Source organism: Hibiscus syriacus, unplaced genomic scaffold, assembly GCF_006381635.1.
Source record: "Hibiscus syriacus cultivar Baekdansim isolate YM2019G1 unplaced genomic scaffold, ASM638163v2 tig00003041_pilon, whole genome shotgun sequence".
Taxonomy (NCBI): Eukaryota; Viridiplantae; Streptophyta; class Magnoliopsida; order Malvales; family Malvaceae; genus Hibiscus; species Hibiscus syriacus.
The window spans coordinates 2,270,553-2,342,641 of record NW_024061960.1 but is presented as its reverse complement, the minus strand read 5'-3'; the positions used below and the strand labels follow the sequence as shown (position 1 = coordinate 2,342,641).

At 34.2% G+C, this 72,089-nt stretch overlaps 2 protein-coding genes and 1 pseudogene across 2 annotated transcripts; all 3 read left to right on the top strand.

Annotated features, from left to right (window-relative positions):
* Positions 1 to 26,645: 26,645 nt before the first annotated feature.
* LOC120168772 (uncharacterized membrane protein YjcL-like) lies at positions 26,646 to 29,612 on the top strand. Its single transcript, XM_039177121.1, has 6 exons — positions 26,646 to 27,008; positions 27,118 to 27,344; positions 27,519 to 27,629; positions 27,719 to 27,874; positions 28,103 to 28,344; positions 29,209 to 29,612. The coding sequence occupies exons 1-6, from the start codon at positions 26,677 to 26,679 to the stop codon at positions 29,530 to 29,532; spliced, it is 1,392 nt and encodes a 463-aa protein (XP_039033052.1). The 5' UTR covers positions 26,646 to 26,676; the 3' UTR covers positions 29,533 to 29,612.
* Positions 29,613 to 34,440: 4,828 nt separating this feature from the next.
* On the top strand, positions 34,441 to 38,594 carry LOC120168740 (ferric reduction oxidase 4-like). Its single transcript, XM_039177120.1, has 8 exons — positions 34,441 to 34,640; positions 34,737 to 34,842; positions 34,927 to 35,097; positions 35,172 to 35,406; positions 36,845 to 37,172; positions 37,263 to 37,500; positions 37,584 to 38,299; positions 38,401 to 38,594. Exons 1-8 carry the CDS (start codon positions 34,478 to 34,480, stop codon positions 38,538 to 38,540), a joined length of 2,097 nt encoding a protein of 698 aa, XP_039033051.1. The 5' UTR covers positions 34,441 to 34,477; the 3' UTR covers positions 38,541 to 38,594.
* Positions 38,595 to 39,462: 868 nt separating this feature from the next.
* On the top strand, positions 39,463 to 69,502 carry LOC120168756 (annotated as a pseudogene).
* The last annotated feature ends 2,587 nt before the right edge of the window (positions 69,503 to 72,089 follow it).

Here is a 72,089-nt window from a genome sequence, read left to right as displayed (position 1 = left end):
GAGTAGGTCGGTACACTAGACATATTACCCGCCTATCATGGTTATCCCGGGTTTTTCCTGAGCTGTCAATGGAGAACCGAATTTACACGTGGAAGACTTGACAAGATTATTGAATAAGAAAGATGGTTTTACTCGGATGGATGACGTCGATGTTGTCCGAGTATGCCTTCTAATACTTTTGCATACCGACTTTTTAGGCAGAGAGGCCAGACAACCTATCCTAATGATCTAATTAAATTGGTAGAGGACCTAAATCATGGAACCTGTTTCCGTGGGGTTCGTATCTATGGAAAGCTACATGGAATAAGTTGTCGTCTGCCTTTGATGATCGAAAAAGTTTGCGTGGCGATGGTTCCAAATACACTTTGTCAGGCTTATTTGGGTCTTAAGGTAAGATTTTTATATAATGTTTCCAAAATTATAATTAATTATTATTAACAATTACTAATGTTTGTTATTATGTTGTAGATTGGATATTGAGGCCTTTCCCGCCATGCAGACCTATGCATTAAAACTGTTAATGATATTCCTAGGGCTATTTCCTGAAGAGGAAACGAACCTTGTAGCAATGGGAAGATTTACTACCGTATGACAATAAATAATGTAAGTTAACACAATACTACCATATGTTTATAACAAGTTATTACTAGTACGTTTAACTTTGTTTGAGCTTTTATATTGTTAGGAGTCCAACACTCCATTACAGAGGCTGACACCCACGGAAGCTGAGCTTGCCACTGATTGGTGGCAAGCTAGTAAGCATTTTTTTATGGCACGGATGATGAGCAACCTCCACTTCGAGAGCCATCACCCTCACCCAGAGCCATCACCTGATCGACCCGACTATACACCTCCACAACGAGAGCCATCACCTATTCTGTCACATCATCGAGCCTCTTCTCCACCATCACCTCATGATAGACGACCGGTAAAGATGCCACGATGTTTATCTCCCTGTTCTCCACCTCCACCTTCACGGGATGAGTTAGGGGAGTTACGTGATGAGGTCAATGCCTTGCGTGAGGAGGTCGGTACTTTACGCGATGACAATGGTGCATGGCGTGTTGAGGTGTCTACTTTACGTGGTGAGGTAGCCGGTCTACGTGAGATGGTAGCATCGTTGCAGAATGAGGTTCATTCTCTCGTTGCGATAGTCATTTTCGCGTTGCGATAGTCATTTTCGCGTTGCGATAGTCATTCGTGTTGCGATTTTAAGTTTTAGATTCTATTCTTCTTCTGCAAAATGAAACTTGAATGAATTTCATTACTTCAACCAAAAGAAAAAGACAAATACTAATTTCACAGTGTTGAAAATTTAAGTTTCAAGAATAAACTACTACTCTTTATGTTGTCATTGAACCTGCACTAAACCTATATGTTGTCCTTTTAAATGTTTATATAAGTGATTACTTCTGGAATGTTATCTGATGGATTTTGTGAACAATGATAGAATAATGACTTGGGTGAATACCATGCAAGTTTGAAATATATTTGTCTTTGTTTTCACTGTTTAATATCATGTCTGTTTATTTACTGATTTATGTATTAATTTATTTTTAGCGGCCCGCTAAGGTGGAAACTCTACGTTGGGTTTCTCTTGCAAGACGGAGTTCACGCATCAGACGGCGTGCACGTGCCATTAAGTCTCCATTCACCCCAATAGTGCGAAGAATCCGTAAGAAAAAGCCCGACTCACCAGTCATCGTTCAAGAGGCCTCCCCTATCGTCCAAGAGGCCCCTATCATCCCTCAAGAGTCCCCTCCCACTGTTCAAGAGGCCACTGTCATCGTTGAAGAGGTCCCTCCCAACATTCTAGAGCCCGATTCACACGGCATAATATATTGAATTATTGAGAAACCCCCTCACATGCCAGACATGATGGATGATTGTTGGCTTTCGTATAAGTTACCGGCCAGTACCATTCCGGCAGATGAAGTGGAGAGGAAACAACTACCGGAAACAATTCTAGATAATACCCTTTGGGCTAAGACCGCAGTTGATTTTTATCTACATGAGTGGAGCCAAGGGTGTTACGCTGACATATACAAACTCAACGATGATATGCATTTGTTGATTGAACGGTCTTGGTTGAGTGTGTTATTAGGGGTTGAAGACAATGGTTATTTCGATGGAGGGGTAAGTCTTATATTTCTTCTTATATTTCATTTTGATTAATTTTTTTTAAATTTATGTAATTCACTAATATATGTCTTTTTTGTAAAACATCATATTGATGCATGGGTGTCACGTCTTCTAATAGTAAGGGCTTTGAAGAAAAATAAAAATAAAAAAATACGCGATATACAATTATGCCGACGTCTTTTCACGTAGTTCACTTGAAGAATCAACGACAGGAATCATATGTGTTGGCTAATGGACAAGCTAAACTTTATCCTGCATGGTAGGAGGTCGATAAGGTTAGTATTTATTTATTTTTAAATATTTTAAAGGTGTTCATAAATAAGTGCGCAATTTGAATTATTACTTATGATTGCAGGTGTTTATCCCTATTTTGGAATGTACTCATTGGCTTCTCGTCGAGCTTCAGCTCCCATCCCTGAAGATAATAGTATATGACAGCATGATAAATTACATATCATTGTCTGATTTGAGAGATATTATTAAGGGATGGAGCTCTCATTTGGCTAAATTCTTGGATGCGGTTAATTATTGGACTTATTCTGGAAACAAGAAGCCAAAGAAGTTCAATGTTACAGTTATCAGAGACGAGACCACGCCACAACAAACGCCGGAAGCCAGAGGGGATTGTGGTTCTCTCGTATGCATGTGCTTGGAGCGTTTGACGACAGGAAGTACACAGTTTCTACCTCCCACCGATAGATATAGAGGTGCAGTAGGCTTGTAGTTTCGACATTTTATGGCTAGAGCGATATATTCGAGACAATGCCTACCTGTATCCGCGTTATGAAAGTGTCCATAAACAATTTGTAAGTCAAATGCAAGTGTTGTTAAGTACCTAGAATTCAATAATAATTTGTTGTTTGTTGGTTTTAGATGTGTAGAAAGTGTTATTTGAGCAAATGTTTGGTTTCTGCAGGTTAATCCTGAAGTGAGCTGCGTGAAATTGATGTGCATAAACAACTGTCTGGGGTACACTTTTTTTTATTGTAATTGATTCTTAAAAGTCTGACTTGTTTAATTGATGAGAAAAATAATATAATAAGAGTTGATTTGTTTAATTGATGTGTAAATAATTCTTATTGTTTAATTGATGTGCAAATAATTATTTGTGCTTGTTTAATTGATAAAAGTTGATTATTGATGTGTAAATAATTCTTATTTGTGCTTGTTTAATTGATTGAAATGTAAAAGTTGATTTGTTTATTTCAATCTGCATCATATTCGCGTTGCGATAGTCAATACACTTTGCGATTTTCTCGTTGCGATAGTCAAATTCCCGTTGCAATAATCAAATTCGCGTTGCGATAGTCATTTCGCGTTGCGATTATCTCGTTGCAATAGTCAAATTCGCGATCCTGTAGGTTAAATTTGCGTTGCGATAGTCATATTCGCATTGCGATAGTCATTTTCGCATTGCGATTATCCCGTTGCGATAGTCAAATTCGCGTTGCGATAGTCATTTTCGCATTGTGATTATCCCATTGCGATAGTCAAATTCGCGTTGCGATAGTCATTTTCGCATTGCGATTATCCCGTTGCGATATTCAAATTCACGTTGCGATAGTCATATTCGCGTTGCGATAGTCATATTCGCGTTGCGATAGTCAAATGAATGTGTAATAAGTATAACAACTGAACAAATCATAGCAATTCAAACTCAAGTTTACTAATATACATGGGCCTAACTGAAAATGTTAAAAGTTTACACATAAAATACACATAATACAACGTTTGCATTTAAAAATCACCTAAGTTAATAGTCTCAAAAGGTGAAGCCGGTTGTGATTGGGATTTTGATTTTGATTGCGATTTTGATTGCCTTTTGCTTGACACCATATGAGCTTTGGATTTTGATGATGATCCATATTTTGGTAGAGGAAAAGATGATTGTGATGGCACTGGTGATCCACATGTCAACCTTGTATGACCACTTTCCTTGCACCGACTACATGTCGATCTCTTCTTCTCTTCACCCTTAGACGGTATATGATCGTGACTTTTGGTCGGCCAGGTAGCCTTCTGTCCATGGCTGGTGGCAAAACTGTTTGTAAGTCATCTGGTATGTCCCACTCAGAAGGATGTGGAATAGGGTAGATAATCTCGGCATAAGTCTATCGATATACTTCTGTAGTGTAGCAATACATAGCATATGCGCTTGAATCATCTTGGTTTAGATAAAGAGCAACTTTTATAACATGGCCACACGGATAACCAGATGTTTGCCATTGAACATGGTTCAACTCTCCATGACGTTGACTTCACAACACGTTTCGTTATTTTTTTCAGTCCATGGTGAAACACGTGTTCCAATGTCCTGTAATTTAAATAAATATACTTAGTAAAATATATGATAAGTTACAATTTAAAGAATAATACATGCATGGTTCTTTTCTTGTAGTACCACTGTTGAAGAGGCTCGAAAAACTCCATAACATAGTAATGGGTAATTTCCGGGAATGACGACTTAGAGCGTGATTGATTCTGCACTATTAGACGTCATGAAACCATATCTTGCTCCAAGTTGATGTACTCTTGACCATCTTTCAAACCCGACATCTTCTAGTGTTTGAGCACACTGAGGCAAAACACGTCTTAAACAATTTATATGCTTATTAAATCTACTTCCCGATAAGCTTACAGCCTTCCAGAGTCCATTTGTGATTTTTTATCCCATCAGACTTGATTTAGATTCTAACAATGAACACCATAAAGTCCATAAAAAGCATCTGGAAAACACCTTCTAAAGCGTTGTCAATTGAGTTTGCCCTATCGGATATGATTGTCAGATGCTAATAGGACCTATGCAATCCCTAAGATGCCCCATAAACCAGTCCATGAATCAGAGGTTTCAGATTTGCCAAACCCCGTAAGCTATTGGCAGTATCCATTGTTACATCCATGGCTACTGCTAATAAGTTTACTCCAAGGTATCACCTTTTAAATGTGCTCCATCAACTATAATAACTGGGCATGCAAGTAAACGAACGAATCTACAAAATCATATACACAAGAAATATATCATTTAAATGTGAAATGCATGTAACTAACAAAATGAGTCAACAAATTATATTGATTTACTAACCGCAGCACCAATGCGATAAACAGCAACTCAAAGCGTCCATCTCTATCTGTTTTGATATGAGTTACCGACCCAGAATTTTTCAGCTTTAAATTGTGACAATAAGCCGGTAGTTGGGCAAACGATGCTTCTGGCGACCCCCTCAACAATTCCAAGGTATAACATTTGGCTATCCAAGCTTGAGAATATGAGATACTAATCTTGAACCGAGCATTCATGTCAGTCATAATTTCATGTCCTCGATATACCCTGCCATTCAAAAACATTAACTCAGCCAGAAAACCACCCAACACCTTTTTGTTTGCCTGTTTACGGTGAGGAAAAACTTGGGTTCTGAACATGTATGTTTATCAATAAAAGTCCTAACTTGAAACATTTCTCAATCTTTTATCCTCTTTGCAATCATACGCCACGTACAGTTTTTGTCAATCATACGAATAATTTTTATCCTCTTTTATCCTCTTCGCAATCTATCTTCAAGTCTTCCTTTGTATCAAAACAATCATCTTTCTTGATACGAATAATTTTTGTGTGACAATCAACTGCTATCTTTACCAACTCTTCTTCCGATATCTGAAGTAATTCTGGCATATTCCAGTTATACTCCCGTGGCATTTTCTTTGGGGATTTCTTCTTCTTCTTTTTCTTCTTCAGGGTTATATGAATTACAGAATGGATGTTCAACATGTTCATTCACAGTCGTAACTTCCTCCTCATTATCATCAACAACATCTTCCTCGGCAGTGGCTGTTTCATCATCAAAATTCGGGTATTGATCAATATCAAAATCATTACACGCAAGGTCTGTTTCTTCTTCTGAAACATCATCAAAATCCGAGTATTGACCAAGATCAAAGTCCGGATATTGACCAAGATCAAATTTCGAATACCGACTAGTACTCACAATTTTTTCTGTTGGCTCATCATCGTCTAACTGGTTAATACGAAAATCGGAATTTGGTGCTGAAAGTTGATTGGGATTTGGATTAGGGAAATGTTGTGTGTTTTGAGATTGTGTTTGGTATTGGAAATGTGGTGAAACAAAATTTGCTTGGTGATGAAATTATGGTGGAACCATTAAATTTTGAGCACCATAAACTGGGGTTGAAAAACTTAGTTGATTACTACCCGCTACTGACCCAACTTCACTACTTCTAGGTTCAACAACATACAATGTAACATCATCTTGCGAAACACTAATGTAAGCAATGAATCGTTCAACATCTTCATTGTCGGTTAACAAATAAACTTTACCTTTTCTCTGATAAGATAGCCTAAATCCACTTAAGGGCTCTAAATTCAATTTATTTGCAACACGTAACATTAGAGTTTCATAAGTTAACTTTTTTAATGACAGTTTTAGTTGAAGATTAATGGGTAAAGGCATATATTGTAAAACACCATGAACATTCTCCCATGACCCTCCAAAACACAAATCTATCCAAACATGATCAATATTAGATGATTTCATTATTGTAAATTAATTTACTAAACAAACGAGCTGTGAAACTAAAACCTGTTGTCGGATGGGGAAGGAATGATAGATGGAGATGGAATGAGTTGCGATTTAGGGATTTAGGTTATGAGTTGCTTCTGCTACGTAGTTATATACCCAAAACATTTGTGTTGCGAAACTAAAACCTGTTGCGAATTTGAAATTCAGCATTGCGACAGTCAGAATCGCGTTGCGATAGTCAGAATCGCATTGCGATAGTCAGAATCGCATTGCGATAGTAATAATCGCATTGCGATTTACATATTCGCGTTGCGATAGCCATACTCGCATTGCGATTTACATATTCGCATTGCGATAGTCGGAAAATCGCAACGCAAATTTGGAAAATCGTAATGCGATAGTCAAAATCGCGTTGCGAATCTGGAAACTGATTTGCGATACCGGAGATCGCGTTGCGAATTATCGATCGCATTGCGATTTAGTTGGTCATTTTGGCAAATCCAAAAAAAGTTGGTTAAAATCGTATATTATAAGGCATTTTTGGTCACTGAGGTTATTTTCTCTTTTAGGAAAGTATGGTGAATTTCGATCGATCGGCTTACGACAACTGTCGGTAACAAGAATCGACAAATGCCCAACTTTCTAGAGATAACAAAGATGTCAAAGCTACGCCGATTTTAATATACAGCTAAAGAAATATGCTACTACAAAATATTAATATTTTTTAACATTTATGATAAAGTGATACCTAAAATATTTTTTTTTACCGAAAATGTTAATATTGGACGTTATCTAAAATGTTTAACATTTCTGGTAAAGCGTTACCTAAAATATTATTTCCAGTAAAAAAATGATATTTTATGTATCATCTTACAATAAATGTTATAAAAATATTAACATTTATAGTAGGGTCTTTCCTTAGCCGTATATTAAGACTGTCGTACAACAAAACTATCATAGAGAACATAGACCTTCTCTCCCTAAAAATATGAGAGAAAAGTGAGGAATGAATAGAAAAACTATTTTTTGGTAAATTCTCTCTATTATCCTCTTTTTTGTATATATTCAGTTTAGTCATCTTTCCTTTAATCCCCATCTTTTATTTCTTTGAATTAGACTCTTAATTTGATCTTTATTTTATTTGTCATTTTCTCTAGTTGTTTGTTTATATGTAGTTTCTTTTAATTTGAGCCGTTAACTTTCATTTTATCTTAATTTAGTATTTTATTATTTAATTTATTTCACCTCTAATTTATATTTTGTTTCAGTTTAGTCCATTATTTTAGTTTCTTTTATTTATTTCCATTTTTTAATTTTTATAAGCATGTTTGCGTTTTATTCATTTTAACCATTCTTTATATTTTTCATGGTTAGTGAGTTAGTTTTGTTTTTATTTTGTTTTAGTTATATCATACTGTGTTACATATATATATATATATATATATATATATATCATGTGCACAATATTTTATATATTAACGAATTATATTTTTTAAAGTATAAGTGAAATTTATTTTACTTAAGAGATCATTAACTAAATTAAAATTAAAATTAAAATTCATAATTTTTTATTTTTCTAAGAAAACAACATAATCAACTATTTATTGAAAGGGTGTTGTGGGGTGTTAATTCTTCCCCACACGTAGTAACAGAACTATTCTTTCTAGGGGCTGGGGTTGTTGCCCCTCTCAAATATTATGATATATTAGCATTTTAGGCACTTTTTAGTTTATATATCAATTAAATAAGACCTTTGTCTCTCATTGTTTTTATTTAAATAATAAATAGACCTGATTCTTTCTAATATTCAATCTTAACTCCGTCACTTCCCATATATTATTATTGTTTGAAGGTAACAAAAAATTATAGTTGTAAGATGATACAAGATGAAACTTAAGTCGAGTAATACACCATCAAGTTAGCATGTTAATAAACAAAATAAAAATAACATAAAAATTTTAAACAAATTTTATCTAGAAAACATGTAAATATGAGTTCCATCAAATAACAACAATCTCAATATAAATCTCAATATATATTATGTGATAGGTCTCTTTTTTAATAATTTACTAAGTATGTGCTTAGAATGTTTTGTAAGGTACCTTGCAAGTTACAACAAGCATCATTTTAAATACTTCTTGTTATTTTTTTCCTGATTCTTCTTGATATTGTTTATGTTATTATAAACTATGTTGAATGCTTGATTATATAATAGTTTGGTAAAATCGGAAATGTTTGGCACTATTGGTCATCGTATTCCCTTTGGCTTTATCACTGACTGCATGTTTGTTTAATGCAAAAACGTTGGTTGTTACCTTCTACTGTTTGTTGTTGCCTTGTCATTTATTTTGTTGGTCTAACTTAAATAAATTGTTGTAACTTGTCATTTTTTTCTATATTGTTACTCATGTTAAATTATGTTGGTAGCTTTAAAGCTGAAAAGTTGATCGTAATTTAACAATGTTGGCAGCATGTAGAAATTTCTGGTAGCAAAGTTAGGCTTTTAGCCTTATAAAACTTTTGTTATAAGATTTGAGAGCTGAAAAAAACACTTTGTTTTTGTTCATTTTATTTTGATTTTATTGTATTCAACTGTAATAAATAAAATGTTATTTACATTATCATTGTCAATTAAATTCATCTTTTATATTATGTTTTATATATGTTATAATTGTTATATAATTTTTCTTTACATAAATTAAACTATATAATTTACATTTAAAATAATTTCATTAATCATGTTCAATGCCAATAAATTATTCTAACTTGTAATCATTATAATTAATAATGCTCAATACATAAATTACTTAATAAAAATAAAATTAATGATTATATTGAAGATTTATAACATAAGAATAATAATATAAGAATCATAATTAATATTATAAGTCTATTTATTAATTTAATTATCATAATTAATATTTGATTATAACATTTAAAAATTAATCATATTAATTAATATGATTTATTATAAACTCGAAATCTCACAATTTTATTAAAATCTTATAATTTCATCAATGGTAATATATAAGTCATGTAGATGTCAAGTCAAGTAAATATCATATCAGGTCAATAACAGGTCGGATAATATACATGTCAATAACAAGTCGGATCATTTACAGGTCAGGTTGAAAATAGGTCACGTTCATAAAAGGTCAGGTTGAAAACAGGTCGGGTAATACCAGTTATTTACCAGGTCAATCTCGGGTTCGAGTTGATATCAGTTGGATGCAGTTTGGTTTCGGGTATCATATTTTTGGTTCAATTTGGGTTCAGATAATTCTCAGGTCGGGTGTAGGTCGGATTCAAATCCACAATTTCCAGGTCCAAATCAGGTTCAGGTCAACACCAGTTCCAACTTGAGTCTGTTTCGGATAGCCACAGTACAGGTTAAAAACAGTTTTGACTCGAGTCAATTTCAATCAGTTTTACAGGTCAGGTCAATTTTTTACACCCCTAAGCACAAGTAATATGAACCCTACAATGTCTGAACATCAATTGGCTTCAAAGCACCTCTTGAACTGGGGTGGGGTCCATATAAGTTACTGTTATTGATGAACCATGTTTTATAATATTTTGATATAACAAATTAATACAAAATGTTTTTTTGGACTTGATTGAATTTGTTCAAAATTTTTCAAAAATAATTCAAAGTCTATTAAATTAGAATTTGAGCACAAAACGTTTTTCTGGGTATGTAGTACCTATATTGTTCATGTGGTACCGATACCAAAGGTAAGAGAAGTATCGATACTCTCTAGGTAGTATCGATTTACCAGTTGTTTTCCAAATTGCTCAAATTCCAGAATATAAAATAGGTACTGATACCCAAAGGGGTACCGATACTACATTACACAGTGGTATCGATACCATGAGCATAGTATCGATACTGGTCAAGCCCAACAGTCTTTAACATCTAGTTTATTTAAATATAATAAAGGAAATAACGATACTCATTAAAGGAGTACCGATACTCCCTGTCGTGGGCGGTTTTATTTTGCAGAAAATTAAAGCCCAAAGACTTTAAATCATCCCCAACGGCTAAAAACAACCACAAACTCATTCCAACATATAAAAACAAGTTGAGGACAGTTGAAAAAGGTTACCAACACCTATCCAAGCATTCATACACAAGAGAATAGTTTTTCATTATTATTTTCCTTTATCTTGTAAATATTAGTGTTTAGTGAGCTTAAACTTTGTAAACACCTACCTTTGTAAGGGTTTTCTTGTTTACATATCTTATTATTTTTAAAGGGGTTTTGGTTCTAGTTTAGCCAATTGAAAAACTAGGGAGTTATAAAGATTATCTCTTTGTCCTGCAAAAAGACAGAACAAGATAGTTGAACATTAAGTACCCTCCGAATTGCTTCAACTGATATTCATTCCTGAATGGAACTGGGAGAGAGTTACCATGGATTTTTTTTCGGGGCTACCTTTATCGCCAGGTAAAAAGGACTCCATATGTGTAATTATAGATCGATTGACCAAGATAGCTCATTTTATTCCCATTCAAGTATATTACTCGATGGATAAGTATGAAGAGTTGTATATTAAAGAAATAGTCAGACTGTAAGGAGTGTCTATATCAATAGTATCTGATCGGGACCCAAGATTTTACTTCAAAGTTCTGGAAGTCGTTACATGAGACATTGGGTACTCGATTGAACTTCAGCACAACTTTTCATCCGCAGACAGATGGGCAGTCAGAGCGAGCTATCCAGATACTTGATGGTATGTTAAGGGCATGTGTGATTGAGTTTAAAGGATCATGGGAGAGGTATTTTCCTTTAGAAGAATTTGCATATAATAACAGTTATCAATCGAGCATTAAGATGGCCTCGTATGAAGCTTTGTATAGGAGAAAGTGTCGAACACCATTAAATTGGTTTGAATTAAAAGACCGAGACCTAGTTGGGCCGGAATTGACTAAATAAATTAAGTAGAAAGTAAAGATTATTCAGGGTAATTTAAAGATAGCCTCCGATCGACAAAAATCTTATATTGATTTGAAAAGAAAAGAAATCGAATTTCAAGTGGGAGAAAAAGTATTTCTGAAGGTGTCACATTGGAAGAAAGTTTTGAGATTTGGGAGCAAAGGAAAGTTGAGTCCGAAATTCATTGGACCTTATGAGATCTTGAAAAGGGTCAGACCAGTAACATACCAATTAGCTTTGCCTCCGGATATAGATAAGATCCATAATGTTTTTCACGTATCGATGCTTAGAAGATACCGATCAGATCCGTCCCACATTATCACACCGGAGAAGATAGAGATCCGATCAGATTTAACTTATAAAGAAGAACCGGTGCGGATCCTGGCTAGAGAAATAAAAGAATTGCGCAACAAAAAGATTCATTTAGTTAAAGTACTTTGGCAAAATCATAAAGTTGAAGAAGCTACTTGGGAAAGAGATGAGGACATGAGAATAAAGTTTTCATAACTCTTCATTCCAGATATTTATTTAAATTCGAGGATGAATATTCTTAAGGGGAGAATTGTAATACCACAAATATCATATCAGAGACTATATTGAAAAGATTTGAAGATTTAAGATTTAAGATTTATTTGAATAAGTGGTAAAAGATGAGAAAATGATTTGAAATAGTGTTTAGATTAATTTGTAACAATATATAAATTAAGAGGGCACTTTGGTCTTTTAAGAGGGAGAATGAATTTAAAAATATATTATTATTAGGGATTTTAAATAGGGGACAAGAGGTAAGTATGCTAATTTCTACTCTTTTTCTTCTTCACGTGGGTATTGCTCTCATCTCTAGCATAAGGTAAACTTCCATTAGCTAGTTTTCCCTTTAAATTATGGGTGACTTTGGTACAATGAAGTGATATGTACGCTTAAGGAAGGATTAAAGAATAGTAAAATTAAGTAATGAATGTTTTATAGGAGATTTAAAGAAATTTGTTTTTGAATGATATGTTGATATATGCGTTTTTATTGAGGTTTATTATTAGAATTGACTTGTCAAAGGATGAAATAAGATATTAGAAGCATAAAATATGATTAAAAACATGTTTAGGAAAATTACATGATTCTTGAGTTAAGATGTTCCATGAAGATGTTAGATGTTAAAGGAGGCAAAATGAAGTAAAGTTAGTTAGGTTAAGTAAAGAGGAGTTAAATAGTATTGTTGGAGGTAAAAGTATAAGATTATAGGGAAAATTTAAGTGAAAAATCGAGCTAAAAAATGGTAAATCTGGGCAATGGTATCGGTACTGATACAATAGTACCGATACTATAGGTGTAAATAGATATAAATTGGACGAACAATATCGGTACCGATGCAAGTGGTATCGATACTGATGGGGTATCTATACTAACAAAGGGAAGTATCGATACCATGGATCCAGAATATCAAAATGGTATTGATATTGAAAGGGGGTATCGGTACCATAGTATAATAGTATCGATATTGAGAGAAGGGTATCGATACCATGCAACACAGAATATAGAAATGGTATCGATATTGAAAGGGGTATCAGTATCATAGTATAGAAGTATCGATACCAAGGTAGTAGTACCGATACTAATGAGCTTGGAACTATAAGATAGATTGAAATGGTTATAGAAATTTAAAGAATGGTACTTTTAAGTATTAAAGTATAAATGTTAGGGACTATACTAACATTTGGTACGGTATATGTCTTGAATGGATGATTGTGTAGATCATAACCAAGCTCCTAACTCTAGCAAGAAAAGGGGGAAAGACAAAGTTATTGACTAGCCAAACATCTCTACATCTTTTTAGTGAGGATTACTAGGTGAGTACCTTATTGAAAGTATTTGAGAGGAGGAACGTTCAAATTGGAATGCTTAAATTTATATATGTTTTAGAATATTTATTATATTATCTTTATATATATGGAAAGAGTATTATGAATGAGTTTTAGGGTATGAACTGCTCTAAACCGAATCCATAACTAAAGTGCATGAACGGATGCACTAAGACATGAAAAGATGCCATAACTAAAATCCATGAACGGATGCATTAAGGGATGAAAAGATGCCATAATTAAAGTGCATGAACGAATGCACTAAGGCATGAAAGGATGCCATAACTAAAATGCATGAAAGGATGCCATAACTAAAATGCATGAACGAATGTATTAAGGCATGAAAAGACGTCATAATTAAAGTGCATGAACAGATGCACTAAGGCATGAAAGGATGCCATAACTAAAATGCATGAACGGATGCATTAAGGCATGAAAAGATGCCATAACTAAAATGTGAACGACATAACTGAAATTAATGAATACTTATTAAAGAAAAATGAAAGAAAGAAAAGTATGATGGACATACTAAAGATATTTATGATGATAGTATGAAAGAAGTTTCGTTTCGATAAGAATGACTTATTTATTCCTTATGGATGATACGAATTAGTTTGAAATCAAATAACCATGAGTTACTGATGCATACCTTAATGCTCATACAATACTATGTCTCACTAAGTAAATGCTTAATGTGTGTTGCTTCCACGCGTAGGTAAAGGCAATGAGTAAATGTGTAAGGAGTGTAGCTGTAGCAGCAGTGATCATCAATTTAGGTTGACTCATCAATGAAAAAAGGGGCAATCTAGTTATTTTGTAAAAACTTATTTGGTGTGTAATTGAAGTATCAAAAGTGCTTTGAATTTCAATTAAGTAGAATTTTTGTAACCAATTACAGTCAATGTTTGGCTTTATATTAAAATGATATGTTTTCAAAAATCAAAAAACAAAATTTTATGTGTTTTCAAATAAGGAATTGTTTTAAAAGTAATGTGACATATGTATCTCGTGTAAGGAAAGGTATACGGGGGATGTGTGTTACATTTATTGGTATCAAAGCTACAGGTTTAGCCGATTCTCGACCAAAATTGGTTTTATTTTTAAAATAGAAAATGGATTACATGCTATAAAGATTGTCAATGTTACTGGTATGGTGGCATTAGAGTGAAATTGATGACACTTATTACTAATTGTAATGTTATTATTATGTATGTCATAATAGATGTTAGAATCTTCGAATTCGCGAAGAGCTGGGGAACATGAGAGGCAAGAAGGAATTGATAGTGAAAGTTATGAGGCTAATATTGGACAACCTCTCCCTTCTGAAAATGCTAGTACAACTGCACCTCAGGGGATTCCGGTGCCTGAGTTTGGAACTTTCATGCAAGCCCTTGACACCATACTGACTCAGTTTAAACCTCCCCCTGCTCCTCCAGCACCGAGAATGTTAATCCCAGAGGAGCTGAAAAGCTTGGGAGCTCCAGAGTTTCGGGGAGAAGAAAGGGAGGGTCCCATAGAGGTCGACTTATGGTTAAATGATGTTATATTAATGCTCGAGAGTCTTCAATGCTCAGATCCAAAAATTTGGAAGGAGTTGTATCTTTACTTAGAGGATCAGCTCGAGTATGGTTGTCAAATACTACGATGTATGCACCACCGTAGTAACTGACCTGATAATTCTTCTTGGAAGAATTTAAGAACAAGTATGTGGGCGAACAGTTCAGAAAGAAAATGCTATTAAAGTTTATTAATCTGAAGCAAAGTGATCGAGTTGTACATGAGTTCGAGGCTGAGTACAACAAGTTGAGTCGTTTCGCTACTGCAGTCATTCCAAATGATAAACCAAGACATGATTTGTTTATAGAGGGTTTGAGGCCAAAGTTGAAAGAGATGATGTTGGACTTGAACTTGCCAAGTTTACAAGAAGTAATAAACCTAGCCAAAGCTATTGAAAGAGCTTATGAGGAGACGTTAGCTGTAGAGCAGAGTGTTCAGAGGGGAAAAGAGTGGGAATGCCTTCCACTCCCCATCATGTTAAAAGAGACAAGGGCTCTAGTTCCAGATACACTAATAAAGATAGTTCTGCAGCAGCTCCATAGAAAAATAGACCATCTCAGTCTTTTGCTGCTAGCTCGGGTAGAGCATCTAGAGAGAGAATTCCATGTCAAACATGTGGTAAATTACACGATGGAGCATGCAGAATTCTCAGTGGAGCTTGTTTCCAATGTGGTGAGACTACTCACTTTGCTCGAAACTGTCCTAAAAAATCTGGGGATAATTCAGCGTAATCTGAAAGATTGATGGTAGCCTCAAATAGAAGCAGAGAAAAGGGTAGATCCAGGGGTAAAATGAATTCAATACAGAGACAAGAGACTCGGGAAGTCTCTAGAATTTACAATATTAAGACTAATGGGATCGGGATGACCCTGAAATCATAACAGGTATTTTCCATCTTTTTAATGAGCATGTATTTATTTTAGTTGATCTTGGTTCTACACACTCATATATCAGTACAAAATTGGTTAGAATTAGAGGAATCCCTTTAGAACCAATTGTGAGTGAGATGATAGCGATAAACCTTATGAGTCACAATGCGAGAGTAACTAGAGTATGTAGAAAATGCCCTATAAAGATCCAAGAGAGTGTTTTTCTGACAAAATTGATGGAGTTACCATTCGATGAATTTGAAATCATTTTAGGCATGGATTGGTTGTCTTCACATTATGGATGGGTCGATTGTCGTAAAAAACGATTGTTTCTAAAGGATGCCAAAGGTTAAGAAATCGTAGTGATCGACGAAAGAGTAAAATCACCATCAAATGTGATATCATCTATGACTACAAGGAAAATGATGTCGAAATGATTTATAGATTTTCTAGCCAATGTGATAGATACTCGAATTCCAAATGTTAGAGTAAATGATATTTCCATAATTAGAGAATTTCTAGATGTTTTCCCCGAAAAGTTACCGGGATTGCCTCCAGATCGTGAGGTAGAATTTAGGATTGAGGTTTACCCGTGTATCGAACCTGTTTCTATGGCTCTATATAGAATGGCTCTGACTGAATTGAGGGAATTAAAAGCCTAATTGTAAGAGTTACTCGATAAGGGGTTTATAAGACCCAATATTTCTCCTTGGGGAGCACCTGTTCTGTTTGTGAAAAAAAGACGGTCTATGCGATTATGTATCGATTACCGTTAGTTAAATAAAGTCATAATAAAGAACAAGTATCCCCTTCCGATGATTGATGACATGTTTGATCAATTGAAAGGAGCAGCGGTGTTTTCTAAGATAGATCTAAGGTCGGGTACCATCAACTAAAGATCAAAGAAGATGATATTTCAAAGATAGCTTTTCAGACTCGGTATGGGCACTATGAATTTGTAGTGATCCCATTTGGCTTGACTAATGCCCTTGCGACATTCATGGATTTGATGAATCGAATATTCCAACCGTACTTGGATCAATTCCTGGTAATATTTATAGATGATTTCTTGGTATATTCTAAATCAAGAGAAGAACATGATGCTCATCTTCGAGTAGTTCTTTGGACACTTCGCGAGAAAAAGTTATATGTCAAATTATCAAAGTGTGAATTTTGGTTAGCCGAAGTTGCTTTCCTTGGTCACATAGTCTCCTTAGAAGGCATAAGAGTAGATCGAAGAAAGATTCAAGCTATACTGGACTGACAACCCTCAAAGAATGTTTCTAAAGTTTGGAGTTTCTTGGGACTTGCTGGTTATTATAGACGGTTTGTGAAGAACTTTTCAATGTTAGCATTGCCACTAACTAAGTTATTATGAAAGGATATGCAATTTGTTTGGATGGAGAAATGTCAAGAAAGTTTTGAAAGGCTCAAGAGGATAGTAACAGAGGCCCTCGTGTTGGTACAACCTGATGTAGGTAAAGACTATGTTGTTTTCAGTGAAGCATCCCATAATGGACTGGGGTGTGTGCTGATGCAAGATGGAAAAGTTGTGGCTTATGCCTCAAGAAAATTGAAGAATCATGAGAAAAATTATCCGACTCATGATTTAGAATTGGCAGCTGTTGTGTTTGCATTGAAAATCTGGCGTCATTATCTGTATGGGGAATGGTGCCATATTTACACTGATCACAAGAGTCTAAAGTACTTGTTGACTCAGAAAAAATTGAACTTGAGGCAAAGAAGATAGATCGAGCTTTTAAAGGATTATGATCTAATTATTGATTATCATCCCGGAAAGGTGAATGTAGTAGTGGATGCATTGAGCCGAAAGATTTTTGCCTCTCTACAGGCTTTGGATGCACATATGCCATTAAAGGAAAATGGTGTCGTGATTGCTGAGCTTAAGTTAAAGCTGATGTTTTTAGATAAGATAAAAGAGCTATAAAGTCAAAATAAGAAATGCTTGGCGTGAATGGCACAAATTGAAAAAGAATGAGACCAAAGACTTCGAAACAATAGTAGATGGATGTCTATATTATCGGGGAAGACTTTGCATTCCCGATTATACTGAATTAAAGAAAGATGTTCTTTATGAAGCACATTATAGCCCTTTGATGATACAACCAGGTGGGAATAAGTTGTATCAGGATTTAAAAAGTCGTTATTGGTCGTTTGGTATGAAAAGAGATGTATCGGAGTTTGAGGCAAAATGCTTGACATGTCAGCAAGTGAAAGCTGAACATCAAGTACCCTCCGGATTGCTTCAACCGATATTCATTCTTGAATAGAAGTGGGAGCGAGTTATCATGGATTTTGTTTCGAGGTTACCTTTATCTCCAGGAAAAAAGGACTCCATATGGGTATATGTAGATCGATTGACCAAGATAGCTTATTTTATTCTTGTTCGAGTAGATTACTCGATGGATAAGTATGCAGAGTTGTATATTAAAGAAATAGTCATACTGCATGGAGTGTCTATATTAATAGTATCTAATCGAGATTCAAGATTTACTTTAAGGTTCTGAAAGTCGTTACATGAGACATTGGGTACTCGATTGAACTTCAGCACAACTTTTCATCCGCATACAGATGGGCAGTCAGAGCGAGCTATCCAGATACTTAAGGGTATGTTAAGGAAATGTGTGATTGAGTTTAAAGGATCATGAGAGAGGTATTTTCCTTTAGAAGAATTTGCATATAATAACAATTATCAATCGAGCATTAAGATGGCCCCATATGAAGCTTTATATGGGAGAAAGTACTAGTTGGGTCGAAATTGACTAAAGAAATAAAATAGAAAGTAAAGATTATTCAGGGTAAATTTAAAGATAGCCTTTGGTTGACAGAAATCGTATGATGATTTGAAAAGAAAATAAATCGAATTTCAAGTGGGAGAAAAAGTATTTCTGAAGGTTTCGTCGTGGAAGAAAGTTTTGAGATTTGGACGCAAAAGAAAGTTGAGTCTGAGATTCATTGGACCTTATGAGATATTGAAAAGGGTCGGACCAGTAGCATACCAAATAGCTCTGCCTCCGGATATGGATAAGATCCATAATGTTTTTCACGTATCGATGCTTAGAAGATACCGATCAGATCCGTCCGACATTATCACACCGTTGCGGATCCTGGCTAGAGAAATAAAAGAACTGCGCAACAAAAAGATTCATTTAGTTAAAGTACTTTGGCAAAATCATAAAGTTGAAGAAGCTACTTGGGAAAGAGATGAGGACATGAGAATATAGTTTTCATACCTCTTCATTCCATATATTTATTTAAATTCGAGGATGAATTTTCTTAAGGGGGAGAATTGTAATACCATAAATATCAAATCAGGGACTATATTGAAAATATTTAAAGATTTAATATTTACTTGAATAAGTGGTAAAAGATGAGAAAATGATTTGAAATATTGTTTAGATTAATTTGTAACAATAGATAAATTAATATGGCACTTTGGTCTTTTAAGAGGGAGAATGAATTTAAAAATATATTATTATTAGGGATTTTAAATAGGGAAAAGAGGAAAGTAGGCTAATTTCTACTCTTCTCCTTGTTCTTAACGTGGGTATTGCTCTCCTCTCTAGCAGAAGGTAAACTTCCATTAGCTAGTTTTTCCTTTAAATTATGGGTGGCTTTGGTAACATGAAGTGTTATGTAAGCTTAAGGAATGATTAAAGAAGAGTAAAACTAAGTAATGGATGTTTTATAAGAGATTTAAAGAAATAATTTTTGGAATGATATGTTGATATATGTGTTTTTATTGAGGTTTATTAGTAGAATTGACTTGTCAAATGATGGAATAAGAGATTAGAAGCATGGAATATGATTAAAAACATGTTTAGAAAAATGACATGATTCTTGAGTTGAGATATTCCAAGATGTTAATGTAAAGGAGGCAAAATGAAGTAAAGTTAGTTGGGTTAAGTAAAGAGGAGTTAAATAGTATTGTTGGAGGTAAAAGTATAAGATTAGAGGGTAAAATTAAGTGAAAAATTGAGTTGAAAAATGGTAAATATGGGCAATGGTATCATTACTGATAGAATAGTACCGATACTATAAGTGTAAATAGATAGAAATTGGATGAACAGTATCGGTACCGATGCAAGTGGTATCGATACTGATGGGGTATCGATACTAACAAAGGGAAGTATCGATACCATGGATCCAGAATGTCAAAATGGTATCGATATTGAAAAGGAGTATCGGTACCATAGTATAGTAGTATCGATACTGAGATAAGGGTATTGATACCATGCAACACAGAATATAGAAATGGTATCGATATTGAAAGGGGGTATCGGTACCATTGTATAGAAGTATCGATACAGGGTATTAGTGCCGATACTAATGAGCTTGGAACTATAAGATAGATTGAAATGGTTATAGAAATTTAAAGAATGATACTTTTAAGTATTAAAGTATAAATGTTAGGGAATATACTAACATTTGGTATGGTATATGTCTTGAATGGATGATTGTGTAGATCATAACCAAGCTCCTGAATCTAGCAAAAAAGGGGGAAAGACAAAGTTATTGACTAGCCAGACGTCTCTACATCGTTTTAGCGGGGATTACCAGGAGAGTACCTTATTGAAAGTATTTGAGAGGAAGAACATTCAAATTATAATGTTTAAATTTATATATGTTTTAGAATATTGATTATATTATCTTTATATGTATGGAAAGAGTAACATGAATGAGTTTTAGAGTATGAACTGCTCTAAACCAAATCATAACTAAAGTGCATGAACGGATGCACTAAGGCATAAAAGGATGCCATAACTAAAATGCATGAATGGATGCATTAATGCATGAAAGGATGCCATAATTAAAGAGCATGAATGGATGCACTAAGGCATGAAAGGATGCCATAACTAAAATGCATGAACGGATGCATTAAGGCATGAACGGATGCCTTAATTAAAGTGCATGAATGGATGCACTAAGGCATGAAAAGATGCCATAACTAAAATGCATGAACAGATGCATTAAGGAATGAGCGGATGCCATAATTAAAGTGCATGAACGAATGCACTAAGGCATGAAAGGATTCCATAAATAAAATGCATGAATGGATGCATTAAGGCATAAAAGAATGTCATAATTAAAGTGCATGAACGGATGCACTAAGGCATGAAAGGATGTCATAACTAAAATGCATGAACGGATGCATTAAGGCATGAAAGGATGCCATAACTAAAATGTATGAACGATATAACTGAAATTAATGAATACTTATTAAAGAAAAATGAAATAAAGAAAAATATGATGTATATACTAAATATATTTATGATGATAGTATGAAAGAAGTTTGGTTTCGATAAGAATGACTTATCTAATCCTTATAGATGATATGAATTAATTTGAAATCAAGTAACCATGAGATACTGATGTATACCTTAATGCTCTTACAATACTATATCTCATTAAATAAATGCTTAATGTGTGTTTCTTCCACGCGTAGGTAAAGGCAAAGAGTAACTGCGTAAGGAGTGCAGTTGTAGTAGCAACGATCTTCAATTCAGGTTGACTCATCAGTGACAAAAAGGGGCAATCTAGTTATTTTGTAAAAACTTATTTGGCATACAATTGAAGTATTAAAAGTTCTCTGAATTTCAATTAAGTAGAATTTTTGTAACCAATTACAGTCAATGTTTGGCTTTATCTTAAAATGATATGTTTTCAGAAATCAAAAAACAAAATTTTATGGGTTTTCAAATAAGAAATTGTTTTAAAAGTAATGTGACATCTGCATCTCATATACGGAAAGGTATACGGGGGATGGGTGTTACACACTTGGTCCTGATGTTTATAAAAGAGTTTCTTCTTGTTTAAATGCCAAATAGCTTTGGAATAAACTCGAGGAAATTCATGGAAACAAGAAAGAAGAACCAACAAAGGCGGTGCGTTTAACGGTTCTTGAAGAGATCGAGGTATCTTCTAACTCTAGTGAATCTAATTCATATTCGTTTAATGAGTTACAAGTTGCCTCTGATGAGTTGTATTCGGAATTTGAGACCATGAATTCCAAATATAAGAAATGAATTTCAAAATTTAAAGTTGAAAATGATTTGATTTTGAAAAACAAAATGAAACTTTGAAAAATGATTTACATCTTTCAAAAAGAAAAATCAATGATTTAGAAAAAGAAATTTTTTGATTTAAAAGTTAAGTTGAAAGCTTAACAAAAGAAAAATAATTAATTTCAAGAAACTACTCATTATGTTTAAAAATGGCAAAATGCTCACATTGTCATTTTCATGGTCATTTGGAACATACTTGTCCTTTAAAGAAAGGAAAACGTTTTAAAATAAAAACATGTATGGGTTCCAAAAGGAACAAGGGGCATTGAAACTAATGTTCAAGGATCCAAAGCAATTTGGTCATAATGAATTTTGGTCAAAATTGGTTTTAATGCTTTTTTTTACAAATTTTAATTTTTGACCTAAATTTAAATGTTTATGCATGTTATTTATTGCAAATAATATATCTAACAATTTATTAAAATTTTCAAATGCATAACATTTTTTGATAGCTTTATGCATGCAGGTGCACTTAGAATACATCATTTGGTATTGCATAAAGTATATTAGACTTGAATATATTGAATTTCATGTGCTACTAACATGTTTGTTCATCTTTGTTGAAATTTATTTTTTTTAAGTGTTAAGCTTTTAGAGTCAAACTTTTGTTTGAAATGCATTTATTGAGGGGGAGCTTTGATTTCAAATGATTTTATGCTAAAATTCTTACTTACTCTCCATTGTTATTTTTTAAACCTTACAGTTGAAGTATTTTTGATATAACAAAAAGTGGGAGAAGTATAGGTTTGAAAATTTCAATTTCTCAATGGAAAAGGGGGAGCTTTAATATTTTCCAAATATTTCTCTTTTTCATGAAATATTTTATTAAGAGGGAATTTTGCACACAAAAAAACAATATTTTAAATGTTTTGTTATATCAAAAAGGTGGAGATTGTTGAACTATGTTTTATAATATTTTGATATAACAAATTAAGGAAAAATGTTTTTTGGACTTGATTGAATTTGTTCAAAGTTTTTCAAAAATAATTCAAAGTCCATTAAACTAGAATTTGAGCACAAAACATTTTTCTGAGTACGTTTAATGGCTCTTGAAGAGCCCGAGGTATCTTCTAACTCTAGTGAATCTAATTCATTTTCTTTTAATGAGTTACAAGATGCCTATGATGAACTATATTTGGAATTTAGGACCATGAATTCCAAATATAAGAAATTGATTTCAAGATCCAAAGTTGAAAATGATTTTCTCTTGAAAGCTAAATTGGATTTTGAAAAGCAAAATGAAACTTTGAAAAATGATTTTGAGCTTTCAAAAACCAAAATTGAAGATTTGGAAGAAGAAAAAATCTTGAATTGAAAGTTAAGCTTGATTGTTTAACAAAAGAAAAAGAAATCATTTCTAAAAACAATTCATCTATGTTAATGTCAAAATGCTCACATTGCCATTTTCATGGTCACAATGTACATACTTGTCCTATAAAGAAAAGAAAATCTTTTAAAATTAGACAAGTATGAGTTCCTTTGGGAACTAGAGACATTGGTACTAACATTCTAGGACCCAAAGCAATTTGGGTACCAAAATCCAAATGAATGTCTCTTGTAGGTGTGTTGGAGAAATGATGATAAAGATATATGATTTCAAATGCTCTAGCCACACTTGATATGGAATGGGTAACCTCTAAGCTCAATGTTTTTGTTTTGATTAATTGGTTGCCTATTTGTTTTAAGCATGCATGAGTTTTTATTTTAAATAATTTTATGTTTTTTATCTCATGTATGTTAAAAAGAATTGTGATAAACATTTTCTAAAGTTTTAATGGTTTTTCATAAATATTTGTTCATCATAATGAATTTTGGTCAAAATTGGTTTTAATGCTTTGTTTTTATAAATTTTAATTTTTGAACTTAATTTAAATGTTTATGCATTTAATTTATTGTAAATGATATCTCTTTAACAATTGATATCAATTGTTTTTAAATGCATAATATTTTTGGATAACTTTATGCACATGCACTTAAATACAACATTTGATATTGCATAAAGTATAGGCTTGGATATATTGAATTTCATGTGCTACTAACTTGTTTGTTCATCTTTGATGAAATTCAATTTTATTTTAAGTGTCAAGCTTTTAAAGATAATTTTTTGTTTGGAATACTTTTATTGAGGGGAGCTTTTGATTTTTCAAATGATTTTAATGTTAAAATTACTACTTACTCTCCATTGTTGTTTTGTACCTTAAAAGTTTGAATTATTTTTTATATAACAAAAAGGGGGAGAAGTATAGGTTTGAAAAATTCAATTTCTCAATGAAAAAGGGGGAGCTTTAATATTTTCCAAATATCTATCATTTTTCATGAAATGTTTTATTAAGGGGGAGTTTTGCCAAAACAATTTGTCAAATGTTTTGTAATATCAATAAAGGGGAAATTGTTGAACCATGTTTTATAATGTTTTGATATAAAAAAAATTAATGCAAAATGTTTTTTTGGACTTGATTGAATTTGTTCAAAGTTTTTCAAAAATAATTCAAAGTTCATTAAACTAGAATTTGAGCACAAAACGTTTTTCTAGGTATGTAGTACAGATACTGTTCTTACAGTATCAATACTACATGAACAATATATATACTATTCATGTGGTACCGATACCAAAAGGTAAGAGAAGTATCGATACTCTCTAAGGTAGTATCGATACTACCAGTTGTTTTTCAAATTGCTCAAATTCCAGAATGCAAAATAGGTACCGATACCCAAAGGGGTACCAATACTACTTTACAAAGTGGTATCGGTACCATGAGCATAGTATCGATATTGGTCAAGCCCAACAGTATTTAACGACTTTTTTATTTAAATATAACAAAAGAAGTACCGATACTCATTAAAGGAGTATTGATACTCCCTATCCTGAGCAGTTTTATTTTGCAGAAAATTAATCTCCAAATCATCCATAACGGCTAGAAACGGCCACAAACTCATTCCAACATATAAAAACAAGTTGAGGACACTTGGAGAAAGTTACCAACATCTATCCAAGCATTCATACACTAGAGAAGAGTTTTTTATTCTTATTTTCCTTTTTCTCGTAAATATTAGTGTTTTGTGAGCTTAAACTTTGTAAACACCTACCTTGTAAGGGTTTTCTTGTTTACATCTCTTATCCTTTTTAAATGGGTTTTGGTTCTATTTTAGCCAATTGAAAAACTAGGGAGTTGTAAAGATTATCTCTTTGTCCTGCAAAAAGAAATAACAAATTAGTGAATTTGTTAGAAAATCCTAAGTGGGGACCTTAGGTAGTGGATGTGCACTTGGTTGATAAGTCGAACCAATATAAATCCTTGTGCATCAATTTTCTTATCCTTAAATCTCCTTACTCCCTAAAAATTTCTCAAATCCACTTCAACCCCTCTTGGCAAATTATTCGGTTGTTCAATTGAGCTTCATCGAATATCTCAACAATTATAAAAACAAATTGAATTTAATAATTACAGAAATGAAAACTAAATTCCACATTGCAATTACCCATAGATAGAAAGATAATCAAATACAAGCTTTAATCAAAGAAGAAGGAATATAGAAGATCAACCGACCATATCTTTGACCGAACAAAGGCAATATTCTTACTCGATGATATTCTTGACGCACATTAATGGCCTCTGATTAAGAAAATATACCAATATCATCAACAATTAATTAGTCTAGTGGCACAAACCAGCTTATCTTAGTAGTTAAGAGAATTATTGTTATTTTTAGAGGTTACGGATAGTGGGATGAATAATTAGATTCCTTAAATAAGATCAAAAGTTCAAATCAAAACAATATCGATGAAAAATATTAACAATTACAAACCCATGAAGCGAAACCTCTAAACATTTCTTGCTCTATAACACTTTTTACGCACATCAATGACATCTGATTAAGAAAAAAGATCAATGTCACTAACAACTAGTTGGTCTAGTGGGAAGAGTCATTAAATCCCTTAAGCAAATTTAGGAGTTTAAGTCATAAAATTATCAATGAAAAAAAATAATAATTACAAACACATGAAGTGAAAACCCCCATCATTTCTTGCTCCATAACATTCTTGACGCACATCAATGACATCTAATTAAGAAAAAGGACCAATATCACTAACAACCAATTGGTCTAATGGGATATTGTTAAATCCCTTAAGTAAGGTCAAAAGTTCAAATCATAACATTATCAATGAAAAAAATTAATAATTACAAACCCATGAAATGAAACTGTCAACATTTCTTGCTCCATAACCATTCTTGATGCACACCAATTTGACATTTAAGAACAAGGACCAATTTCACCAATAATCAGTTGGTCTAGCGGGACGAATCATTAGATTCTTTAAATATTGTTAAGAGTTCAAATCATAACATTATCCATGAAAAAAATTTAATAATTACAAACCCATGAAGTGAAACCCTCGACATTTCTTGCTCCGTAATATTCTTGATGCACAATAATTTGACATCTGATTAAAAAAGAGGACTAATATCATAAAAAATTGATTTCCATTTATCTTAAATTAAATTGAATGAATCTATGAATAATGAGGACTAAATATATAAATATATAATTTTTGTTGATTTAATCGGCAACATTTACAAATAGCTAAATGATCTCCGCTTAACTACATGTACAAAAAAGCTACCATTCAGCACTTTGCTTCAGAGACTGGGATTTTTCAACGTTGATCTACGCTTCTCTTCTTTCTTTCGAAAATGGCGTCAAAATATCCATTTCTACACTTAAGTGGCACTCCTCTTCAGTGTTCGGAGTCCCCACCTTCAAATTCACGACTTTTCCGCCAAAATATCCATTTAATCTCATGGCTGAGCGCTTCATCTTCCCAACACTCCTCCTCATCGTCATCCTCAAGGTTGCTACCCCATAAAAGAACCCAAACTTTTCTCTCCCCTAACTGGTTGGACCAATACCCTAATTCTATCCGACCCATTACAGTTAAATCTCAGTTGAACTTGCCTCTCATTTCTCCCAACGACCAGTGGGGAACCTGGACTGTTCTCTTTGCTACAGGTGCCTTCGGCATATGGTACTCTCTCTCTCTCTAATCGAATTTCTACAAAATTTTAATTGCAGGAGGCAATGGGATTTTAATTTGTGGGTATTGTCGATGATTGTTTAATTAATTTAACTTGAAGGTCAGAGAAGACAAAGGTTGGGAGTGCACTGAGTGGTGCGCTAGTGAGTACTTTGATCGGACTTGCTGCTAGTAATTTGGGGTTAATTTCTTCTGATGCTAAAGCCTACTCCATTGTACTGGAATTTTTGCTCCCATTGGCTGTTCCATTGTTGTTGTTTCGAGCAGATTTGCGACGTGTCATTAAGTCAACAGGGAAGCTTTTCCTTGCTTTCTTGCTGGGATCAGGTCATTCCACTCCCACCAGTGATGCCCATTTCAATTTATTAATCTTATTTCTTGGGTTAATTTAACTTTCTTTTAGGGTCATTATTTTGGGTTAGGAGCTTTTGCTTTTTGTTTCTCTGCAATTCTTTGCTAGCAATTCTCCCTTATTTTTGGTCCCCAAATTTTGCGAAACAGTGGCTACAACAGTTGGAACAGCATTGGCATATCTGATAGTGCCGATGCGAGCACTTGGTGCAGATAGTTGGAAGATAGCTGCTGCTCTAATGGGTAGGCATATTGGTGGAGGTAATTTATTCTTACACTTGTTACAATCTTAATACATTTGTTTCCTTGTTTATATGAACTGATGAAGGTTATTTTCTGATGTTGTTCAGCTGTTAATTATGTTGCCATTTCAAATGCCCTCGATATTTCACCATCTGTTTTAGCTGCTGGACTGGCTGCAGACAATGTTATCTGTGCAGTATATTTTACAACACTATTTGCTTTGGCATCAAAAGTACCCCCTGAGACATCAACATCACCCGGAGGTCTGCAAAGCTCCTCATTTTGTGTCATTTAATCGATTAATCTCCTTGTCTACGTTACGAATATGTATTGGTTCTAACAATGAAGTTTTCTGCCTACATTTTATATTTTGGTTTTTCTCAGTTGTTTCCTCACTCTCTGCATCAAATGTAATTGCTGAATTCAGTAGAATGTTGTGGTTATGTTTCAATTTTTGTATAGTCTAATTAAAGTTGTTGAGACTTAAGCAGATGCTTCAACGGATGAGGGGTCTGTATCCGATGGAAAATTTCCCGTCCTGAAGATAGCAACAGCTATTGCGGTATCCTTTGCCATCTGCAAAATCGGTGCTTATCTTACGAAATATTTTGGCATTCAGGGAGGTAGCCTCCCTGCAGTTACAGCAATTGTTGTTATTTTGGCAACTGTATTTCCTACCAATTTTTCCTATCTTGCACCATCTGGGGAGGCTATGGCTGTAATTCTGATGCAGGTAAACCAATCTTTACCCGAAATACCCATTGGCTTTCCAACTCATAGTTATAGAAATCGCTCAACAGCCCACGATCTACGTACCGTACGATGCGATCCAAAACGCGGTACGATCATGTTCCAGTCGTTTCAAAATCGCGATTCGGTACGAGCTTTGGGTTTAGATGGAGTCCTGGCTCCTCGTCAGAGCGTAGGACGGCGGAAGTCATGGAGGCTTTAGGTTTCGTCGAGTGTTAAAGAGGAGCTTGAGGGAGAGGAAATGGAGGAACGATGGGGTCGGTTTAAGGCCGAAGAAGATAATGAATTAGGTTAAAAAATTTACCCTAAAAATCCCATATATTTGCCTAGTAGAACGGCGGCGTTTAGAATAGGGCCAAGCAACGTCGTTTTGAGTTTGGGGGAGATAAGCCGCATTTCAGGTGATTAGGGGGTTAATTGGTTGCGAGGTCTAGTACTTTTTAACCTATTTTGTTTTAGACCTTGAGTCAGTCTTTTCTGTTTTCTTAATTCTACTTTTCAATCCATCCTGCTTTGTTTACTGTGTACTTTACTTTTGTTGGCGCTTTGTTTCTTGTCTGGGAGCTGGACAACTGGATTTGTTTTCTTTTTTTTTTTCCTTCAACATAAATTATGGATTATTTATCTTCTGATTTTATCTTCTTGTCGTACCAATTTATATGTTACATCGTACCGGAGCGATCCGAAATGAGTCTACTTCCCTCGTACTAATTTTAGATACCTAGCGAATTGCGATCCCGTTCTACGTTCCCGTACCGGAACGTACCGCGATCCATGTGACTATGTTCCAACTATTCTTGTTGGTGTATGTTCAATTTTGGCAATGATACATATATGTTTTGTCCAGGTATTTTTCACTGTGGTGGGTGCAAGTGGAAACATATGGAGTGTCATCAAAACAGCACCCAGTATTTTCATGTTTGCTCTGGTTCAGATTTCCATTCATCTGGCTTTGATTCTGGGACTCGGGAAGCTGTTTGGTTTCGACTTAAAGCTCTTGCTTATAGCATCAAATGCCAACGTCGGAGGTCCTACGACAGCATGCGGAATGGCAACCGCCAAGGGGTGGAATTCTATGGTTATTCCAGGTATTCTTGCTGGCATTTTTGGAATTGCCATTGCTACTTTTCTTGGCTATGCCTTTGGAGTAAAAGTTCTGCAATACATGTAAAGACTTTTAATTCACTGATGCCAGAATTGGTGTCGGTTGTGTAACCTTTGTGAACTTGAAATAAATTCAGTTGCAAACTGTTCTACTTCTTTACACCAATAATATTATAAATAAATTAAATTAAGGGTAAAGTATAAAAATAGTCCCCAAACTTTTAGGGCACTTGCATTTTGGTCACCTAACTTTTGAAACTTGTAATACAATCGTTGAATTTTTAGTTTGTTTTCAGTAAGGTCCCTGTTGTTACCTCCCGTTAGTTTTAGTTGACGTGACACTTAACTCTCGTTAACCCCCATTCTTCTTTTCCTTCTCTCACCCCACCTCCTGTTATCCCACCTCCGGTCAGCGGTGGCTTACACACCATCACCATCGTCACTGCATCGCCTCCCAACCACACCCCGACCCTCGATTCATACTCACCATACAGCATTCGTCTCAAATTGCGAGAAGACCGTTCGAACACCTATCCTCGATCTCTGTGGTCAATCAACAGTGATCGTCACCGTTGATACTAGTAGGAGCGCCGCCCCATTTCGATCAAAACCCCACTAGCCACTTGCCGAGACTCACCTCTGATCACCGTGGAGAGAGCCCTGAATCTTGTCGGAAAACCCCAATGCCCATTTTTTGTTTTCATTGATTTTTGGTCGATTCAGTCGTCCGTTCGCCACACTGCCACCATCGTTGGAGTCCTCATGCCATTCCGACCAAAACCTAGTCGGTCGTGCCTCCTCCTCGTCCCTTCTCCGTCCGCCGTTGGTTAAAAAAGAGAAGACGACAAAGAAGGAGGAGGAGAAGAGGGGTTTAACGGCCGTTAAATACCACGTCAGCTAACCCTAACGGGAGATAATGACAGAGACCTTACTGAAAATGAACTAAAAGTTCGATGATTGTATTGCAAATTTCAAAAGTTGGGTGACCAAAATACAAGCGCTCTAAAAGCTCGGGGACTATTTATATATTTTACCCTTAAATTAATTGTAATAAATAAAAGGATTAAATGCACCATTGTCCCCTAAACTATATAGTTTTTACCAAATTGCCCCTTAAAATATTTTTCGAGACGTTTTGCCTCTTGAAATTTAAATAGTAGAATGCTATAAATCTGATCCCTCACGCAGTGCCACTGCTTGGTGTTTTGTTGGCGCAGTCGTGTTCTGAAATGTTATATCCTTGGAAGAACTCGTCCCCTACAGTAGCTGCAGTAATGTTTAAGATAATAGAAATTGTTAAAATTTCTAAATCTAAATTGTTTGAGATCTGGAGTTCCAGCGTCTTAGATGAACTTAGATGGCATGTTCAACTTTTCATTATTCATTCAAAATTTCAAACGGATTACTCACCGATAGTGGAAGAGTTGAAAGTGGTGCTGCCATCAATGACATTTCTGGTAGCAGTGATGCTTTGTGGTTCTCTATCTATATAAAGATTGCAACACATACACATATTGGCGATGAAGGAGGGAGAAGGGTGTCCAGATGAGAGAAACGAAGGGTGTCTATAGATATCGACATATTGGAACTCCTTGTTGTGAACTCCTCGTCGTGCACTGTCATGGATTCCCATGTCGAACGCTGAGTTCTGGTGCAATGAGTTTGTGGTATCAAAACACGACTCTCTTCTTCCTCACATGTTTAATGATGATTTTGAAAGAAAAAAAGTTGGATAACCAAAACGGAACTATTGGAATAGTTGAGTGATTAAATATATCATTTATCCTTGCTTTTTTAACGGAGTTAATGATTTGAGGCAAATGAGTTAACGATTTAAACTTCAAGGAATAAAAAGTCTAAGAAAATACGTTTAAGGGAGAACTTGGTAAAACCTATATAGTTTAAGGGGCAATGGTGCACTTAAGCCTAAATAAAATAAAGGATAAACTATGTATTTAGTCACCTAATTATTCCCGTGGTTCTGTTTTGGTTATTAAACTATTTTTTTTCAAAATCATTACTAAAGTTAAGTTTTGATTTCATTTTGGTCACTTGTTAAAAAAATAGAACTATCGACGTAATAGTTTTTTGGGTAATCTACGTGAATGACCACTTAACTATAAGGTTGGTGTTCATAGAATCACCGTTTTCAAAATTTTGTCAATATGACCACTTAAATATTTAATTGGTTTCAATGAAGCCACCTGCTGTAAATATTTAACGGAAGTGATGATGTGTTAATTAACAAAATTGGTATAATTATACATTTAATTTTTAATACTTTTGAGTTCAATCAATTGATCCTAATTTTAATTTAATTTAATAAATTAACCCTTCAATCATGAGGTAACATGTTAGCACTTGATTGGAGTTGAAATGTGTTTGGGGGAGGTTTGAACTTGTGCACCTAGGTTACCAAATGCTCCAATTGGTTTATTAATAACAACAAACTATATTTATCTTATAAGCTTGATAGAGAAATAAATAAAATTATTCAAATGAGGTTTCAAACTTAGGTCAATTATAAAATATAAGAAAACCTAAGATTTATATTTTAAATTAAATATATTATATTTTAAACCGTGTTGAATTTAAGATTTAAAATTAAAAATAAATTTAATATTTTTATATTTCTAAACTAAATTCAATTTAAAAAAAAATAAATATGAACTTGTAAAAAAGTATGGAAATATAATAATTGTATATAACTTTTTTATATATATTTTATAAAACTATGGCCAACCTAAGATTCATATTTTATAATTAAATACAATATACATATTTTAAATCATAAATATGTATTTAATGTAAGATTTAAAATTAAAAATAAGTTTAATTTTTAATTTAATTTTATATTTATATTTTTGTATATATGAAATTATAAAAATAACTACGAGAAAATTATTGAATTTAGTTAAACATATAAAAATATTAAATTTTTTATTTTAAAATTTTCATTAGATATAGTTTAAAATATTTATAATGTATTTAATTATAAAATAATATTATATTTGTTTAACTAGTTTAGATTTTATTATATTTTATAATTGACCTAGGTTCAAAACCTCATTTAAATGATTTTATTTCTTTATTTTTCTATCATTAACAATATTATAATATGAAAAAAAGTTTGTTGTAATTAATTAATCAATTGAAGCACTTGGTTTAGTGGTTTGGGTTCTCCATTCACAGTCTAGGGGCATAGGTTCAAAACTCCCCAATTGTATTTCATTCTAGTTTATTTTCAATCAGATGGTAACACATGTCACCTCTTATTTGATGAAGGGTTAATTTATTAAATTAAAATTAGGACCTAATTAATTAAATGTAAAAGTATTAAAGATCAAATGTATAATTATACCAAATTTGTTAATTGACACACCAACACTTCTGCTAAATATTAACGAAATATTATACCTGTATATACATGATGAAGAAGTAACCTAGGGTTTTCTTATATATTATTATAAATTTAAAAATAAATCAAATCGAATGGGGTGATTAAAACGGAACAAAAACTTAAGTTTAGTGATGATTTTGAAAAAAAATATCTTGGTGACCAGAATAAAACCATACAAATAGTTGATTGACTAAATATGTAATTTACCCTTGTGTTGTTAAATAGAGTTAACGATTTGAGGTAATTGAGATAACGATTTAAATTTCAGAGTGTAAAATGTGTCAAAAAATACTTTAAGGGGCAACTCAGTATAAACTGTATAATTTAGGGGGCTAGAGTATTTAAACCTTATTCTTTTTAGGTTTAATGGTTTATAAGGTCCTCATACTTTTTTTAAAAAAATCATTCTAACACTTGAACTTATTTTATATCTAATGTGACATTTAAATCGAGAAAAATATTAATGTGGCTCTTTAACCAACGAAAATCGTTATTGTATGTTACATTGTTAACATGTTAATTCACTGTGATGATATGTCGATTCACGGTATTGACATGACAATCTACTTGTAAATGATGACATAACAAAAGAGTTTAATTAATTTTTTTTAAAAGTTCAAGGCTTAATTTATTCTTTTATGAACATCAAGAGCTTATTTAATCCTTAAGTAAAAATTATAAATTAAGAAAATATTAAAAAATACTTTTATGCTCCACTAAAATTTCCCTTATTAACTTTTTTTGTCAAAACTTTTAAATTTAACTTTTATTATTTAAAATTTATTTTAAAAATATATATTTTAAAAAAATTAATTATTAAAAATATTAAAAATAATTATTACCAAAGTTTACAAAGTTTAATTACCAAAGTAGTCAATAAGGAATACCTTTTTTTTTCAGAAGTTTGAAGGCCAAGCCTAAATTTTCACCATTTTACCTCCAATATATCGTTAAACAACTTCTTACTTGTATAATGTGGAGTAGTAAGATCTAGAAACATTTTTAGTTGCTGATTGAAAATTGTATGAAGAAGGTGTGTAATAGAAAAATATTAAAAAAATTAATATTTTAAATTATATTCAATAAAAAATATTAATTTATTTTTAATATCTTCGATTACGTATTTCGTTAGTCTTAAACTAATATGAAATCCCTTTGACATTCTCTAAAAAAAATTCTTTCTTCCCTCGCTCCCTCCCCTTCCTCTCGTACGTATTATCAGTACTATCATTTACAGAGTTGAAGTCAAGTGTGTACTAAGCACAATCCCTATTTATTAAAAAACATTTTTTAGTACTAATAAAATGTGCTGCCTCTTCCTTATCATAAGAGCCATCATTTCATGAAAACAGCTGTTGACTTTGTAGAACTTCAAATTCTTTTTTATTTAGTCGAAAAGAGAACCCTTCATATCCAAAATAATTAAAGAGGAAAATATACATTTTTGATACTAGTGGGTGATGTAGATGCATGCATGCTTCATGCTGTTTTTTCTTTAAGCCCTTTAATTTTAGAATATATATATATAGCAACAACAACAGCAACAAAACTAAAGGATATTTCCTGAGAGCTTGCAAGTAGAGTGAGAGAGAGAGAGAGAAGAAGAAGAAGAATGAAGATGAGCAGCAACGTAAAAGCAATGGTGAGGGTGATTTTCCTAGTGGCATTCATTGGGTGGTTGATGATTTGGGTTATGTTGCCAACAAAACTTTACAAAAACAAATGGACACCCAACCTAGAAACCAAGCTCAGTTCTACTTACTTTGGTGGACAAGGTGAGCTTTTTGCCTTTCTTCCTTATTTGAATCTTGTCTGCTTGCATGGCGTTTGCACCCTTTGTTAATTCATCTCATCACTTTGAGCTTTACCAGGGGCAAACCTATTGCTTTTTTCTTTCCCCGTCATGTTCATAGCTGCTTTTGGTTGCGCTTATCTCCATTTTCAAAACAGATCCACACACTTTAATCACTCCAAAAGGTAGGATTTCATCTTATCTTATGAATTTGGTGTATTATCTTATGAATTCATATGATTCATACTGTATGTCTGGGTCACACACAGTGCTACCGCCTTGTTGAAACGACCGGTGCTGGTAACGGCTCCCGTCGGAATCGTTTCGGCACTGGAGCTAACTTTTGCGGCCATGTTTGTGGCTCTCTTGATCTGGTCCCTTGCAAATTACTTATACGTTAGCTTTGGACACCTCCACATGCATAAACAAGGCGAGAAAATGTATGTACGATACTTGTTTTATTTTAAATGATTTCAATTAGTAGACAGCCTTATGTTTGATGGTAAATTAACAGATGGGAAGCTAAATTCCGAAGTGTATCATTAAGGCTTGGGTACATAGGGAACATATGCTGGGCATTCCTCTTCTTCCCTGTAACAAGAGGATCAACACTGTTGCCTCTAGTTGGACTGACATCAGAGTCGAGCATCAAGTACCATATTTGGCTTGGACATGTCTCTAACATCCTTTTTGCTGCTCATACTATTGGTTTCATTATCTACTGGGCCATCACTGATCAGATGGTTGAGGTATAATCTGCATCAACTCATTCTTTCTTAATTCATTATGTTTTGTAGTTAATTATTATTGCCATTCAATCCTCATAATAAGCAATTCTATGCAGCGAAATGAAAGGTGTGGGATCACTCTATTATCTTCTTTTTTGTGTCGTCTTCTTTGTCGGAATGTGTATGTATGTAGTGTTGTTTGAGAGTGGGAAGAGATACATAAAGGTGGGGTTTATATTCCTTTGCTCGTCCTTTCTTTTTCACCTCTAAGAAAAAAAGTAAAGGATAAGATCATTGAGTGGTTCATTTCGTATAGTGTATTGATACAGCATTGTCTTTTTGTTGTTTATCAGGGTTTCTTATATTCCATTTCTTTACACTTAAACAAGTCTTCTAATGCTATCTATTTGTATTTCAATCACAAATACATGAGAGAAAAAAATAAAATTATATGATAATTTAATTTTTTTTAAATTAACAGACTACATTGTCTCTTCGGTCCATCTTGCTGATTAACGTTCAAGTGGATAGGCAGTTTTATTAGGAGTTATGTTACGAGTATTTTGTTTTAGTTTTAATAAATTATTAACTTATCAACAAGAAGTTGGTCTAGTGGGTGAGGTACCATATTTCTTAAGTAAAGATAGAGGTTCGAATCTTAGTGTTTGCGAGTGAAGTAAATTAAGTTGGGACAATCACCCCCATAACCCATAACTAGAGATGGGCACGAGACCCGAACCCGACGGGTTCCGACTTGATCGGGTCAAATTTTTTTATAAAAGAAATTTGGATTCAGGTCGGGTCGGGTTACGTTCGGATTTAGGGTGAAAAATACCCGACACAACCTAATCCGAAAAAAATAATTTTACCTTATATTTAGGGATAATTATAATAATACCCATCTATATATTTTTTTCTAATTAAATCCCTATTTTTATTGAATAAAAATAATATTTTTAATAAATATATTATTTCGGGTCGAGTCGAGTTCAAATTTTATCTCAAAAAAGTCGGATCGGGTTCGGGCCGAGTGGATGGTGTATATTTTTCGGGTCGGGTGGAAGATGTATAATTTTTGAATCTGACCGAAAACCTAACCCGTGCCCATCCCTACCCATAACTGGCTTCAACAAAACTCAATCTAAATTTATTAGTCAATAGATTAAATACCCATTTTAATTAAAAAATTATTAACATTACAGCATCTTATGTTTATTAATAACATTAGCAAGTAATTATATGTACTCTATGAAAATAATTAAATTTTTTTTTAAATATATATAATTAAATTAAAAATAAAATTTCATATGTTTAAGTAAATCAAAACCAAATTTTCATGAATACAATTAAACATTCAATAGTAAAGAACCAAATTTCACATTGGATCAAAGTTATGTATGGTTTTGAGATTTACCAAGCAAAAATATAATATATGTATGTGTATATGTTGGGTGTGCAGATTCTGGAATGGAGCAAAACTTGGGTATCAAATGTAGCTGGAGTTATTGCAATTGTAATTGCAGTACCGATGTGGGTGACAAGCTTACCTCATTTTAGACGAAAGAAGTTTGAGCTTTTCTTCTACACACACCATCTCTACCTTCTCTACATCATCTTCTACGTGCTGCATGTTGGCGATGCTTATTTCTGCATGATCCTTCCTGGTATCTTCCTTTTCCTCATTGATCGATACTTAAGATTCTTACAATCCCGACAACGAACCAGATTGTTGTCTGCATGTGTCTTGCCATGTGGCGTTGTTGAACTCAACTTCTCCAAGACACCAGGTAACTATGACTATCCTGCAACTACTACATTAATGGTTAATTCTGCAAATTACATTAATGTCTTAATTCTTTTGTTTGCACCTCTCCCAGGATTGTATTATAATCCGACCAGCATCTTGTTTGTAAATGTGCCTAGAATTTCGAAGCTGCAGTGGCATCCTTTTACAGTATCTTCCAATTGCAATATGGAGGACGATCAGCTCAGCGTGGTGATCAAAACGCAAGGGACGTGGTCTCACAAGCTTTATCGAGAGATCACTTCATCTTTGGATCATCTTCAAGTCTCAACTGAAGGACCCTATGGCCCTAATTCATCTCATTTTCTCATGTCAGTAAATAGCTTTTGATCCAAACATCAGTTTGTCGTTTTTTCATTGATAACTTTAATTTGTGTTATTAAACTATGTGTAGGCATGAGTGTCTGGTTTTGGTGTCCGGAGGCAGTGGCATTACTCCCTTTATCTCCATAATCCGAGAGATAATTTTCCAAAACCAGAAGCCAAATTTCAGGGTTCCACGAGTTGTTATGATCTGTGCCTTTAAGAACTCGGCAGACCTTGCAATCCTAGATCTTCTGGTTCCAATATCGGGTAATCCTTCACAAATAACCCAGATTCAATTGCAGATTCAAGCATACATCACTCGAGAGAAAGAGCAGCCGAAGGCTGAAACCCAGAAACCTGTTCAAACAATTTGGTTCAAGCCAGGCCCCTTTGATTCACCCATTGCTGCAACACTAGGCCCCAACAATTGGCTATGGCTTGGGGCAATAATCTCGTCATCATTCGTTATGTTCCTTCTTCTTTTGGGCATTGTCACTCGTTACTACATATACCCCATTGATCACAATACTGATCAAATCTACCATTTCTCTTATAGAGCACTTTGGGATATGTTTCTCGTTTGTGTTTGCGTCTTCATTGTTTCTAGTGCAGTTTTCGTCTGGTGCAAGAAACAAAATACAAGGGAAGGGAACCAAATCCAGAACACTGAAATAGCAACGCCAATAACATCACCAGGGGCGCCATGGTTTTCTGGTGCTGACGATAGAGAGCTCGAAAGCCTTCCCCATCAGTGCCTCGTCCAAGCAACCGAGATCTGTTTTGGTTCAAGACCTGATTTCAAGAGTGAGCATGCTAACTGAGACTACCATGTTATATTATAACAATGACATTCATGTATACGAATAAAATTATCAGTGAACTGATGGTTCATCTCGATGTTGCAGAAATACTATTCGACTTAAAGGAATCTGATGTAGGAGTTCTTGCATGTGGACCGAGGAAGATGCGGCACGATGTTGCTAAAATTTGTGCATCTGGATTAGCTCCAAACCTTCACTTTGAGTCCATTAGCTTCACCTTATGATGAATATCTGTATACATTATTTGCTCAATGCTAGAGGTGGATTATGTAAAATATAATTCTGCGAAGAAAAATACAGTTATTAACTTATTATTATATAGATTATTATTGTTGCTGCTGCTTCTACTACAAAAGACATTTTTACAGTTACATCATAAGTCATTTTCAAGTATTGTAACTCCTTTTCCTCTGGTGTAGATTCCAATGTAAGTTTTGTTCTAAACATAATGGCAAGATTAAGACAAAAGCTTCGCACAAAAGCAGAAGAAGACAAATCAAAAGGAATTTAATGGCGCAAGAGATGCAGATGCAGTCCATCAAGACACAAAAATATATAAAACCAGCAACTAATTCACCCCAAAGTTTGGATAAGGGAATATACATTTCAAGTTTTGACCAACTTTGTATAAAAAAATTGTGGAATAAATGTTCAAGAAAAATTGTGGAATATACATTTCAAGTTTGCATCGAGGGAGCTGTACTGGAATGAACCTTGAACTCATGGCATTGATAATGAGCAGAATTAGAAGTCAGCGAGCATAACAGCACGTCCTGCTCAAGTTAATATAATTTTGTTTTATGCAATATTCATAGTTTATATAAGGCTATAATGATTGCTTCAAAATAGGATAATAAGGCAGTGCAAAAGGAGAGGCTCAGAAATATTCAAAGGTTGTGGAAAGGTTAATGTAATGATGATGGTTAGATCAGCAATGAAGCTGTTTCTACTGCTGCTCTTCCTTGGGTACATGGTGCTATGGTTCATAACGCCCACCAAGTTATATTTTCAACATTGGTTGCCTGAAATCCGTTCCAAAACAAAATCCACGTACTTTGGACCACAAGGTATCAACCTACTTCATAATATTACAGTTTCATTTCAATTTTTCCCCAACTTGAGGCATGTGTATCTATAGGTTCAACTATGCTGATTTACACATTTCCCATCCTCTTCATTGCTACAATGGGTTGTATTTACCTTCACTTGGGAAAGAAACATGGAGATGAAGGCGTCGATAGGTAAATATATAGATATCATCAATATTCGATGCTTCCTTTTTTTTACCTTCTGGTAGAATAGTTTAATAAGCTGCTTCTGATGGTAACAGAAGGGTCCAAACATCTAAGTTTACCAATTTGAAGCAACCGGTGCTGGTAAAAGGTCCTTTGGGTATCGTTTCATGGATGGAGCTGTCATTTTTAACCATGATTATTGTGCTTGTCGTAACTGGTTTTCGTCCGGACACGAATTTTTTACTTGGCGGGAAAAGTGGTGTGAATAAATGGTTTTAAAATGTTTTGGGAGTCGACATCAGCCTTTTGGGTCAGGTAGGTCGAATACCTAAAAATTATCTTTTAAAAGAGTTTTTAAGAAAACATCAGTTAAAAGATAAACTAGTATGCGTTTTAACCAAAAATTTTTTATTTTTAATAATAAAAAAGGGATTCATGTCGATTACGTTTGGGGAAGGATTAGCACCCCACAATGTCCAAAATTAGTACTTATTAATTATAAATTGTCTCTATTATTGGAAAATTAAAAAATTAAAAAATATATTTAATTCATAATCATGTTATTTCAAATTTATTAATATAATTTTAAGAAAATCTATTAATTTATATATAAATAAGATATTTATTTATTTAGAAATATCATAAAAGGACTTCTAGGTGCTTTAAGACAGCTCTTTTCTTAATATTAAAAAGTAAATAAATAATAAAACATTTATCTAAAAATAATATAAAAAATAGATTAATATATATATATATATAATTTATAAAATTAAAATATTTATTTATTTAAAAATTTCAAAAAATAGACATCCAGTTGCTTTAAGACTGCCCTTCTTATATTGAAAATAAATATATTAAAAATATATTTTTATTTAAAAGCAATTTATAAAATTAGATTTATAAATAGGATTTTAATAGAAAAAACAACTAAATTAAATAAATAAATATGACTAAATAATAATACTAATTAAATATATTGAAAACATATTAAGATATATTTAAACAATAACTAAAATAAATGAAATTAAAACTATAATATTGAAATATAAACAATAATAAAATTGGTAATTATATGAAAGTAGTGATTAAATTATAACATATAAAACTTAAATACCCTAATTAGTAATTAATTATTTAAAGTTACAGGGATTAAACGTGTTATTTTACATATTTATTTACTTGGGGAATAAAATAAAATTATATGAAATTCGAATATCAAATTATAATAAATAAAAACATGCTATAAGGATCAAATTGCAAGTTTTTAAAGTTACAGTGGCTGCAGGAATAATTTAGCCGTGTGTGAAATTACACAAAGGCCCTTACCAAAACTACGTCGTTTTGGTGAGGGTATTTATACCCAATTATAACCGGCCTTAAGGCCAAATTCTCTCATTTTCTCATTTCATCTTCTCTCTCTAAAACCGAGAGAAGCATTCTCTTTGCCTTCTCTCTAGGATTCCCTCACCGGAGGGAATCTGGTCGTCGGCCGGCAGCCGACTGCTGCCGTTGACCTCCGCCGTCGGTCACCGCCTCCGGTGGTTGAAAAATACAAAATTTATACCAAAATTTAGATCGGACCGTCCGAATCATGAATCCGGTGACATTTTCCCTTAAAAAGCTCCCAATCGGAGCAAATCTATGAAAGTACCTTCGATTTTCGAAGGCTTTTGGTGGCGGGTGAAAGAGCGTGAACTCCGGTGGCGTCACAGCTTCCTCGGTAATATTTCTCTTAATTTTTCTCTCGGTATTTTAGTGGTATTTGGTTGCTATGTTGTTTGTGGTTCTCTCTGTCTTGCTCCCTATTTTCTGATTGATCTCCTTGTCTCTTTTTTTTCTTTTGTAGGTTCGGTTGATGGTCTTATAACCATCATCGGCGCTCGTCTCGGACCGGGTAAAAGAGTGGCAGTTTGGTGAGTCACCGAACTTGTGGTGACTCACCAAAAAATGGGGACACATGTGCGGTTGTTGTTGTAACAGCAAAGCTTCTGGAGTCTCCTGTTGGCGCCGTGGCAGTGGGTGGAGCGACTGGACGTAGAGGCGGCATCGCGTGGCCCTAGGGTATCATAACCCTAGGGTTTCTGCTGGGACCATCTGGACCGTTGGATCTAAGTCAGATCCAACGGCTGGCAAGAAGAGCTACGGCTGGGATGAAGATGAAAACTCTAATCTAATTTAGGGTTCTACTGTTAGGCCGATGGGGTTTCTTGTACTGGGTCAGTCCAGTTTTGATTGGGCCTATTTATAATAGTAATTTTTTTATTATTAATAATAATAATTATTATTATTATAAAATAATAATAATAGTAATAAATAAAATAATAATAACAATAATAATAATGACAATAAATGGATGAAAAATTAGTATCTTCAGCTGCCCCTCTTTGCTCATTCTTGTGTTAACAAGAATAGTGCAAATACGAAAAGATAATAAGTTTTTTATCCATTTGACTTCACTTGATTATGATGGAAATGTTGAACAAGTTCTTCTTATTATGAACTCTTCCATTTTTCCACTGGGATGACAATTTATCTTCTTCTGTGATAAGATCTAGCAAAGAGTTGAACAAATTCTTCTTTTTCAGATGAGTTCTTCTCATTATGAATTCGTTCTGGAAACGCTAATCTTCAAAAGAGGTATTGTTGATTCAATTTCAATATGTGATGAATCAAATTAAGGTTGAACAAGTTATTCTCATTATGAACTTCTTATTCCTTCTTCAGATGAGTTCTTCTTATTATGAACTTCCTCTGGAACAGTTGATCCATCGAATGATGAATTCAATCAAAAAGTTAAACAAGTTCTTCTCATTATGAACTTTTTCTTCCTTATTCAGATGAGTTCTTCTCATTATGAACTTTCTCTGGAACAGTTGATCCATCGAATGATGAATTCAAGCAAAAGGTTAAACAAGTTCTTCTCATTATGAACTTCTTCTTCCTTCTTCAGATGAGTTCTTCTCATTATGAACTTCCTCTGGAATCAGTTGATCAATCGAATGATGAATTCAAGCAAAAGGTTAACAAGTTCTTCTCATTATGAACTTCTTCTTCTTTCTTCAGATGAGTTCTTCTTATTATGAACTTCCTCTGGAACAGTTGATCCATCGAATGATGAATTCAAGCAAAAGGTTAAACAAGTTCTTCTCATTATGAACTTCCTCTGGAATCAGTTGATCCATCGAATGATGAATTCAAGCAAAAGGTTAAACAAGTTCTTCTCTTTATGAACTTCTTCTTCCTTCTTCAGATGAGTTCTTCTTATTATGAACTTCCTCTGGAACAGTTAATCCATCGAATGATGAATTAAAGCAAAAGGTTAAACAAGTTCTTCTCATTATGAACTTTTTTTTCCTTATTCAGATGAGTTCTTCTTATTATGAACTTCCTCTGGAACAGTTGATCCATAGAATGATGAATTCAACCAAAAGGTTAAACAAGTTCTGCTCATTATGAACTTCTTATTCCTTCTTCAGATGAGTTCTTATTATGAACTTTCTCTAGAACAGTTGATCCATCGAATGATGAATTCAAGCAAAAGGTTAAACAAGTTCTTCTCATTATGAACTTCTTCTTACTTCTTCAGATGAGTTCTTCTTATTATGTACTTCCTCTGGAACAGTTGATCCATCAAATGATGAATTCAAATTTTTGCTAAAATCTTTAAAATTCCTGTCAAATATTTAACATGGATAAAATGAATGAAAATGCACCTATTTTGCAAATGTCTAAATATGATGCATAAATGTTAAGTTCATCTTTATTTGATTTTAAAGTGGTGAACTTGTTCTTTCTTCGGTTGTGTAGAAATCCAATAAATGTTTTTTCTTTGAATAGAGAATCTATCATCTTTGGAGATTGTAGATGTAGATATGCCTGAATTTTTGTATGATGTCAAAAAACCACTTGAGAACAAAACTCAATGGTATAGGCTCTTGAAAAGTCCACACTCATGCAATATGTTGATTCTGATAACTACTCATCTGATTATGAAGTGATCTTTCAGGATGATTTCACAGATATTGATAGTTCTTCTGATACTGAGGAAATCCTGAATTCTGATTCTGATGAGGAGAATAAACTGTTATACTTGACGAAAATAGGTACTCAGAGGCTGAGGCTTCAATAGCCATAGAGATGTGGTATGGATTCATCAATTGCAGAATTGACAGATTTTATCTGTGCTACTCAAATGGCTAAGGCTGCTGACGCACTTCTTCCAGTAGAAGATAGAAAACCATTATGCAATAACCCCAATTATAAGAAAAGACGAAACTCGTGCTATGATTTTTGGAAAAGGAAAAATCAAAGGAAGCTTGAAAAAAAGCTTCTTGATGAAGACGATCATGTTCATCTTTCAAATCCAATGATTGATTTAGGGGTTCCTTCCCGAACCAGATCAGATAATTCAAAAAACACTTCCAGAAGATGCTATTGGGCCTCCTTATTTCTACAACGAGAACGTGGCACTTGCTTCAGTTGGTGTTTGGACCAAAATTTCACGGTACTTATAAGATGTAGAGCCAGAATTTGTAGATTCGAAGTATTTTTGTGTTGTTGTACGGAAAAGGGCTATATTCATAATCTGCCAATTTGAGAACAAATTTCCTCTTATTCCGCTTCCAAATGACTCTATGGTGATAATAACTTGTTTTCTTTTCAACAGTGATTGCAAACGTTGATAAGACTTACTTTAGATTCCATGCACTTAAAAGTATTAACATAAAGTAATAGCTAAAAATATTTTGTTTGTTTCAAGATTATGTTAATACATTTACAAGATGTTTATATGAAAGAATAAATTGAATAAAAATAATTTGAATTTCAAAAAGATAAAATTGGAATAAATGAATAAATGATAAATATATAGAAATGTATTCAAAGTCATGGCAAACATAGAAATAATAAAATTCAAATGACTCAACAAATTATTAGCATAAGTATTTCTAAACTAATCAACTTGATATAATTTAGAGCACTGAGGTAAGCTTATGTCTGGAAGATCTCAAATGTTGCCAAAATGCTTGCAGATGAAAGTTCCTCCCAAAATCAAGCTCTTAAGAGGGTTTAATTGCCAGATGCCTAATATCAACATGCATTTGAGCAGCCCTTTCAGGTTTTCAACTCAAATCCTTCCTTTGGTAGCAAGACGCTCTTTGCAGGTTTTCATCTTGACCCTCCTTTTTTCTTTCATTTTTCATTTCATCATTTTTTTTTCATTTTTCATTTCATCATTTTTTTTTCATTTTTTCATTTTCATTTTTTTTCATCATTTTTTCTTCTTCAAGCATAATATTTCTTGACAGAATCTGAGTTTATTGGGTTTCTCATAATTTTTCCATCCATTTCTGCCAAGATCAATGCTCCTCCGGAAAAGGCCTTTTTTACAACATATGCCCCTTCCCAATTAGGCATCCATTTCCCACGAAAATCTTTATGTATAGGCAAGATCTTTTTCAGCACTAGATCATCATCTTGGAATTCTCTTGGATGTACTTTCTTGTCATGAGACTTTATCATCCGTTTTTGATATATCTATCCATGGTAAATAGCTTTCAATCTCTTCTCTTCAATAAGGTTCAATTGATCAAATCGAGCTTGGATCCATTCAAACTCATTTAATTTTACCTCTCTCAAGATTCGAAGTGATGGGATCTCTACTTTAATTGGTAAGACAACTTCCATTCCATAGACTAAAGAAAAAGGCGTTGCCCTAGTAGATGTTCGCACAGTAGTTCGATATGCATATAAAGCAAAAGGTAACTTCTCGTGCCAATCTTTGTAAGCTTTAGTAGTCTTCGTAATGATTCTCTTAATGTTCTTATTCCCTGCTTCAACTGCCCCATTCATCTTTGGATGATATGCCACTGAGTTTGTGTTGAGTTAATCGATTGACGGAATCGGCCAAGAGGGGGGTGAATTGGCAATTAAAAATTTGGTGGAAGCTTTTGCAGAAAATTGAAAGTAATTGCACAACGATTTAGAGTGGTTCGACTTTCTCAACCAAAGTCTACGTCCACTACCTTAGCTATCCACACTAAGGATTTTCCAAAAATTCACTAATTTGTCTTTCTTTTGAGGATAAAGAGTAACCTTACAAACCCTCAAGAATTATACCCCAAATTCTTGAGAACACTCTCTCCTAAAGAGAACAATACAAATTTGCAAACTTACAAGGAAATCCTTACAAGGTAGATTGTTTGCACAATTCTAAAACAAAGAAAAGAACACTCAAGAATGAATACAATTGAGTACAAGTAGTGTTCTTGAAAGCAAAATGAATATTGAATGAAAAATAGGCTTGAAATGCTCAAACTTGAGGTTTGATGCTTTCTCTTTGATTCTCTCTTGATTCTAGTTTCTTGTTGTTTTTTGTTATTGATCAATGGCTTCTAAGCTTCCTTAAATACACCTTGAATCACTTCTGAACGTTGGGGATCATTAATGAAGTTATTGGAGCTGTTTAAGTGTGAAAACAATTAATATTTCTGCTTGGAGCGTGGGGGAATCGGTTCCGTAAGTGTAAAATTCAAATATTCGACCGTTGAACAGTGGGGGGAATCGATACCCCCTGGGGGAATCGGTTCCCTCTGAGCATACTAGAATTTCTCGGAGCCAAACCATTCAGGGGGAATCGGTACCCCCTTGGGGGGGAATCAGTTCCCTCTGGACAAACTGCAATTTTTGGCTTTGAAACGGTTCGAAATACTTTGTAAAATGTTTTGAAATTATTTTAAGATTAAAACTTAATTTTACACTTTAGTAAGGATTTAAAATGAACTTTGAAATACTTTGAGTAATATTTTGATATTCGATTTAATATATCGAATATGCTTAGAAAAATCATTTTTAAAATTAAAATTCTTTTAATTTAATTTGTTATATCGAAACATCAAAATATTTTTAACAATCTCCCCCTTTTTGATATAACAAAACATTTTAAGATTTTCTAATTTCAAAATGAATTTTGATTTTGAAAAATATTACTCCCCCTTACTTTAACACTTTCTCCCCTTTTTTATTAAATCCAAAAGACCCTATAAAAACGTTTTAAACAAGAATTTTGAAAAACGTAAGCCAATTGATTTATTAATATAAATCTTAAGCTGCTAAGATCATAATCAAAAGAGAGGTTAGCCATTAGTTTCATAATCAATATTCATAAACATGTAATGGATAATTGGTCATATATGTCTAAAGATGCAAAATAAACACGAAATCCAAATCAAATGTATTAAACATAAGTTCGAACAACCAAAAATAAACAATCCAAAAACATTCAAAATGTTTTAACAATAATGCAAATATCCAAGTTCAATCCAAACAAGCAAAGCAAAGATCAAAGTTTAAGTATCCGTAGGAGGATCAGGAGGAGGGAAATGAGCTCGCATAGCTGCCATTTCATGAGTGAGTGCATTAATACGAGCGTTGGTTGCTTCATTGTTTGCACGCATCTCCTGGAGAATTTCCAATTGTTGAGCTTCCATAGTCGAGAAGCGAGATTCTATGGAAGTGAAGCGAGAATCCAAGGATGCATAACGGAAATCAAATGTCTCCATAAATGATTGAAAATATGGAGGAACTTGATCTTCTTGCTGAGGTTGTTCCTCGTGCTGCTCCGGCTCATCGTCGGCTTCGTCAATATCATGCATTAATTGTTCAAGCTCGGGATCATCATCAGCTTCTGGTGGAGCTTGTGAAGAACTAGCTCCAGTAGTATTCTCAGAAGATCGAACCCATTCACCGGTTTCTTTATTCTTTATCCATCCCGCTCTTGTTAAGGAAAGAAGATTAATTTATTTTTTGAGAGGAAAGACGGCATCTAGACCAACTCTAAGCCCGTCTCTAGAAAATAGATTACTCATAATGCAACCGTAAACTAGAGATGAATAGAGTTTCTTATTAGGAACAAGATTTACGGTCTCAACAATTTCAGCAAAAATAATCTGAGGTAGGTTTATTTTAATATTGTTTTGGAAACAATGTAACCACCAAAAATCCAAGGCTCTAAGAGTTGAGTAACGACCTTCGGATGGTCGAAACCACCAAGAAATCATTAGATGAAGAAAACGATCATGAAGATTTAAGACGCTCACACTATCCCTTCTTTTATAACGAGAACCTAAAAACTATTTTTCATTTGATATACCATCATTATCTAATCCTAATTTATTGGCTATATAAGCTGAATCAAGATGAAAGAATTATCCTAGGAGATAGGAGCAAACTCCTATGGTTTTGGTTTGAGCTCGGTTTTTAATACAAACGACATTAGAATAGAAGATGCGAACAAGTTGATGGTAAACTATAGGTTCAAGGTCACAAAGTTTATCAAATTTCCACTCTTGTAAAAGAGGAAGATATCTAAAATTGATATCTATCATAGCTTGAAGAGAAGGGATACGTTCTTCTCTAATTTTGTAAGAGTCAAAATATTGATAATACCAAAAATGATGATTTCTAGGACTATGATGATTGAAGCACGAGTTTTGGATAGTCATATTAGGATCAACGGGATTAGGAATAGGAATTTCAGGAATAGGGAGGATTTGGAGGTGGATTTGGTTGTTGGTTTGAACGACTAGATGAAGACCTAGCACGTTTAGGATTTGACATGGTTTAAGAAAATCGGAATAGAATGAATAACCTTCAATTATAAAACACATGTATGCAATGTAATCAATCCCAAAACTCAATTGATTTCTCAATATTTCAAGGTTCTCTAAACTAATCCTAATGGGCAAAGTTTTTGAAAAACTTATTGAAAAATAAGGTTTTGAAAATCAATATATGTATAGTTTTCATAACAACAACATAATTCAATCAAAACACAATAATTTGAAAAACAATTTTTTTTATTTCGAAAATTTCAAAGAATTTTGGAAAATTCTTGTGTTTTTGATGAAATTAGTTGTAAAATCTAGTTTCTAATCACTAAACAATCGATGCCCGATCTAAAGTTCAACCTAGAACTAATTAAAACTAGTTCTGAAATCAAAAATTGATGAAATAGATGTTTTAGAAAAATACCTTGAAGAATTTCGGATTTGAGTGAGATTAGATGAAGTTTGCACGATTTTGTTGATTCCAACAGGTTTAGGAGATGATATTTGAAGAGAATTTCGATTAAAAACGTTGTTTTGAGGCAAAATGTTGATAGGAAGAGAGTAGAGAAGAAGAACGACTAAGAGAGAAGAAGAGAGGGTTTGAAAATTTTGGGTGTTATGCCCGTGTTAAAAACCAGAACCCTAGGGGTATCGATTCCCCTAGGGGGAATCGGTTCCCCTTCAAAGGGGGAATCGGTTCCCCTACAAGGGGGTATCGATTCCCTCTGCCCTATAATTCAAAAATCTGTATTTTAAACACTCAAAATGCTAAATTAATCTTCTCTAGTGGTATTGGCAACTCATATATCAAAAATTAATTATGTTCAATCAATCAAATTAATCCTTAAACTACATTTGAACATAAAGTTAATTTTTCATCAAGAATCATAAACTCCCCCTAACTAATAGCAATGAATATAATCAGAAATTACTATTATAAGCATTTTTCATTTATTCTTTAAAGTGCTAAAATTATTTTAAACACCAAGTGAAGATAGGTCAGTTAAACCTAATTCTCTCCTAAGTGTCCAAAAACGTTCCTTGTCTAAAGGTTTTGTAAAGATATCCGCTAATTGGTGCAAAGTATCAACAAATTCTAGAACTACATCTTCCTTAGTGACATGGTCTCTAATGAAGTGATGTCTAATTTCAATGTTCTTAGTTCTAGAGTGTTGGATGGGATTTTTAGTGAGACAAATAGCACTAGTATTGCCACACTTGATAGGAATGGTTCCTACTTCAATTCCATAATCAAAAGTTGTTGTTTCATCCATAAAACTTGTGTACAACAACTACCAGCTGAAATGTATTCGGCTTCAATGGTAGATAATGCAACACAATTTTGTTTCTTTGAAAACCAAGAAATCAACATATTTCCAAGGAATTGGCAAGTACCGGAGGTGCTTTTCCTATCTAATTTGCATCCTCCATAATCCGCATCAGAAAAGGCATGCAAGCTAAAGCTAGAGTCTCTGGGATACCAAATTCCTAAACTAGGAGTGTCCTTAAGGTATATAAAGATTCTCTTAACAGCTAGTAAATGTGATTCCTTAGGGCATGATTGAAATCTAGCACATAAGCAAACACTAAACATAATGTCCAGTCTACTTGCAGTTAGATAAAGTAAAGATCCAATCATTGACCTATATAATTTAACATCTACACATTTACCTCCTTCATCTAAGTCAAGCTTTGTTGAAGAGCTCATTGGAGTGTCATGAGGCTTGCCATTTTCAAGTCCAAATTTCTTGAGCATATCTTTGACGTACTTAGCTTGATTGATGAAGATGCCATCTTTTCTTTGCTTTATTTGGAGTCCCAAGAAAAATGAGAGCTCCCCCATCATGCTCATTTCGAATTCGCTTTGCATTAGCTTAGAAAATTCTTGGCAAAGAACATCATTAGTAGAACCAAATATTATATTATCAACATAAATTTGAACTACTAATAAATCTTTACCTTTATGCTTTAAAAACAATGTAGTGTCAACCTTCCCTTTTGAAAAACCTTTTTCAATTAAAAAGTTTGACAATCTTTCATACCAAGCTCTAGGAGCTTGTTTTAAACCATAAAGTGCTTTTGTCAATTTAAGAACATGATCCGAAAATTTTAAATCTTCAAAACCTGGAGGTTGTTCCACATACACTTCTTCTTTTATAAAACCATTTAAAAATACACTTTTAACATCCATTTGATATAATTTATTCATGAAAACATGCAAATGCTAAACATTATAATTTCCATCCTAGCTACGGGAGCGTGTTTTCATCATAATCTATGCCCCCTCTGAGTATACCCTTGAGCAACAAGTCTAGCCTTGTTTCTCACTATATTACCACTCTCATCAAGCTTATTCCTAAATACCCATCTAGTACCTACAGTAGATTTATTACTAGGCCTTTCAACTAATGTCCACACTTCTTCTCTCAATTTGATTTAACTTCTTGCATAGCCAAATCCAATGTTCATCATTAATGCTTCTTTAATATTCTTAGGCTCTATGCATGAGATAAATGCAACATAATTACAAATATTTCTAAGAGAAGATCGAGTTGTTACCCCTTTGGATGGATCACCTATTATCTCACCATCCTTGACATAGTTGTACTCTCTTGGATAAGATACTTCATTTTCTTCAATGGTTGGATTCTCGAGAGGATCATGAGTTTTCTCATATTTCGTTTCTTTATTTGATGATGATTCTCCAACTTCATGTCTAACATCATTTGTATTTATAATACCTACATCATCATTCAAACAAGAATCCTTCCTCGGAAGGAGATTATCATCGAAAACAACATGTAGAGACTCTTCTACAACCAAAGTTCTTTTATTAAATACTCGATAAGCTTTAGAATTTAAGGAATGACCCAGAAAAATATCTTCATCACTTTTAGCATCAAATTTGCCAAGATTGTCTTTGTCGTTGTTTAAAACAAAACACTTACATCCAAAAGGATGAAAATAGCTAATGTTAGCCTTTTTATTTTTGAAAATTTCATATGGAGTTTTCTTTAAAATTGGCCTAATCATTACACGATTTACAACATAACAAGCGGTATTTGTGGCTTCCGCCCAAAAATACTTTGGCAAATTATTTTCACAAAGCATGGTTCTAGCTATTTCTTCTAAAGTTAGATTTTTCCTCTCAACAACTCCATTTTGTTGAGGGGTTCTAGGTGCTGAAAAATTATGGCTAATACCATTAGAATTACAAAACTCATTAAATCCAAGATTTTCAAATTCAGTTCCATGATCACTCCTAACACTAGTTATAGAGTAACCTTTTTCGTTTTGGATTCCTTTTGAAAACGTGATGAAATTATCTAATGCTTCATCTTTAGTACTTAAGAATATAACCCAAGTATATCTAGATTAGTCATCTACCAATACAAATGCATATTGTTTTCCACCCAAGCTAGTAGTCCTAGTTGGCCCAAAAAGATCTATATGGATTAATTGTAATACTCTACTAGTTGACACATCATTAATGGATTTAAAAAAAACTTGCTTTTGTTTTCCTTTAGCCCAAGCATCACAGATTTTATCATTATCAAATTTTAGTTTAGACAGCCCTCGAACCAATTCTCCTTGAACTAACCGTTGCAAAACACTCATGCTAACATGTCCTAGTCTCCAATGCCATAACCAACTATCATGCTCATCTTTTGCAACTAGGCATAAATTAGTCACATTAATAGAATCTAAATGCACCATGTAAATGTTTCCTATTCTATGACCAACAAGCATAATCCGATTAGATGCAATGTCAATAACTTACAACCATTAGTTTCAAACATGACATTGAATCCTTTATCACAAAATTGACTATACTCAAAAGATTATGCTTTAATCCATTCACATATAAAACATTTTAATTTGTATGGAAGAGGTATTACCTATTGTACCTATACCTTCAATGTGACCTTTTGAATTATCACCAAAAGTTCCTTCTCCTCCATTTTGGCGTTAAGCTATGAACCGTTTTGTCCCTCGTCATGTGTCTCGAGCATCCACTATCAAGGTACCATGAATTTGAATTTGTTTCCCGTGCCTTGTAGCAATGCTCCTTTCCCTACAAACATAGAATAATTTTTGATTTTTGGTTCCCAAATTCTTTTGGATCCATATTCATTAGTTTCTAAAATCATTGTCTCCTTTGGTATCCATTTATGAAGGACATCCTTATCTTTAGTAGTAATGAATTCTTTAGGAACCCATATACTCCTAACAATTTTACCATTCAAGGTTCGTTGAGGACTTCTATGATTGTAGCTTCTAAAACTTTTCTTAACAAAGTTGGATTTTGAATTCTCACTTTTTTCAAAACTTTTTGTTCTAACCTTATTAAAAGAAGATTTAAGATCATCAATCTTCTTTTGATGATCATCATGAACTTTTGAAAGTAAGTTATGCAAATCAGTATTTTTCTTTTCAAAATCATTAATTTTGATTTTTAATTCTTTGATCATACTTTCAAGCTCATTGTTGGTCTTGAATATAAGACTATTTTCGTTTTCTAATTTTGAAATATCATTTCCGTATTTTGAAAATAGAGTCTTATAATCCAAAGCCAAATCATTATAATCCTCTAATAACTCATCATAAGATAATTCATCCAAATCGAATGAGTTAGAGGTTACCTTAGAATCTTCCCCGATAGCCATCAAGCACAAGTTTGCAACTTCTTGTTCCTCTTTATCGGAACCTTCTTCATTGCTCCATGTAGCTACATGAGCCTTGTGCTTCTTTTTGGATTGACCCTTTTTCTTCAATTATGGGCAATCATATTTGACATGCCCCGACTTTTTGCATTCATAGCAAATGATCGAGTCTTTCTCCTTCGATTCAGTTTTGAAGCCTTTATGACGTTTGAATTTTCTTCCTCGGTTGGGCATCATCAACTTTTTGAATCGTTTGGAAAATAATGCCATTTCCTCATCATCATCATCGTCATTCGAATCACTCTCATCTTTTGTGGATTTGAGAGTAACTCCAATATTTTCTTCTTTTCCTTCTCTTTTGGTGTCTCGTCAATCTTATCGAGGTCCACTTCATCTTCAAGAATCATTTTATGAGTGAGAAGGGAACCGATTAGTTCTTCAAGAGTTAAGGATGTTAGGTCCTTAGACTCGATGATTGTCGTCTTCTTTGATTGCCGTGATTTTGGAAGGGAGTAGACTAACTTCCTCACTAGTTTTTCATTTGAAATGATCTCTCCATATGATTTGAGACCATTGACAATCGTTGAAAATCTATCCGTCATAGCTTTGATATCTTCATTTGGTTTCATCCTGAAATTTTCATAGCTATGCGTTAGAATACTAATTTTAGATTTCTTTACCTCATCGGTACCTTCATGAGTGACTTGAAGTTTGTCCCATATTTCTTTGGTGGTTGTACAAGATGAAACTCTTGCGTATTCATCTGGTCCAAGAGTACAAAATATGATATGGATGGCTTTGGAGTTGAGCTGGAACATTCTTGTCTCTCCTTCACTCCACAATCTTGGATGAGTGAGAGGCTTGATGTATCATTCTTCTACGGAATGCTCCCATGTCACTTGCTTGAATAAAGTACATCATCCTATTTTTTCAATAGGCATAGTTATCCCTATTGAAGAAATGAGGCTTGTTGACGGGCATCGAATCGAGACTGGAGTCGAAGTTTGAAGTAGAGGCCATTGATGACTTTGATTATCGATGTAACTCTTACCGAATCGACTCAAGAGGCGATTAAACCTTCAAATGAGTTAGGCTCTGATGCCAATTGTTGAGTTAATCGATTGACAGAATCGGCCAAGAGGGGGTAAATTGGCAATAAAAAATTTGGTGGAAGCTTTTGCAGAAAATTGAAAGTAATTTCACAGCGATTTAGAGTGGTTCGACTTTCTCAACCAAAGTCTACGTCCACTACCTTAGCTATCCACACTAAGGATTTTCCACAAATTCACTAATTTGTGTTTCTTTGAGGACAAAGAGTAACCTTACAAACCCTCAAGAATTATACCCCAAATTCTAGAACAAAGAAAAGAACACTCAAGAATGAATACAATTGAGTACAAGTAGTGTTCTTGAAAGCAAAATGAATATTGAATGAAAAATAGGCTTGAAATGCTTAAACTTGAGGTTTGATGCTTTCTCTTTGATTCTCTCTTGATTCTAGTTGCTTGTTGTTTCTTGTTATTGAAATTCTAGACAAAGAAAAGAACACTCAAGAATGAATACAATTGAGTACAAGTAGTTTTCTTGAAAGCAAAATGAATATTGAATGAAAAATAGGCTTGAAATGCTTAACTTGAGGTTTGATGCTTTCTCTTTGATTCTCTCTTGATTCTAGTTGCTTGTTGTTTCTTGTTATTGATCAATGGCTTCTAAGCTTGGTTAAATACACCTTGAATCACTTCTGAACGTTGGGGATCATTAATGAAGTTATTAGAGCCGTTTAAGTGTGAAAACAATTAATATTTCTGCTTGGACCGTGGGGGGAATCGGTACCCCCTCATAGGGAATTGGTTCCCTAAGTGTAAAATTCAAATATTCGACCTTTAAACAGTGGGGGGAATCGGTTCCCTCCGAGCATACTAGAATTTCTCAGAGCCAAACCATTCAGGGGGAATCGGTACCCCCTTGGGGGGGAATCGGTTCCTCTGGACAAACAATTTTTGGCTTTGAACGGTTCGAAATACTTTGTAAAATTGTTTGAAATTATTTTAAGATTAAAACTTAATTTTACACTTTAGTAAGGATTTTAAAAGACTTTGAAATACTTTGAGTAATATTTTGATATTCGATTAATATATCGAATATGCTTAGAAAAATCATTTTCAAAATTAAAATTCTTTTAATTTAATTTGTTATATCGAAACATCAAAATGTTTTCAAAAATTTGCATGCTTGATTTTAAACTATGCACAAAGTCTAGTCATCATTTTGTTGTTCAAGTTCAGAGCATTATCTGTAATGATTCTCTCTGGTAGCCCATACCGGCAGATTATTTCTTTCTTTATAAATTTGCAAACTGTATACCTCTTAATATTGGCATATGAAGTAGCTTCAACCCACTTTGTAAAATAGTCAATTGCCACTAGGATGAAACAATGTCCATTTGATGCTTTTGGTGTGATTGCCCCAATGACGTCTATTCCCCACATAGAAAATGGCCAAGGTGCAGTCATTACATGTAAAGGTGATGGAGGTACATGAATCTTATTTGCATATATCTGACATTTATGACATCTCATTGCATAATCAATGCAATATGTGTGCATGGTGGCCCAGTAATACCCATATCTCATTATTTTTATAGCCATGGAAAGACCATTTGCATGTGCTCCACATATCCCATTGTGTACTTCCTCAATGATGTTTCTGGCTTCGCTTGTATTTACACATGTCAATAGCATTTGATCATTTCTTCTCCTATACAAAGTCTCGACATCAAGAAAATATCCAGCAACTATTCTTCTCAATGTTCTTTTATCAATCTCATATGCATTTTGTGGATAGCTTTGATGCTTGATATATTGCAAGATATCATAATACCATGGCTTGTCGTCTGCTTCTGCTTCCACACTATAGCAATGTGTAGGAGTTTCATATACTTGCATTTTGATCGGCATCATATCAACTTTATTAGTTGCTTGAAACATAGCAGCTAATGTAGCCAAAGCATCTGCCATTTGATTTTCCTATCGAGGGAGATAATTGAAGGTGATACTTTCAAATTCTTTCACTAATTCGAGGGTAAAATCTCGGTATTCCAGCAATTTGGGATCTTTTGTTTCCCATTCTCCTCGTAGTTGATACACCACTAACGATGAATCTTTGTATATCTTGAGAAATTTAATTTTCCTTTCTATGGCTGCTTTCAAACCCATGACACAAGCTTCATATTTCGCCATGTTATTGGTGCAAAAGAACTCTAGTATGCTTGTGAAAGGATAATAAATATTTTCTGAAGAAATCAACACTGCCCCAATTCCTCTTCCCAAGGCATTGGATGCTCCATCAAAATAAAGTTTCCAGGATTCATCATTTAATCTAACTTCTTCATTCATAGATATGCACAACAAATCTTCATCTGGAAAGTTAAAACTCAAAGACTGATAATCATCTGATACACGACTGGCCAGAAATCAGCTATGACGTTTCCTTTTATCGCTTTTTGGTTGACATATACAATATCAAACTCAGATAATAACATCTGCCATCTAGCCATTTTGCCTGTTAAAGCTGGTGATTCCATTAAACCTTTAAAGGATCAAGTCTAGATATCAGCCAAGTGGTATGATATAACATGTATTGTCTGAGTCTTCGAGTAGCCCACACCAAGGCACAACATATTTTTGTATTGGTGGGTATCGAATTTCACAATCAATAAATTTTTTACTCAGATAATAAATGGCTTTCTCTTTTCTTCCAGATTCATCATGCTGCCCTAGTACGCATCCCATTAAATTTTCAAAGACTGTCAAGTATAGAATTAACGGTCTATCAGGCACTGGTGATACCAAAATGGGGGCATTGGATAAATATTTCTTAATAATTTCCAAAGTTTCTTGACATTCATCATTCCAGACTTCAGGATTGTTCTTTCAAAGTAATTTGAATATTGGATCACATTTGTCAGTTAATTGATAAATGAAACGAGATATATAATTTAATCTTCCCAAAAAACCTCAAACTTCTTTTTTTGTGTTGGGTGGTGGAAGATCTTGAATTGCTTTTACTTTATCTGGATCAATCTTGATTCATTTTTTACTGACTACAAATCCCAAAAGCTTCCCGGATGTTACCCCAAAATTGCATTTAGCGGGGTTGAGCTTTAATTGATACTTTCTCAATCTCTGGAAAAGTTTTCTTAAATTTTGAATATGTTCTTCTTCGATTCGGGACTTGGCAATCATTTCATCCACGTATACTTCAATCTCTTTATGCATCATGTCATGAAATAGAGTTATCATCACTCTCTGATATGTTGCCCCTGTATTTTTCAATCCAAATGGCATTACTTTATAGCAGAATGTGCCCCACATGGTTACAAATGTTGTTTTTTTCTTTGTAATCCACACACATTCGAACTTTCCTATTTTTCTTTGGTACTGGAACAATGTTAGCTACCCATTTTGGGTATTTGGCTGCCTGTAGGAAACCTGCATTAATCTGCTTCATCACTTCCTCTTTGATCTGCAACAACATTTCTGGCCTCATTCGTCTGAGCTTTTGTTGAACAGGTTTGTACTCTGGACTGATTGGAAGTTTATGGACCACTATATATGTACTCAAACTAGGCATATCTTGATAAGACCAGGCGAAGATGTCTTTGAACTCTTGGAGGAGATCTATCAATTCTTGTTTTATTTGGGTTGACAAAGTAGTACCAATTTTCACTTCTTTCATTTATTCATCGGTTCCCAGATTTACAGTCTCAATTTCTTCTTTGTGAGGTAAAATTTGTTTGTCTTCTTTTTCTACCAGTCTTAATAATTCAGTAGGAACATCACATTCTATTTCATCCTCAGACTCATTGACTTCCTCCGAACATGTGGGCCGCTCTAAATTTATCTCATGATTAAATTTAGGAATAATCAAGCTATTAACATTGTGACATATGCAAATTCAAATCGGACATATTTCTGAAAGGATATAGTAAATTTATGAAATAAATATAAAGAATGAGAAATAATGAATGTAAAAATGTAAAATGTAAAGAATGATTGCCATTTAAGAATTTTAAGAAAACTTCTTATATTTGATATTAAGTGAACTTAGCAACTGCCCTTACAAGATAACAAAAACTTTTTATATTCTTGGGCTAAAACATAAATATTAGTTCTGAGTATTACTCTGTGTTAATACTAAAAACTATAGGGAGGTCCTCAACAGTCCAATTGTTGAGTGTTTCACCAGGAAGACAAAGGCGAATTCCAGCCATGTGTGATCATATTGATAAATAATCCTCCCATAGCCTCTTCAACTATGCATTGATCTTTTGTTGAACTTTCTTCTTTGAGAGCATCAACAAGCTATTGTTCTACATTAACCATTCCTCTGGATTTAAATGTGGACTTCAAAGGAGGGAAAGACATGCGTTCCCAGGAATTTCTTCTCCCTTCAATCTTGCCCTTCTATTTTCACCTCTTCTTTTCATCTTGTTGTTCCTTTGCTGAAAATTAGGCTTAAATCCAAGCCCAAAATGATCTTTCTTCATCTTCATACTTACAGGAACTGAACTCCCCTGAATATTCTTTCCCAAACCTTTCCCAGTTTTAGCTCCTATGCCTAAAGTCTGTCGTACAGTCATTTTGGTGCAATCGGACAATCTGGGATGTGGAATTTCGTTTCCCTCAGCAATAAAGGTTGTATTGACAAGTTCCAAAGCTCGGAAAGAGCATTCGAGAGCATCATCAGTGGTTTCAATATACGGAGCATCACTCGTTACAGAGGCAATGATTTATTCCTTAGCTCCTACACATATCAGTTGACCGTCAATAACGAACTTCAGTTTCTGATGCAATGAAGAAGGAACAGCTCCTGCAGAATAAATCCATGGCCTCCCCCCTAACAAACAATTATATGTAGAGTGGATATCCATCACTACAAAGTCTATATTGTACACGACTGGTCCGATCAACAGTGGTATTTCCATTTTCCCAAGCACCTCATTTTGAGTGCCATCAAAAGCTCATACTACATTCTGATAACTCTTCATGTGCGATTTATCCACCATCATTCTTTGAAGTGTAACCAGAGGCATCAAGTTAAGAGCAGATACATTGTCAATCAATACTCTTGGAAAAACATGGCCATGACAATGTGTGGTAATATTCAAAGCTTTCACTGATCCTATTCTGCCCTCAGGTATTTCATCATCAGTGAACGTTATATAATTATCAGCAGCTATGTGCCCCACAATCCCGTCAAGCTTGTTGAGAGATATATCTTCAGGAATAAATGTTTGATTACGTATTTTCATCAAGGCATTTTTGTGTACTTCTAAATTCATCAACAAATCAAGAATTGAAATTTGGGCTTGTTGTTTATGTGGATGTTCAACCAAACTATATTCGCTATGTTTCAAAAATTTCAAGAATTCTTGTGCTTGCTTTTCTGTTACGAGCTCATTGACTGTTGGTGGGGATTCGTCATCAAATACCTTTTGAGGTATCACTGTAGCTTTTCCCTTTATTTTTGCATGTTCTGATGCATTCGATGTTTCGGGAGAGTAACATCTCCCACTTCTTGTAAAGAATTCGACTTCATTTACTACTTCAGAAGTCGAATCCATACTCTGTACTTTCTCTTCTACTTTTTCCAGAGAAATAGATCCTCCTACCATTGAAACATTGGTAGTATAATTCCAAGGTACCCTGCGGGTATCCTTATATGGAAATGGTAAAGGAGTTATGATGACCACTTTCGGCTTTGATGGTATCGGATTCACTGTAGATGATTTCACAGTGATGATCACGGGATCACTTATTTTCTGCTTAGGTTTAGAATCTTCTGATGTGCAAACATAATCTTCTATTTTTCCTAGTTCTTGTTCAAAGAACTCTATCTCTTTGTTATTTATCAGTTTTTCCACCAAATCTCTAAATTCAAGGCATAGTTGATTTCCATGTCTCTTCTTTTGATGATATTCACAATAATTCTCGGCTTCATTATGCTTTGGCCTGACTTGTTGTTGAATCATTCCAGATAGGGAGAGTTGTTGAAATATCCAACCAAAAGGAGATTTAATCTCAGAAACATCCGTTTTTGCTTTCCTTCCATTCTTTTCCTGGATTGCGTTCACATTTTTATCTCTATGATTTGGCAGCAGATAATTTGATGTAGCTGGTGAATTGAATTCCAGCTTTCCAGTATTAATCAAATTTTGGACCACCCTTTTGAATGCCAAACAGTTTTCAATGGAGTGACCCGTAATTCCGTCATGATAAACATAGTGTACTTTTACATCATACCATGGAGGGAACGGTGGTTGCATGGGAATCAAAGGATAGGGCCTTATGACATCTGCTTTTAACAACGAATCATAGATCTCTGCATACGGTACTGGAAATGGTGTAAAGGAAAGCCTTTCATTTTCCCTGCGAGATCCTTTGGATTTCGCTCGATTAGTGTTTGTTTCCTCTTTCTTAACCCTTGGTTGGGTTATCGTAACACTTCTCGAAGTATCCTTGTTGTAAGAATTCACATTGTTAACTTCGTTCTCCTTTTTTCGGCATGGGTCTTTTTGAACTAGACCCCTCATTTGATTTAATTTTGCCACTCTTCATGACATTTTCAATGAGTTCTCCAGAAATGATCAGATCTGCAAAATTTCTGGTTGCGTTCCCTATTAAATGGCTTAAATAGGGAGCCTTTAAAGTATGGACGAACATTATTGTTTCTTTTTTTTCTGATAGAGGTGGCTGAACTTGTGCTGATGTGTCACGCCATCTCTGAGCGTACTGTCTAAATGTTTCATTGTTCTTTTTCTCCAAATTTTGGAGAGTCCCTCTATCAGGGACCATATCTGTCACGTGGCGGTACTGCTCTAGGAATGCCTTTGCCAGATCCTTCCAGGATCTAATGTTGGCTTTGGTCAGTTGAGTATACCATTTTAAAGCTATTCCTGTTAAGCTATCTTGAAAGCAATGAATTAATAATTTCTCGTCTTTCACATGTCCTGCCATTCTACGACAAAACATAGGAATGTGAGACGAAGGGCATGTAGTACCGTCATATCTTTCAAATTCCAGAATTTTGAACTTGATGGGGAGGATTAGGTCTGGGACTAAGCTCAATTCACTAGCGTCAAACCCATAGAATAATTCAGTTACTTCTACGGATTTTATTAGTTCCTCTAAGCTCTTGATCTGTCTGGTCAATTCTTCATTTACTTTTTCTTTCTCATTCAGCTCATTCAAATATAGGATTAGATGCTCAACATTAAAATCTCGTATTTTCACATCTGATATAAGCAGATTTTTGCTTGAAGACGCATGATCCACTTGTTGACTTTCATTATGTTTGGTCTCTTGAAGTGCCGATGTGCGAGCATGGATTTGTACAGGTGTGATGCCAGAGTGATAAATCGGTTCCGACGTGAAACCTAAAGGATACATAGGTTCCTGGTCAAAAGGGACAGGGTTTTCATGAATTTTTCCAATGGTAGCCTGTTTCCTGAGCATATCCTCTATTTTCTGCATTATACTGTCTTGTGAGTTTGTAATACTGGCTTCAATTTTCTCTAACTTCATTTTCATCTCTGCTTGTTCTTTATTATGTTTTTCCTCAAGACGTTGTATTTTATCCTCCATGATTTTCTTAGTAGCTTGTCTATTACCGTAGTGATGTTGAATTTCTCGTTTGGCCAGAATAATTGCGATTGAAAATCCTTTTGATATTATTTTTTTCAAATTTTATTTAATGAATGTTTACCTTAATAAAAATTATTCATAAAGAAAATAATGCAATGAATAATGAATCTATGCAAAAATGAATGTATGCAAAAGGTATTGATCTCAATAAGTTAACTGTCATAGAATAACTTTCATCAGCATACAAAAGTTTCTTTATAATAGTTCATAACTACATATACGGCATAGCTTTCCTATTAAGCTCTATGATTTCTTTCATCAATCAAGTCATCTTCTTTCCATACTTAGAAACTGGATCAACGTGATGCTCAATTATCTTTGCTTCAGCAGCTAACTCCCCAACATATCTGGCAACTTCATTTATTTGTACCATGGCCTCGAATACCATATTGCTTCTCTCTTCACTTCTTTATACATAGACATCAGTCAATTTTTACCATTGTTCATTAGTTCCCTCGAGAGTCTGCTCTAAGTCATTGATTCTGACTTGACAACTGTGTAGAGTTTTCTCAAGATCTCGGATGCTTCTTCGCAATGAAACATTCTCCTCATAACTTTCTTTAAGATCACTAGGTCCTAGATGAACCTTTTCTTGAAATAATGATTCTTCAAGTTGCAAGATGTAAGCATTAAACTCTGAGTTTTTGTTTCTACACTGATCCAAATCCTCTTCAAGTTTTTTTCGTGTTTCTTGTGTTCTTTGACTCAGCTTCTGGATTTGAACATTCTTGTTTCTACATCTTTGCATCCATTTGTTGGCCACTTCTTGCTCTACTTCAAGTCTAGTGTTGAAATTCTTCCTCTCCAATTCCCATTTTTCCTTTTCAACATCAAACTCTTCAATCCTTTGACCCCTGACTTCGAGTTCGATAATCAGAATGTTCATTTCAGATTCAAATCCCTTGAACATGGTATTTTTCTCATCTTCAAATTTCTCAAGCATGTCGTTCGTCATATCTTCTAATTCTTTAGCTCGATCTCTTTCTTTCTGCATTTGTTTCATAATCTCACGACTTTCGGCTTTGTGCTTTACAATTCCCTCCCTTTTTTCAACCTCGAGATCCTCCATTTTCTGCTTTCCTTTCTCAAGGATTTTGAGTAAACGGCTATTTTTTCCTTTCAAATGTTCAACTCGGCTTTTCTCGATACTCAATTCTTTGGTCATATGTACTATTGATCTGCTCGATCCTGATGCTTTCCACGATTTGTGTAGCTCATCATAATTCTTCTTTAGCGTTCTGAACTCACCATCAACTTTTTCTTTGTTTTCCCTCAGCATTGCACATTGTGCTGAATGAAAGTCAACGTCGACGCCCATCATAGCTTTGTATCGTCTCATTTGTTCTAACTCTTTCGACCAATCTTCTCTTTCTGCTTCAAATTCAGCCTTCAGGATTTCAATCTCTGATGGAACCACCCGAATGTAATCTTCCATATAGATATCCTTATTTTGATCTGGTAGAGGAATATTTTCATTTTTCCTGACAGATCTCCATTCCTCATAATCAGGAGTTAACATTTCTTTTGCTGCTTTAGCTCGGATACAGAAAGTTGTTTTCCAAGCTTTAATGGCCTCCATAATGTTTCTTTTTTAATTTTTGCTATGAAATGCGAACTCGGATGAATGTAACCCAGTAGTCACAGGAACAACTTGACGACATTCATACTGCCTTATAACCAGAAGTGGTGCATATCTGATTCCTCCCCACAAACCAAGTAGCATCACCCAGTTGTAGTCACCACATTTATAAAAGAATTCCCTTTGAATTTTCCACGGGGCACGCCAAACGATATCATCGCTTTGTAAATTTCGCAGGGCATTGATCCACATATCTTTCATGATTTCTTTCGGCCATTCTTGCTCTAGAAACTCTTTCAATGGTGAGTAATCCGTACTAAAATGACGATATGAAACCTTTTCTGTCCTCCAAAAATGGCTACGGATCCATACATATAACAATGGTGCACATCCCAAAAATCATCCACCTCCTAACCTTCTACAAGCGCTTAATGATCTAAAAGTCTCTGCTAAAATTACAGAAGCATGATTGACCTTTTTTGGTAGCTGTTCAAACAAATCTACTACTGCAGCTTCAATGTATCCCAATGCTTTCGGGAAAATGACCATACCATATATACCCAGAGCCAAGAGATCAAATCGTCTCATCTGGATGACTCTGAATAATTTCTTTGATGTTGGTCCAAGCAATGCCTTCGCCCTTTTATTTCGTACGAGCTACTACCTATTCCTCTCGTACTCCGGCAATCTTTGCTAATTTAACTCGGAAAGGTTGAGTTTTAACTGACCTTGAATAAATTCGATTCTCCAAAGCCCCTTCTATATGTAGCAAAGTTGTGTATTCTTCAATAGTAGGAACCAAGTCCTCCTTATGTATTCTTCAATAGTAGGAACCAAGTCCTCCTTATTGAAAGTGAAACAATTATAACCGGGATTTAGGGCTCGAAGCAAGTAATTATCAACTTCGACATATAGCAAATATGGGATGTCCCCGTAAGACTGGTAGAAATACAGCTTTCTATTTGAATCTCAACTCTCCCAAATGCCTCGCAAATCTTGCATATTTCTTTTTAGCGAAACCGGAGCATAACTTGCAAACTAGGGTACATAATCATCCTGCAGACTGTCTCCCCCTTGTCTTTGTAAATCCTCAGACCACTGTCTTACTTCTGAGTTTGGAGCTATTTGATTTGAACATTTTTTATCCATAGATGAAGGTTTTCCAATGAGACGATTAACTTGAAGATCAATACCTTTTATCCTGTATGATGCTATGCAAACATAAAATATAAAAGAACACACAAAAATAAATGAATTAGTTCAAATAATAAAGAAAGAAAAATTTAATTTAATAATATCTATCCAAATATTTCTATTTAAACATGCTTTCTACATAGCATACTTTAAATAATCTAAATTCACATGTAATTTATTTAGCAGGGAAATAAATTAATTAATTAAAAGGAAAAAGTTAGAATTCATTTCTCCTTCATGTACACCTATTTTGGGACAAAATTTCGGCATGGCTTCAGATCGGAAGAGTTTCTAAGGTTTACTATATGCAGAGTTTCAGTTCTAAGAGTAAAGGTACTTGAATGGTCCTTGTTAGTGCCCCCTTGGGATGCCAACCCTCAATCCTAATCCATCACAGACTAAAGTGGATCAAGTTCAATTCGAGGGGATACACTTCTCTATGCCTGACACAGAGAATAAATTCTCACGAAGACATAGGGCATATGAACCTCGAAAGCTACTTGCTAGGTCTGACACGGAGAATAAATTCTCACGAAGACGTGGCTTTCATTTCCACTTAAAAGGGACAAGCTTGATTATAAAGCTTATGTTATGCAATGCACATGTTGTGTGTGAGGAGAAATGTTCAAACCTCTGACAGACAAATAAATAATGAATTTTAATACTTGAAAATAAAATAAAACATTAATAAAATAATATATATAAATAATATGAAAATAATAAGTATATATAAAAATTTTGAAAAGAAAGAATTATAAATTAAATATATGAGTTTTTAATTTCTAATTAATAGAGATAATTTGTAATTGATTTTAAAGTTTGACCAGTCCCCAGTGGAGTCGCCAAGCTGTCGTAACCAGTTTTTGCCCGGGTACGAATTTTTTACTTGGCGGGAAAAGTGATGTGAATAAATGGTTTTAAAATGTTTTGGGAGTCGCCATCGGCCTTTTGGGTCAGGTAGGTCGAATACCTAAAAATTATCTTTTAAATGAGATTTTAAGAAAACATCAGTTAAAAGATAAACTGGTATGCGTTTTAACCAAAAATTATTTATTTTTAATAATAAAAAGGGATTCGTGGTCGATTACGTTTGGGGAAGGATTAAGTACCCCCACAACGCCCAAAATTGGTACTTATTAATTATAAATTGTCTCTATTATTGGAAAATTAAAAAAGTCAAAAATATATTTAATTCATAATCCTGTTATTTCAAATTTATTTTATTTAAAATCTATTAATTTATATAATAAATATTTATTTTATCATAAAATAATTTAAAATCTTAATATTAAAAAATAAATAAATAATAAAACATTTATCTAAAAATAATATAAAAAATAGGTTAATATATATATAATTTATAAAAGTAAAATATTTATTTATTTAAAAATATAAGAAAATGAACATCCAGTTGCTTTAAGACTGTCATTTCTTAATATTGAAAAATAAATATATATTAAAATAATATTATTTTTATTTAAAAGTAATTTATAAAATTAGATTTATAAATAGAATTTTAATAGAAAAACAACTAAATAATAATAAATAATTTATAATAATAATAATAATTAAATATATTGAAAACATATTAAGATAATTAAACAATAACAAATATGAAATTATAAAAATATATAAATATAATAATAAAATTGGTAATTAAATGAAAGTAGTGATTAAATTATAACATATAAAACTTAAATACCCTAATTAGTAATTAATTATTTAAAGTTACAGGGATTAAACATGTTATTTTATATATTTATTTACTTGGGGACTAAAATAAAATTATATTAAATTAGAATATCAAATTATAATAAATAAAAACATGCTATAAGGATCAAATTGCAAGTTTTTAAAGTTACAGTGGCTGCGAGAATAATTTATCCATGTGTGAAATTACACAAAAGCCCTCACCAAAACTACGTCGTTTTGGTAAGGGTATTTATACCCCATTATAACCGGCCTTAAGGCCAAATTCTCTCATTTTCTCATTACCTCTTCTCTCTCTAAAACCGAGAGAAGCATTCTCTCTGCCTTCTCTCTAGGATTCCCTCACCGGAGGGAATACAATCGTCGGTCGGCAGCCGTCTGTTACCGTTGACCTCCGCCGCCGACCATCGCCTCCGGTGGTCTGAAAATACAAATTTTATACCAAAATTTAGATCGGGCCCTCCTAATGACGAATCCGGTGACATTTTCCCTTAAAATGCTCCCAATCGGAGCAAATCTATGAAAGTACCTTCGGTTTTCGAAGGCTTTTGGTGGCGGGTGGAAGAGCGTGAACTCTGGTGGCGTCACAGCTTCCTCGATAATATTTCTCTTAATTTTTCTCTCGGTATTTTAGTGGTATTTGGTTGTTGTGTTGTTTGTGGTTCTCTCTGGCTTGCTCCCTATTTTCTGATTGATCTCCTTGTCTCTTTTTTTTTTCTTTTGCAGGTTCGGTTGATGGTCTTATAACCATCACCAGCGCTCGTCTTGGACCTGGTAAAAGAGTGGCAGTTTGGTGAGTCACCGAACTTGTGGTGACTCACCGAAAAATGGGGACACGTGTGCGGTTGTTGTTGTAGCAGCAAACCTTCTGGAGTCTACTGTTGGCGTCGTGGCAGCGGGTGGAGTGGCTGGACGTAGAGGCGGCGCCGTGCGGCCCTAGGGTATCATAACCCTAGGGTTTCTGCTGGGACCATGTGGACCGTTGGATCTAAGTCAGATCCAACGGCTGGCAAGGAGAGCGGCGGCTGGGATGAAGATGAAAACCCTAATCTAATTTAGGGTTCTACTATTGGGCTGATTGGGTTTCTTGTAACTGGGTTGGTCCAGTTTTGATTGGGCCTGTTTGTAATAGTAATTTTTTATTAATAATAATAATTATAATAATAATAATTATAAAATAATAATAATAATTATAAATAAAATAATAATAACAATAATAATAATGACAACAAATGGATGAAAAATTAGTATCTTCAGTGCTTATAGCTTGGTCAACCACTTCTTACTTGAATAATATATTTGTACATATCTACCAAATGGCTTCAAAGAGTGGACTGCTAGTGTAAGAATCTCATTAATTCCTTGCCTACGATGATTATATATATATATATATATATATATATATATATATATATATATATTAGTTCCAAATTTGATGAAAGTTTTGGATTGACGTCCTTGCAGGTGGGAGGCTAAGTTGGACATGTCTGGTTTGGCACTTGGGCTAGTAGGAAACATTTGCATGTCTTTTCTCTTCTTCCCTGTGACCAGAGGGTCTTCGGTTTTGCGGTTGATAGGGCTTACTTCAGAAGCAAGTGTGAGGTATCATATTTGGATTGGTCATGTTGCAATGATCATTTTCACTTCTCATGGTTTATGTTATCTTGTTTACTGGGCCAACACAGAGCAAATGACGCAGGTAAATAACCAGTTTGAAAAGAACAAAGGATGTAACAATTCATGTTGCAAACCAGATAATTGTTCTTTATATTCTGCAGGTACTCAAGTGGGATAAAATTGAAGTTTCAAATATGGCAGGAGAAATAGCTTTGTTCTCTGGATTAGCCGTGTGGGCAACAAGCCTCCCTCGTATAAGGCGAAAAATGTTTGAGCTCTTCTATTACACTCATCATCTCTACATTCTCTTCGTTGTCTTCTTTGTCTTTCATGTCGGTTTCGCCTATTCTTGCATCATGCTTCCTGGTTTCTACCTCTTCCTCGTCGATCGGTTTTTGAGATTCTTACAATCCCAGCAAAGGGTTAGCTTGGTTTCGGCTCCTGTTTTACCTTGTCAAACTGTTGAGTTGAACTTCTCCAAGAGTCCAGGTATTGTCAAAAAACATTACTCATATTTGATGTGTTATGCTTGTTGATTAACTCATCTAAGGGAGTTATTACTCATATATTATATAATCTTATTGTTTATTTTGGCAGAGCTGAGTTACACGCCAACAAGCATTCTTTTAGTGAATGTACCTGGAATTTCCAAGCTTCAATGGCATCCCTTTACAATTACCTCCAATAGTAACATGGATCCTGACAAGCTGAGCATCATCAAAAGCGAAGGAAGTTGGTCTTCTGAGTTGTATCAGAAGTTTTCAACCCCTTTCTCAACGAATCGCTTCGAGGTGTCCATAGAAGGGCCTTATGGACCTGCCTCAACACATTTTCTAAGGTACGTGACCCCAAAACAAGATCTTTTCCCCTGCTTCTGCAATGGTAAATATAGAACTCTTTATGACATGGAATATCCACCACAGGCACGATACGTTAGTCGCATTACACCTTTCATATAGATTATTCTAGAGCTTATGTTTAAGGCCGATAATGGTGGTGTCAAGATTCCACAGATCCTCCTCATATGTGCATTCAAGAAATCTATTGATCTCACAATGTTGAAATTGATACTACCAGTTTCAGGCGACACAATCGATATTTCCTGCCTGCAGTTACAGATTGAAGCCTATGTAACAAGAGAAAATGTGGCTGCCGAAGATAACCACAAGCCCTTAAAAACTATATGGTTCAAGCCTAATGCGGTAGATGCACCAGTTTCTGCAATTTTAGGTCCCGATAGCTGGCTCTGGCTCGGACTTATAATTTCATCATCTTTCGTCATCTTCCTTCTTCTCATCGGCATTCTAACACGATACTATATATACTCGATTGACCATGGCTCTAATGTGGTATACGCTACCGCTGCAAGAGCTGATTTTAACATTTTATTCATATGCCTCGCCATCGCAATGACCGCAACTACTGCTTATCTTTGGAACAAGAAGCGAAATAGGAAGGGGATGAGTCAGACTCAAAACATGGATATTCCGCCAACGACATCTCCGGCGTGGTGTAACAGTGACCGAAAACTAGAAAGCCTTCTGCACCAGTCTTTAATGCAAGCGACCAAGGTCCATTACGGTGAACGACCTGACTTGAAAAGTAAGTTATTATCCAATATGTGTTATGACATCCTTTGTTACATATATGTCAAGAAATCTAAATTAGTTGAGTGTTGTTATTGGTAGGGATACTGTTTGAACGCAAAGGAAGCAGCGTAGGAGTTATTGTAAGCGGACCGAGGGAACTGCGACAAGAGGTTGCAGCCATCTTTGGTTCTGGATTGGCAGACAATCTGCATTTTGAGTCCATGAGCTTCACCTGGTGAGCATAACAAAGGAACATGAAGAATCGTTTCCACGTGCTTGTTTGTAAAAACCCCACGGGGATGAATCATTCTCCTCTTCATCTGTAACGATTAGGTATATACTCTTTGTATGGTTGTTTTTGTTTTTTCATATATATATATATATATATATATATATATATATATTTATAAAACATCACCAAAACGTTTTTACACAGTTTTTACTATACCTATAACTAGGATAGTTTTGTTGTGCAGCTGTCAAATTTAAGGCTAAAAAACATCGATTTTGGTGTGTAACCAAAAATGTAATAAAAATCATAATATTTCAGGTTGAACGCAACTTAAAATGTTATATTTTTACTAATATTTTTGGTTGAACTTAAAATGTTATGAAGAATGTAACATTTTAGGTTGTTCTTAATCTAAAATGGTATGATTTTTATCTTATTTTCAGTTATGCCCAAAAGTCACCGTTTTTTAGCTTTAAATTAGGTTGTTGCCCTTTAGAATTCCTCATATAACTATGTATTTATAAAACATTAGTTTTATATTGACCCATTAAGTTAAAGCGAAAAGTACATAAATGGTTCGTCGGCTATAGGACATTGCTTTATTGAATCTCATTACTATTAAAAGTTAAAAAGAGTCATTTGACTATGTCGAAACGATTTTTAAACGGGAGTGGGGGCGAGACTTTGAAAACCGCGTCATTTTTAATTATTCTCTTTTCAATTGAATTTTTAATTAAAAACGATACAATTTTAGAAAACCTCTCGTTTCGAAAAATTGGAAATTCCGTTACGGTAAAAATATAAGGTTCGAGGAGTCGCCACCAATCTTTGATTAGGGTGTGATTGGGCACCCAAAAACATTTTGTCATTTTAAATAAAAATTAATTTTAATTAAAACGACAAGTAGAGGTCCGCGTTATCAAAATCTGAGTTCGGGAGTCGATTACGTGTGGGGAAGGGTTAGCACCCCCACAACGCCCTAAATCGGTACCTAGTCGATTAATTAATTTCTTTGCAATGAATTTCACAAGTTCAAATTTGATTTGATTAATGATCCCTTTAAACGACAAACATGTAAATTTGCAACATTCAAAGCAACAAAATAGATTTAATTTAAAATTACCAAGTCATTAGAAAGATAAAGAATATTCGATTATTTAAAAATATCGAGACCAGATCTTTAGTTCAGTTCTAACGACCTTTTCTCGAAAAGTTTAAATAGTCGAATATTTCCTTTTCTTTCGCTCCCAAATTTTACAATGATATATCCAAATTTAATTAGGCGTTACTGACGGGATACCATTTTAATTTAAAATCGTCAAAACAACTTTCCTGTAAGTTAAGGAAAGCCATTCTGATAATTTTAGATTAAAAGGGCATTACCCTTAATTCCGATTATGCAATAATGTCAAGTTATGCATATGAGGATATCATGATGTTAATGCAAAGATTAATTGAACATGCGATTAAAGTAAACGAGGCTAACATGCTTTAAAAAGAAATACATCTAAGTGCGTATGGACAACATGCTCGAAATAATATACACATGCAACATATTTAAAATAAATCTAATTAGCCTAACAAACATGCATAAAATATTAGAAGGACTAAAACATAAAAAATAAATAACAAGTTCTTTCATAACATTTCATTTTTGGGTACTGCAAACATAATACAACCAAAATACTGCAAATGACCAAATTGAAAGTTTCTCAAATTACACATCCAATGCCTAAACAACATTAAAATGGCCCTAACATGGTTCTGGACTTAGATGTAACACGTTGAAAATTAAGATACAAAATCAAAAGATAACAAAGTTCGGTATAGGGACCAAATCGAAATGAAACAAGGTTGGGATGGCCACGCCAGACATTAACCCTTTTCCTAAAACGCACAGTTTTCCCCTCAGCTATCAAAACGCTACCGTTTTGGGCCTAAACGAAACGACGCCGTTCTGGCGTCCTGTTATATAGGTTATTAGGGTAAAATCTGAAACCCTAAATCACTTCTCTTCAGCCAGACCAAACCAAGCCCCGCCGTTTTCCTTCTTCTCTCCCTCAAACTCTCTCCTAACCCTCGACGAAGCCCAAACAAAGCCCTAGCCTCCACAACCACCGTGGCCTCCACCGCCTAACGCTCCGATGAGGAGCCACGCAGGCGTGAAACCTACCCCGTAAACCTTGAACCCCAAAACCTTGAGTCTCTCATGACAGAACCCAAAACCAAAGAGGCTAAAACAAACCCTTACCTCACTGCTAAACCCCGCGACCCTAGCCCCGTTACCCGGTTGAACTATGACCAAACATGTACTGAACCCTTCAAATCCCTAAAGCCCGAGACCTAAAACCAACATGCATGACTCGAAATCAACGGGAGGTGAAAGGTTTTACCTTCTCACAGACGGGGTATGGATTCCTAGTGACGAAAGCTACTGGATCGGAAGGGTAAGTCTCTTTTGCTTTCGTTTTGTTCTCTGGTTGTTGATGAATGATCTTCTGGGTATTTCCTTTTTTTTTCTGTTCTTTTGGGTTGTATTCTGTTTTTTATGATTGAGAAATTTTCGTTTTTTTTTTGGTTCTTCTCCGTTGCCGATGACCGAGAGAGCTCTCCCCTTACCCCCTTCCTTTCCTTTTATATTT

Bases quoted from the DNA above. Each gene is read 5' to 3' on its own strand.
- LOC120168772 (XM_039177121.1), top strand. From the start codon at position 26,677: ATGGCGTCAAAATATCCATTTCTACACTTAAGTGGCACTCCTCTTCAG. The intron at 27,630-27,718 runs GTAATTTATTCT...GATGTTGTTCAG, and splicing joins GGGTAGGCATATTGGTGGAG to CTGTTAATTATGTTGCCATT. The intron at 28,345-29,208 runs GTAAACCAATCT...TGTTTTGTCCAG, and splicing joins TGGCTGTAATTCTGATGCAG to GTATTTTTCACTGTGGTGGG.
- LOC120168740 (XM_039177120.1), top strand. From the start codon at position 34,478: ATGAAGATGAGCAGCAACGTAAAAGCAATGGTGAGGGTGATTTTCCTA. The intron at 34,641-34,736 runs GTGAGCTTTTTG...GAGCTTTACCAG, and splicing joins TACTTACTTTGGTGGACAAG to GGGCAAACCTATTGCTTTTT. The intron at 37,173-37,262 runs GTAACTATGACT...CACCTCTCCCAG, and splicing joins CAACTTCTCCAAGACACCAG to GATTGTATTATAATCCGACC.